General features: G+C 36.8%; 4 protein-coding genes across 5 annotated transcripts; 2 read left to right on the top strand and 2 right to left on the bottom strand.

Moving 5' to 3' along the window:
• The first annotated feature begins 4681 nt into the window (after window positions 1-4681).
• Window positions 4682-10498, top strand: LOC140875818 (phytochrome-associated serine/threonine-protein phosphatase-like). 2 transcript variants are annotated; one of them, XM_073279613.1, is made up of 10 exons: window positions 4682-5011; window positions 5854-6000; window positions 6088-6155; window positions 6969-7026; window positions 7751-7861; window positions 8028-8078; window positions 8482-8625; window positions 8802-8897; window positions 8980-9127; window positions 9387-9412. In XM_073279613.1, the coding sequence occupies exons 1-10, from the start codon at window positions 4931-4933 to the stop codon at window positions 9395-9397; spliced, it is 915 nt and encodes a 304-aa protein (XP_073135714.1). In that variant the 5' UTR covers window positions 4682-4930; the 3' UTR covers window positions 9398-9412. The 2 variants fall into 2 exon arrangements, with proteins under 2 accessions (XP_073135714.1, XP_073135715.1); XM_073279614.1 differs by lacking the exon at window positions 9387-9412 and adding an exon at window positions 10073-10498 and having other exon boundaries at window positions 4683-5011; window positions 8980-9051.
• A 29135-nt stretch (window positions 10499-39633) lies between these two features.
• On the top strand, window positions 39634-41536 carry LOC140867624 (uncharacterized). The gene is made up of 3 exons (XM_073272684.1): window positions 39634-40115; window positions 41039-41094; window positions 41265-41536. Exons 1-3 carry the CDS (start codon window positions 39634-39636, stop codon window positions 41534-41536), a joined length of 810 nt encoding a protein of 269 aa, XP_073128785.1.
• Window positions 41537-42988: 1452 nt separating this feature from the next.
• Window positions 42989-43858, bottom strand: LOC140867612 (uncharacterized). The gene is made up of 3 exons (XM_073272677.1): window positions 43759-43858; window positions 43103-43611; window positions 42989-42997 (listed from the first exon to the last, which is right to left on the bottom strand). Exons 1-3 carry the CDS (start codon window positions 43856-43858, stop codon window positions 42989-42991), a joined length of 618 nt encoding a protein of 205 aa, XP_073128778.1.
• A 10600-nt stretch (window positions 43859-54458) lies between these two features.
• Window positions 54459-56623, bottom strand: LOC140867601 (uncharacterized). The gene is made up of 2 exons (XM_073272667.1): window positions 55619-56623; window positions 54459-54632 (listed from the first exon to the last, which is right to left on the bottom strand). The coding sequence occupies exons 1-2, from the start codon at window positions 56621-56623 to the stop codon at window positions 54459-54461; spliced, it is 1179 nt and encodes a 392-aa protein (XP_073128768.1).
• Between the last annotated feature and the right edge of the window lie 15466 nt (window positions 56624-72089).

Genomic DNA, 72089 nt, shown 5'->3' with positions numbered 1-72089 from the left:
CTGATGAAAATTTTATGTGCTATAACTGAAATCCATGATTGTCTACCTATCTGACAAAATATTTTTGAAAAAATGGAACCAATTGAATGAACAATTTCCTATATATTCTGTGATTAATACTTGAATCTGAGTTTTGAGACATACAAACATAGATATGATTGAGGCATTTTTGAAATTTTGGGCCTAATTTGTATTGAATTAATTTATCCTTAGTTGCCTATTTGAGCCTACACGTATATATTGGTACATTGAGGTACGAGAAAAATCTAAAATTTGTTGGAAAATCATCGTTAACTGCTAATGATTATTCTTTTCTGCACTGATTGATATTTATATGATTTAATTGTGGATTGAGACTTGTCTAAAACTAGTTCGGATGCTCTTCGAGGCGAAATACGGGCAAAACTGTAATTAGGGATGATTTAGGCAATTTTTCTGAAATCGTTTGAGCCTTTCAAGCTACCCTATTAATGCATGTTATCTCTAGTACCTTGTTTGAGCCTTATTGAAAATCGAATGGCATGCGTGTAAACGTGTGATAAAACCCCCATTCGTCACTATTTCAAGGTCCTGCATTGACTACCTGAATAGCCTAAACACTATTTTCTACCTTTAAGGGAGTAATTTGAATGCTAAAATGTTATATGCTCCTAGTTAATATTTGTGAAAAATGGAATAGTATGGTGGATGAATTGAAAAGAAAAAAAAAAGTTGAAAAAGTTGTGAAAGAAGTTGTGAAAAAGTTGAAAAATCAATGAAGTGAAAAATAGTGTGAAATTGTGAATGAAAATGAGTTGAAATTAGAGCATAAATGTAAATTACTCCTTGTTTTGAATTCTTATCCTTCGTTTGTAGCCATAAGCCAGACCCTACATTATAAGCTGATTAAGTCCTATTGACGGAGTCTCAGTTGCCCAATATACTAGTGGAGAAGAGTTGCGAGAATTTAGCCTATGGACTGTTGATTGATGCTTTTAATGATTATGAATTTTGATCGAAACACGCACACACTATTATTCGTTGCATTTAACTATTTGTGAGTGTTTTTGATTAATATCTTAAATTTGATCCTTGCTACCCTGAAAAGTCCTCATGATCTATGAATGTTTGAATTGAATTTGGATAAGAGTGTTTTGAACGTGAGTTGCGGAGATTGCGAGTTTATGTGGTTATTTTGTTATGACTGAAACTTTCAAGTGTTAGTAAGGTGAATGAGATTGGATTTGAAAATTATTTGAAATCATTGCCGAGGTCATTGTTCCATAATTTTTCTTGACTATTCTTGTTGGTTTGATAGAATGAGTTTTTGAAATTTAATAATTTTGCTCGGGACTAGCAAAAGTCTAAGTTTTTGGGTATTTGATAAGTGTATTTTATACACTTAATTTATATATGATCTTAATTGTTAAATGTTTGTTTCGAGCAGATTTATGCGGTGTTTTGTTTTTTTTGTGCTTACAGAGAATTATTGAATTTATTTGGGAAGAAGAAGAAAAATAAGAATTTAGAAGAGAAAAGAAGAGAAAATTAAAGGGAAGAAAATGAAAAGAAAAGAATAAGAAAAGAAACGATCAGACAAAGAAGAGAAGGAACAGAGATGGGCTTTTCTTATTTGGGTTAAAATTTAAGCGCTATCTTTGGCGCTAAAGAAGAGATTGAGAAAGCGCTATCGCGCTAAGTTAGTGAAGGCTAGAAAGTAAATCCCAGAACCCTATGCACGCCCGCCTGAATTGTGGAGCGCCCGCGCGTGGCTAGATTTAATTGTGGGAATTTTTTATCGGGAAGGAAAGTCTCTATTTTCTTGGGCTTTTGAGAGAGATATAAAAAGGGATTTTTAGTCTGAGATTTGGGAGAGCCGCCACACACACATATCGTACATATCAGAGAAGAGATTTTGGAGCTTGATCGTGATATTTTCTGAAGGATAATTTTGAGCTTTAATTGAAGAACGAAGACGGAGATCGATCGACCGAACACGGCATCGATGACGGATTTGTTTCTTATCTTTTATTTTAATTCTGAACTTATGTTTGGATTTTTGAACATGTTTTATTTTATTCAGAATTTTATTACGAACTAATTTTTTAGAGTCTAGAGGTCGGATGGAACCTGGTGTAGATGCTTTCATGAATTTTTGATTTTATTGAATTGAGTTTCTTCTAAATTAATTATTTTTTTTAGAATTGAATGTCTTTTCAATTATCTATCAATAATTGATTTGTAATATTTATTTGAAATCTGGCACTCGGGAGAGGGGATTTTGAATAGGACCATTAGAGAATACACTGTTAATTATTTATATCGCTCGGGAGAGTATATAATTTTAACAGAGCTTTTAAAAAGAACATTGTTTTGAATTGATCACTGCAAGTAGATTCTTAATAGGGATATTGGAATTGAATTGTAGTTGATATATTTTATTCGGCACTCGGGAGAGGGAATAATACAGTTAAGTGTTCTTGGCTATTAATCGATTGAAATTCATGAAGATTAATTAATTAGGATTGACTGTTGTTGAAACCAGGTGAAATCTATACCTCTAGACCAATTTTCTCTGATTGAATTTTATCTGAAAGTTGTGTGCGTGCTAATCAAAACTTCATTGCTATTTTATTTTTCTGCAAAATTTCTGAAAGTTTGATTTTATAGATAAATTTTAGACTATTTTAATTACAAGAACTGAATATTTTTATTTTACTCCCTATGAGATCGATATCTGATTTTATCACTATATTAAAACTTGACACTCGTACGCTTGCGAGCAATTTTCACAACAGTATCATTAGCTAAATTCTTAATATAAGCAGATATATAATTTAAACTACCTAAAAATCTTTGTAATTGAGTCTTATCATTAATAATATCTGGAAATTTATTACCAAATTCTATACTTCTTTGAATATGGATAATATGACCTTTGTCAATATTATGACCTAAAAATTTAATATTGGTTTGAAATAAAACCATTTTGAGTTTAGAAATAACTAATCTATTTTGAATAATAAGAGTTTTAAATATATTTAAATGTTTAAAATGAGTCTCAATATTTTTTGAAAATATAAGAATATCATCTATGTAAACAATAATAAAGTCACTATAAGGGGTAAAAATATTATTCATAATCTGCTGAAATTCTGAAGGAGCATTCTTCAGGCCAAAAGACATAACATTTCATTCATAATGTCCTATTGGAACATTAAAAGCAGTTTTATATCTATCATCCTTATCAATTTGGATCTGCCAAAATCCTGACTTTAAATCAAATTTAGAGAATATTAAAGCATGTAATAATCTATCAAGAAAATCTTTTTTATTAGGAATAGGATGCCTAATCCATTTTAAAACTTTATTTAAAGGTTTATAATTTATTACTAGACGAGGAACACCTCTTTCAATCTCAGAATGTTTATTGACATAAAAAGCAGTACAAGACCAAGGAGATTGGGAAGGAGTTATCAACTTTTTATCTAAAAGAGATTGAATCTCTTTCTTACATAATTCTAAATATTCAAAATTCATCTGACAAGGTATTGCCTTGGTAGGAATATTTTTTTCATCAAAACTGTCTTAATAAGGAAGATAAATAATATGTTTCTTACGATTCCAAAAAGCATTGGGAAAATCATTACAAATTTCTAAAGAGAATTGATTATGAAACAATTTGATTTTATCCTGTAGTTTAGGATTTTTCAAAATATCATCAATAGTTAAAGAATCTATTTTTTCTTTTAAACAATTAATATGAAAGATTTTTCTGTCAATATGATCTTGAATAGAATTCAAAATTTTTAAATAAGGTTTAGTTATAAACTAAAAGTCTAAAGGAGAAATATAAGATCTAACAGATTGAGATCTAGTAATAGGCAAATAATTTTTATTTTGAAATTGTATATTAACAGATCCTTCATTAGTCTGTATTACATGCTGTAAATCCATATTTAAAATAGGATTTCTAGGAATAGAATTTTCAAAAGTCCAATTTGATGGAAAATCTATTTCTTCCCATTTAATAAATCTAGGGGTAGTTATTTTAGAATTATTGAAATTAGTCTCAATAAGAACAATTTCATTTTCTTTTTGTCAATTATTTTACACATTGGATTTAATGTATAAAGAGGTTTATAATATATACGATAACATATACATATGACTTATGTTCCAACAGAATAATTATAACCATGAGTCTTAACATTTAATGTCAAAGAATCTAAAATATTTATGTCAGTTAATGATAAAGAAAAATTGGGATAAACATCAAAGTAAACTGGACCATGAGGTAGACTGGATTCAATTATTCCAATTAAAGATTATTTTCAATTTAAATTTCTATCATCTCTTAAAGCTGCAATAAAGCTTTCAGATAAACCTTCTAAAGTAAGTGGTCTAAAAGCAATTTGAACTAGACCTATATGAAAAAATTTATATTTTTTGAAAAAGATTAATATATCATTTTCATTTAACAAATGAATAATCATCTCTTCATTATTAAGAGGAATTGAAGACTCAGTAGTCTTAACAATTTGTTTAAGACTAATTTTTTCAAAGGTTCATAATTGATAGATCATTTTAGGTTCTATATTAGGAATTGTTTATTTATTTAATAAATCAAGATTATTAGGATCAAAATATATGAGTAATTTAATTTAATTAAATTAAACATTCGAAAAAGGAAAATAAAAAATGATCAGGCGAAGCAGTGGAGCTCGATGCATCCAAATCCAAATTTGACCCAGTCCGTGTCGCGAAGCAAAAGGGGGTTGAGATTCGTGGGATCGTTGGTTCAACAGATTTCGTCCGCCCCTCCGCCGTACCGTGTCTCCGATCGCGCCTCCTCCGTCGCGAAATAGATCTTTGCATACATACGTCTTTTCCCAATACTGTTACGCTCTCTTCGACCCAGTAATTTTTCGTTGATTGGAAAGACAAGGGTATGGATTTGGACAAGTGGATAGTTAAGGTGAAAGAGGGTCAGCACTTGTCCGAAGACGAACTTCAGCTCCTCTGCGAATACGTATCTAATTCTTCTTCTCGCACCTTTGCTTGAATTTGTTTCTTGTCTCTTACCCTGTGAATTTCTTGGAGAAAATTCATTTTGTGGTTCGAAAGGATAATTTTTCGCGGCCAATATCTTTTGGGAGCTAGGTTTTTGTCCTGTACATTTGTTTTTGTGTTGGAATTTCGTGTAGAACTGTCAAAATACTGTACTTAGGGTTTCACATGAGTGGTTGTTTTAATATATCTTTAAATGAAAATTAATGGTGTATATCTCAAATAGTTACTAGCATTACTATCCTCCATAACATATTATCAATTTCCTGTAACTCTGTGTCACCTATGCCGGTCACGCCAATTGAAACTATATTCTATCAAGAATGCATATTTGGGCCTGTCACCTACGCCGGTTTACTTTTATTTGTCGCGAGCCCGATGAGAACCAATCATCAGACCTAATAAACCAACTGAAGGCTAGACGTTTTACCTTCTTCTACCCCATTGTGTTTGCAAGATGGTTGCCCAATGCTGTGGAACTGGTTAACTATGGGAACTCTTAGATAAGTGGGTGGCAGACTTTTTACCGAAACTTTTGCCTGACCTTTTTCTCAGCTTGGTGCTGAACCATGCACTGTTTTTTTCGGAGTTTGTTTAGCTTGTTTATGGTATCCACGATTTGATATGCGATTTGATTTTAAACATATGATGTCTAGATTTTAACTGGCTTGTGCATCTAAATGTTTTAGCAAATTTATGCCTGTCATTTAATTAGCTGCTACAATTTGCAGCATCTTCTACTGTTTTCTTGTGATGCTCTGTGGATCTGTTCTTAAATTTAGCTGCATTCCTCCCTTATGTTAGGTAAAAGAGATATTGATTGAGGAGTCAAATGTTCAGCCCGTCAATAGTCCAGTCACTGTATGTGGGGACATCCATGGGCAGTTTCATGATCTAATGAAACTTTTCCAGACTGGAGGTCATGTACCAGAGACCAACTACATATTTATGGTAATCATAATATATTTTCGTCTTTTCTTCCTGGTTTATTTATGTTTTAATTTTTATTTCACTTTGAACCTGCTCATTTCTTGGCAGGGAGATTTTGTTGATCGTGGTTATAATAGTCTAGAAGTTTTCACCATTCTTTTGCTTCTCAAAGCAAGGTGCGTAAAATGCAGGAGGCTTTATTGTTTGTGGGTTGGATTAGCACTTTTAAGTTGCTGGCAAGTCAGTTTGCCTTTTTTTTTCTATTATATTCCTCACTAAGTGGTTAACGAAACCATTTCAAAATTACAATGTCGTGCAGAACCTGCCAGGGATATATTTCATTGCAACAATTTTCCTGAAACCAATCTAGAATTTAAATTCCGAGTTACAGTTTGATTTCACTTGCGGAGGTTAAAGCGTTACACGATGGTCGATCTCAATGGTTTAGTTAGTTACTAATAATATTACTGTTTTATGACTAAATGTTAAGCAGTTTTTTGAATAAATAAGTGTGTCCTATTTCTCTTCATTTTTGTTTGCTCAAGTGAATTAACATACATCAGGCGAGGATTGCAATTGTTAATTAGAAACGTTCAGTTTCACTGTCACAAAAAACCATGACAGAATGATATAAAGTTCTACCCATTATTCATCTTGTTCTTTATTTTCTTAAACATGCATCCAATTGAATCAAACCCTGGAGGCCTGGACCCAAGATTTGGGAGACTAATTGCCTTGAGACTGGGCAGATTTGTTGACCAGTACCCACAACACATTATTGCCCTTGAGATCATTTTCTTTTCATTTGCAAATATATACGTTTCTATGATGAGGAAATAAATTTACTATTCTGTAGGCTTGGTTGGTTGATAAAGTTCCAAGATAAGGAACAATTTTTCGAACTTTTTTGAACTACTTTTGATAATGTCTCTCTAAGACTTTGCTTTGTTGCTGGTTATTTATATATATTTTTTGACCTTTTCTTCCAGATATCCAGCTAACATTACTCTCCTACGTGGAAATCATGAAAGCAGGCAGTTAACACAGGTAATTATCATTATAAACTTGGGTAATCGTGTTTACATAACCAAATAGTGACCAGAAACACGGGGATATTTTTGATGAATTACTGTAGTTAGATCATTCATTTATACCTATTTATATTTATTAGGCTGCTGCCATAGTTTCTTGATGTAAGCCCGCCAATACTTGTTGAAATTGATCTGGACGAGTGCGACTCTGAAGGGTTTTTTTGGTTATGTGCTGATATGCTCGAAATTGATGCCTTATTGGCTAGGAAGTTACTATAATGTAGCTTAGATTGTCGAGAGTCCATATGAAGAAATTGAAACGAAGTTATGCCTTGCCAAAAAAAAGAGAATGATATTAAAAGTACTATATTAATTGTATTAAACAGGTACTAAATTAATGATAAGTAGAAAAATAACGATTTTTGAAAGAGGTTTAATTATTGATTACCTCTCGGTTTTGTATTTTGTTTTTTATACTCATATCTGCATACATTTCATCTGGGAACGAAAATAAAATTAAAGTTTTGGTTTTGCGTCATGCATCATTCATATTATGTGGATTCGACAATTTATTGTCTGGCCGTGATTTCAGTAAATATTGTCGTCTATAAGAAACACCATGGTTACAACAATACCATAATCAACTTCAGATATGAAAAAAATCTACTTAATTTAATGAATTTGACAAATATAAGTTTCAGATAAAATCAATGAATTTTTACAGGTGTTGTCCTTGACAGGTTTATGGATTCTATGATGAATGCCAAAGAAAGTATGGGAATGCTAACGCTTGGCGATATTGCACAGATGTTTTTGACTATTTAACTCTGTCAGCAATTATTGATGGGACGGTATGCATTATTTCATGTTAACCGAGTCCTCGAAATAATTTAAATTCTTTATGAAAATCTAAGAATTATCATTATCAGAATATTCCACTAGGGAAGTTTTTTGTTTTTATTTCTGCTCTTTGCTTCCTTCCTGCAATTACACTTCCCTTTTTTTTTTGAATGCCAGGTACTGTGCGTACATGGTGGCCTATCCCCAGATATTAGAAGCATCGACCAGGTCTCATCACTGCCATTATTTATTTTTGTTCACATGTTTTTTTTTCAGACAATTCAAACTTCGATGAAATGCTAAGTTGTCAGATTCATTAAGTGCTGACATACTTTTCTTAAGATTTAATAGCTATGCATATTTTCTGGTTTCTGCGTTCACTCATTATGTGAAGATAGTGTCATGTTTAATATAGGATTTTCCCCTGTTTTTGGAACTTTATTACATATCAAGATGAGTTTTATATGCACCAATAAAAATAAAAATAAAAATGAGTTTTATTGTATACTGATACGTTATTCTACTTTATCTCTGCGTGTTTAAAGTATTGTCATTAAAATTTGATGGTGGTGTAATATGCTGTCATGTTTTGTTCTCTTTTTTATTTTTATTTTTTTGGGTTTCCTTGCAGATTCGAGTTATTGAACGGAACTGTGAAATTCCGCATGAAGGGCCATTCTGTGATTTAATGTGGAGTGATCCTGAAGATATTGAGACATGGGCAGTAAGTCCTCGAGGTGCAGGCTGGCTTTTCGGGTCTAGGGTTACATCTGAGGTACGGGAAGGAGCCTTGGGTAAACCCTGCAAATATCATGCACATGTCGTATATGATGTGCTGAACTTCCACTATCTTCAAAATGAACACTGGAAATCACAAAATTATTTTATGCAAATTGGTATATTTAGCTTTAGTTTCAAGGGTCCATGCTAACTTTGTAATTGTTTTTTTAGTTCAATCACATCAACAAACTTGATCTAGTTTGCCGAGCACATCAACTTGTTCAAGAAGGTTTGAAGTATATGTTCCAAGATAAAGGACTTGTAACTGTAAGTAATTCTATATCAAGGATTACAACATAGTATCTCATCCTAAAGCCATTTGGTCATTGTTGCAATATGGACTATGCAGGTATGGTCTGCACCAAATTATTGTTACCGCTGTGGAAATGTTGCCTCGATATTGAGTTTCAATGAGAACATGGTATGTGTGCAACCTCTTCCCTCACCCCCACTCTCTCCAGCTCCGTGCTTGTGCGGATCATTTTACTACTCTCTCCGTCCCGATTATATAGTCTTTTTTTTTCACACAGATTAAGAAAAAATTATTGGGAAAACAAATTTTATACAAACTTCATATTTTATCCCTATTTAATGTATTAAAAAATGATTGCACAATTTTCAAGGTGTAGTTAATAAAGGTATATTAGTAAATGAGTGTAAAAAAATATTACTAATTATGGTATATGACTATATATTTGGGACAAACAAAAAAGGAAACGTGGACTATATAATTGGGATGAAGGGAGTACTAACTAGTTGAGGTTTGAAAATATAATCGAGTGAACAAAACTTCTTCTCTGAACCAACATTTTGGGGCTGTTACACGTGCATTTACCACAGTAAAAGAGCCTCAGTCGTCAAAACAGTATCAATTAAAATGAATAACTACTTTAGTGTGGGATTTTGCATTGTCCTTGTTTCCTTGGTTTTTGTATCCTCCACCTTTTTGCTTGTTTCTGATATGGCTATGGTGAGTGTGTCAGCTAATCAGTTTTTTTTTTAAAAAAAAATTCTTTCATCCTTAAATGAAAATTGTATTACTCTAGATATGAGATTATAAACCAACCATGGCTTTGTGAGAGTCTGTTCTATATGTTTCAGTTAATGCAACTAGTTTTCCCAATCTTCCTTAAAATTATTAAATGCAACTATCTAGCTATTTGAAATATCTAGAACAAGAAATTTTGTTTCTGGTTTTGTTTTTATGTCATGTTTCATTATTTAGATAACTTATTTCCACACCACACTGAATGACATGTCTTTCACATAAGTTGCATGAAAAAACTAGAGGTCGGTGTAACATTTGAAACATGAAATTTGAAATGAAGAAAATGGGGAGGGTATTTGGACAGAACTCAGTGAAGCTGCAATAGATCTTGGATGTTTGATAAAGGTGGCTTATTAACCTGATCAAAAACCATTTTTGCCTTACTTTTCATTAGGAGAGAGAAGTGAAGTTCTTCACTGAGACTGAGGAGAACAATCAGATGCGAGGACCCAGAAGTGGAGTACCGTATTTTTTGTGATCGAAAATTGTTTGGTGGCTTGTGCAATATGCATTTGGCATGTCAACAGTCGATTGCTGCCTTGCAAAGTCTAGTTATCGCAGCACGGCTTTCTGTGGTATCATGTGACACACGATTTGAACCGATTAAAGTTTTGATTTGTAGTATTGCTGATATTCTTCTCTTTGTATAATGCATTTGTTGTTATCGATTAGGAAATGCATCGATTTTCAGAGGGGGCTTGTCTAACTTTATCGCGTACCCTTAGCTTTGTGACCCTATTATAATTTTTTTGGATATCTGTTGCCACTTTAAACATTATATGAATTGTGACCCTATGAATATGTTTTATTCATACAAACACAGTTATGTTTTGACCCTGTTACAAAATAATTTTTTGTTATTCTGTTGTATATATATTGTTGACACAAAAACTCGATGCGGTCTTATGAGTCTATTTTGTTATACGGATTTTTATTTGGGTTATCTATATAAAAATATTATTTTTTACGTTAAAAATATTGTTCACCCTGTCCCACTTATATAAGCAAGGGTGTGTTTTCACACATATTAAGAAAGCGTTTGGGAAAGTAAATTTTAAAAAATAATTTCTCATTTTACCATTATTTAATTAATATTTTAATAAAATAAAATAAGGGTTAATTGTTAATCACTACGTAAATCATTTTCTAACTTATTTATATATACCTACCCACTTAAAACTTAATTTTTACTTTCTGAAGAGAGAAAATTTTGTTTAAAAATATCAATTCTACCCTTCTCTATTAACATCCTCATAAACCAATAACCAAAATACTAAAAAAAAAATGTGAGAATGAAAACTAAAAATAAAACTAATCCAAATAGTATATATATAAAAATTCAAATTAAAATCAAAGAACATAAATCATATCATATACATGCTTATGTTGATACAGGAGCAAGTATGTGTTTAGGAAGAAACATATACTTCCAAATCATTATTGGAAGAAATACGATAAATGATTAAAAGTTCGAATAGGAGATGGATCAATAATCATGCTTGATAAAGTAGAAGAAAAATTAAAAATAAAAATTGAGGAAACAAAATTTATAATACCAATAATATACCAAATAGAATCAGGAATGAATATTATAATAGGAAATAACTTCTTAAGACAATATCTTCCTTTCACACAATTTGAGGATCATATAACTTTAAATAAAGGATCATCAATGATTTACATTCCTAAAATACGAACAACATTTCGTGTAGGAAATGAAGGATTTACAAAGAATTTCCACAAATTGAATACAAATTCAATATAATTAAAAATAGAAAATATTCTAGCAATAATTCCTGAAAAAGAAATCATGAAGAAATTTCATGATATTTGTTCTGAAAATCCTCAAGATAAAATTAAGAAAAAAAACAATTCATTGCTTCAATAAAACTTAAAGACCCCAATATCACAATCCGTGAAGCACCAAGAAGATGCGACATGGATGATGTAAAAATATTCGAAAAAGAGGTTCAAGAATTACTAAAACTTAAGATAATCATCCCTAGTAAGAGTCCACACTCTTCACCAGCTTTCTATGTAGTAAGAAAGATATTGATAAGAAAAGAATGGTAATTGATTATCGAAAAATGAATAAAGCAACAATTATGGACGGATATTATATTCCAAATAAGAATGATTTACTATCTTATATATGAGAAATGAAATATTTTTTCAGTTTAGATTGCAAATCAGGATTCTGGCAAATTCAGCTAGAACCACAAACACAATTACTTACAACATTCAGTTGTCCAAAAGTACAGTATCAGTGGACTGTTTTACCTTTCGGACTTAAACAAGCACCAGGTATCTTTCAAAGATATATTGATGAATCTTTTAAATCATATGTATATTTTTGTTGTGTTTACATAGATGTCATATTAATTTATTCAAAAACACTAGATCAACATTATAAAGACCTAATGACAGTATTAGATATTTGTCATAAAGATGGAATTATACTTTATGAAAAGAAAACACAATTGTTTAAAACAAAAATAAATTATTTAGGATTACAAATAAAAGATGGAAAACATTGTTTACAACATCATATACTTAAGAAAATTCATGATTTTCCTAGTGAAATCAAGGATAAAGATCAATTAAGAAGATTTTTAGGATTATTAACTTATTCTGGAAATTACATTAAGAAACTTGCAGAAATCAAAAAACCTCTTCAGGCAAAACTTAAACAGGACTATAAGTGGAAATGATCTAAAGAAGATACTAATTATATTGACACTATTAAAAAATAATAATTAGTAATCTTTCTGAGTTATATTTTCCTTCAAATAAAGACATAATAATAATTGAAACAGACGCTTCAGATGAATAATGGGGAGCATGTTTAAAAGCTTATACAAGAGAAATTTTTTTTAAAGAACTTACTAAAACAACTACCAGAAATAATGAAGAATTATGTAATTATACATCAGGAATTTTTCAAGGTGCACAACTGTTGGGATCGGTTCAGAGGGTAGAGGGGGGGTGAATACACTCTGAAACTTATTTTCTTTCTTTTCAAAATGATCAAGTGAAGTTTAGTTCACTTAATCTGTTTTCTCAACTTCTAAAACGGTTTGAACAACTTAAATAGTGCGAAAATAGTTCAGAGGTTTTAGTGATGCAAAGGCAAGTTATAACACGATGTTTGAGCAGTATATAAGATAAATATGCAGTAAAGACTAAGACACGATTTATGGAAGTTCGAAAGCTTAATCCTTCTACGTCTCCCCTTCTTCCACTTAGGAAGGAATTCACTAGAAGACTTTGGTTATTACAACGTCTTGCAATACACCCACTTCAGACTTAGGACTTATCCAATGCCTAATCCGAAACTCCTAGATTTACACAGATAAGATTCTCAGTTCTTATCAGACTGGTGGAAGCTTTCAGAGTAGCTTCAAGTCTCTTCAATAATGAATACAGTCCGGTTGAGCTTCTCAAACTGCAGAGCGGTCGAGAGGCTTGGAAACCCTAGGATGATCCTTGAAGATCAGATATGTAAACTGTAGGCGAGGGTTTATTTGAGCAGCAAGTGAATGATCTTGTAAGTGTGCTCAAGTATTGCTTCAGTATATCAGATGAGGACTTCTGATAGTATTCAAGTGATTGAGTTGATTGAGATTTTTCGTGTTGCTTGTCTTCTTTTTTGTCACTTCTTGAGCAATCTTCCCTTTATATAGGTCAATCATCAACGTCTTTATTTTTGAACGTTCTGATGCTGCATTGAATGCACATTTAATGCTTCATAAATGCATTGATGATTCTGCATGAAGATCGTACACTTCTTTAAATGCAGACAACTTCCAGGGTCTAAAACTGGTATAAACGGTCGAATGCTTTATCTGTAGCCATTCTGCGTTTTTGCCATTTTAGTGCAACCTGTTGTCTCGATGCAAGAGTCAACAGATCTTCTGATACGCCGGTTTATCTCTCGATGCAAGAGTCAACAGATCTTCTGATACACCGGTTCTGCTTTTGATAAAAGATCTTGCAATGAACGTCTTGTCTCAAGTATTTGTCTTGAGATATCTTGATAAGCAGTTGGCATTCTACCGGTAGATAGATTTATCCTCTGCTGGTTTGAATAACCAGTCGATAGGCTTGTGACTGCAACCGGTCGAGAGACAAAGGCGGTTGACAAGTTTCCGGTAGATAACTTGAAGGGTTTAGACGGTTGCGGTAGGAGTTGTAGTAGATTCCTGAAATACAAAAGATTGGCAGCACATTCCTATACAATGAGTTGTTGTTTGTTATCACCAAAATGTCGGATTCAACAATTTCCCCTTTTTGGCGATGACAAAACTTAAGTGCTCCGAAAGCAATATGAAAGCATTAAAATGAACTTCATTGAGAGAATGAATTTTATTAATTACAATAAGCATTCTTATTACACCTACTGAAGAAAACAAAATGAGATACAGCTGCGATAAGTAAAGAAGAGACAAGTTGTTCATCTTTTGAACCAACTGGCTCCTCCTGACCTATCGCCTTCTCTTCTTCTTCTGTCGGCTTCTTCCTTTCTTCTGGATTCTTCTTCACGTCTTCTTGCCTCTGCTGCTCTTCGTTGCTCTTCTTCCCCCTTTTTGGCATCACCTTGGTTGAGTCGAAGGATGATCTCAGTGAGTTGAGTGCCAAGGCAGGCTTGCATAGTATCAATTTTTGCATCTAGTTGAGCAATTAGAGTAGCTTGCATAGTGTCCATCCGATCATTCAACTACCTATGAAGGCGGTTTTTGGATCTGACAAATTGTTCGGAGACGGTAGAGAGCGTTTGGATTTGAGTGCGATGATGGGCAGTGATCTCTTTGGACAGATGAGCAAGGTCTCTAGACACGGTCTCAAAATTCCGAATCATCGTCTGGCGTGAATTGTCAACCCATGAGGATGTGTTTGTGATGTCTTGTGAAAAGGATCGAACTGTTTCCATGAGCTCATGAAGCCTATTTATCAATGTGTGATCCAGAGCTGCTGCCATGGCTTCAATTAATGAGTCATCAGTCTGAAGCATTTGACTCTGTGTGTCATTCCTTGGTAAAGCCGGGCCAGACTCAAGATGATGTGGTGCTGGTGATCTAGCTGGTGAGCTAGCTGATGTACCTTCCAATAGTGGTACAGTTGGAGATGTAGGGGTCTCGACTGCAGCCAAGATGGTTGGTGGAGTAGCAGGATCAGCACTCGGTTCATCCATTAGGAGATCTTCCACAAACTTTTCAGTAGATGGAGACGGTTGAAGTGATGGGTCAGCATCAGTCACTGGCTGTTCTGGAGGTGCAAGTGATACAATAGTGCTTGGTATCTCTGTTGGGGGCACTACTGCTTCACTGCTGCAAGGAGCCTCTGTCACAGAGGTGACAGGAATTTCTTGTTCAATCACTTCTAAAACATCTTGTGGACGACTGGGAGAGGTGTGAGCGGTCGCCGCTGGAGATGAGTGAGCAGTCACAGCTGCTTTCGGTTGAATTACTGCTTGGACTACGGTTGAGGCGGGGTCGACCGATGAAGATGCTCCCACACTCGATCTTAGAGCGGATGATTGAAACAGGTCAGCAGTGATGAGACCGGTCAGAATCCCATCTGAAAGAGTAATAGCAGAGACGTCTTCTTCACCCTGATCTTGGGTAAGAAAAGTCTTCATCATCACCTGTGCTTCCAGTCCATAAGCCTGTAGACAAGCTGCTGAAGCTGTCGTCTTTACGTTGTTAAGAGCTTGGAAGTGCTGAAGTAGTTGAGTGATTTGACGTAGACTATTCTGTAGTCCAGTCAAAATCACAAAGTCATCGGTGGCGGTAGGACTCTTGGATTTGAAGTTCTTGACACGCTCATTAATCAACAGAGATATCAGGCTTCCTCGAAGCTTCAAGTAGATGAGCTGTCTTCTTCCCAGAGCCTCCACGATGTCTTCAGTGTCAGCAAAAAGAAGCATCTTCTGCTCAATAACGTTCAGAGCTTTCCACTTAGGAAATATTTGAGCAAGCGTCAGGTGAGTACGGAAATGATGCCATCTGTCAAAGCGCTGTAGGTGACGCTTGACAGTACGGAGAACGTGAGAGATGATCAAGTTGAGCTCTACAGTAGCTGCTGGTTGAGCCTTAGGTGAGTAGATCATCACACCTTTCCCTTTGTCCTTGGGATCAGCGAGAGTGACCTTTGGAGTTGATGAGGCACCTTCCCTGATTATCACACCCTTGGTAGGACGTGGAGCAGTAGTAGCAGTAGTGGTAGTAGTCTCGACCGTTGGCAGAATTGGTGTTGGAACGGTAGTAGCAAGTCCAGAAAGGGACTTTAACTTCTTGTGCTGCCTCTTCTTCTCGCCTGCAGGCGTGGATGGCACAGCTGCTTTGGAGACAGAAGGAGATGACTTGCTGAAGGCTTAAATCAGTGGAACGTTCTCACGTGATTCTTCTTCAGAGTCAGACTCTATGATAAGTTGACGCTTGGCAGATTTCTTGGTATGGGCTGGTTTGGCCGCTACCGGGACTGTTGAAAGCGGTTGAGTGACAGCAACAACACTTGCGGTTGAAGGCAGAGTGTCGACCGCAACCTCTTTCTTGTTCAGAAACTTGAAGATTGTAGACTTTTTGAGCCATTTGGTGGGATGCAGAGGCTCAGTCTTGGAGAAGTCTACTCCAAGGACGCTCAAGATGTGGCAAATTTGCAGAGCAAATCTCTCGGATTGCCCTTTTCCCCTGATCATTTCACATAAAGTAGTGAACAATATGTCTGACCAGTTGATGTTGATTTTGGAGGCGATACAAGCCATGTATTGGAATTTCTCCATCGTCACCTTGTCGTACGATCCAGCCTTGGCAAGAAGATTCTTGGCCACGATGTTGGTCAATAGCCTGAATGGAGCTTTAAGAGATGTCTTCTGAGCCGGTAGTTTGATCGGAGCATCAGTGGTGGAGAATTCCTTCAACCAGTATGAGCAGTTACCATCGGGAAGATCCGCGCATTTTGTCAAACCCCTGGAGGGCAGATCAAATGTGCTGGCGAAGAACTTTTGATTGAAGGAGTAGGACTCTGTCCGGATCAAGCATTTGACAGTCCCATGCTCGATTTGAGCGGTTGCAAAGAACTCCTTCAAGACAGGCAGATCGCAGATGGCGCTGCTTCCCAAAAACTTCTTCAGTCCAGAGGCTTCAAGCATGGTGAAGACCTCAGTGATTCCTGCATTGTTTGCCTCAATAACGGAATCAAAGTTGATTGCAAGGCACGTCTTCTGGATCGACATGATAGCTGTAGATAAGAACTCGAGCAGAGAGTAAGCAAAAGCTTGATAGTAATACGATCTAACTTTTAATGCAATATGAAAGCTTTAGCAACGGTGAAAGGTTGATATACGAGTGTAAAGAAGTATATATAGGAACCTATGGGCCATATGGTGATGTCATGAAAAGTATTTTTGAAATTCAAAAAGTTTTGAAGAGTATAATCACCGCGCCCAATCAATGTCATTTGGTTCAAAGCACAAAGCTGCTAGTACGGAGCCTGTCAGAGACTAGCTAAAGTCGGATGATATGCCAACATTTATGGCAATGTAACAGCTAAGCTATTAACGTCATACTACCAATCATTCCCCCTAAAAGCATGCATACTAACTTAGATCTATTAAGCCAAGAATATTTCGAAAATATGAAAACTTAGCGTCCGGTAAAGGCTTGGTGAATATGTCTGCTGCTTGCTGATCGGTAGAGATGTATTCCAGCCTGATTTCCTTCTTTAAGACATGATCTCGGATAAAATGATGCCTGACATCAATGTGCTTTGTCCTAGAGTGCATCACTGGATTGTGAGTGATGGCTTTGGCACTTGTATTGTCACAGTAGATTGGAGCTTCACTCGACCGGATTCCATAATCATTAAGCTGCTGTTGAATCCAGAGTATTTGAGCACAACAGCTGCCAGCAGCAAGGTATTCTGCTTCGGCGGTCGAGGTAGCAATTGATGTCTGCTTCTTACTTGACCACGAAATTAGTCTATCTCCAAGGAATTGACATGTGCCACTTGTACTTTTGCGATCAATTCTACAACCTGCATAATCTGCATCTGAATAGCCAATAAGATTAAGATTTGAATCTTTGGGATACCAAAGACCCACATTAGTAGTTCCTTTAATATATTTAATTATTCGTTTGGCGGCAATGAAATGAGATTGCTTAGGTGCTGTTTGAAATCTAGCACATAAACAAACTGAATACATGATATCCGGTCGACTGGCAGTCAAATAAAGCAATGAGCCAATAAGGCCTCGATACATTGTTACCTCGACCGGGATTCCCCCTTCATCTTTATCAAGCTTGATTGATGTACTCATGGGGGTAGATACAGTTGAGCACTGTTCCATTCCAAACTTCTTTACCAATTCCTTGGCATACTTGGATTGATTGATAAATATTCCAGTTTTAAGTTGCTTCACTTGCAATCCAAGAAAGAAATTTAGCTCGCCCATCATGCTCATTTAAAATTTCTCCTGCATCATCTTAGAGAACTTTGAGCACAACTTGGGGTTAGTTGACCCAAATATAATGTCATCAACATAAATTTGTACTAGTAACACATGATCACCTTTTACAAATTTAAACAAGGTCTTATCGACCGTTCCAATTTGGAAATCATGTTCCAGTAAAAATTTTAGTAATGTATCATACCATGCACGCGGTGCTTGTTTTAATCCATAGAGGGCTTTGTCAAGTTTATAGATATATTGAGGATGAGTAGGATTGACAAAACCTGGTGGTTGTTCAACGTACACCTCTTCTTGAAGTAGACCATTGAGGAATGCAGACTTGACATCCATTTGATAAACTTTAAAGTCCTTGAAAGCTGCATAGACAAGAAAGATGCGGATTGCTTCTAGTCTTGCAACTGGCGCGAAGGATTCCTCAAAGTCTATGCCTTCTTCTTGTCTGAATCCTTGTGCAACAAGCCGAGCTTTGTTACGCACAACAGTGCCATGTTCATCGAGCTTGTTACGAAACACCCATCTAGTTCCAATCACATTTTGATTTTCCGGTCGAGGAACTAGATGCCAAACATTGTTGCGGGTGAATTGATTCAACTCTTCTTGCATAGCTTCAATCCAGCTGACATCTGATAGAGCTTCATCTATCTTCTTGGGCTCTACCTGAGATATGAAAGCTGCATGCAAGAATTCATTAATCATTTGACCACGTGTTTTTCGAGGAGCAGAAGGGTCACCTATGACCAACCCAGGTGGATGATCTTTGTTCCACCTAAAATAATTCCCTAAAGGGTTGTCATCAATTGGTTGACGAACGTCCTCGTTTACTGGATCATCATTGGCAGGAGGATCGTTATCAACCGGTGGATCCTCTTCTGGCCTTGTTTGATCACACACGGTAGAGGGAGCTGGATCATCCTTCTTTGGAGGATATGGATCACTGTCACTCTCTTCCTGTAGATTTGTGTTTTCCAGTCTATGACTCAGATCATTTATGCTCCCTTGAGTTTGTTCTGTACAAAGAGTAGATTCATCAAAAACAACATGAATGGTTTCCTCGACCGTTAGTGATCTTTGATTGAACACTCGATAAGCTCTGCTAACGGCTGAGTAACCAATAAAAGTTCCTTCGTCTGCTTTGGCATCGAAGGCTGTCAAATGATTTTTGCCATTGTTGTGGATAAAGCATTTGCACCCAAAAATTTTGAAGTATGAAATATCAGGTTTTGTGCCATTCCAGATCTCATATGGAGTTTTGTTAAATCGTTTATTAATCATAGATCTGTTTTGAGTATAGCAAGCTGTGTTAACTGCTTCTGCCCAAAGCCTTTGAGAAACATTTGAATCAGCAATCATAGTTCTGGCTGCTTCTTTTAAAGTACGGTTCCTTCTTTCAGCCACCCCATTTTGCTGTGGGGATCTAGCAGCTGACAACTCATGCTTGATTCCCTGATCATCTAGATAAGTCATAAGAGTGGTGTTTAAAAATTCAGTCCCTCTATCACTCCTGATTCTATCTATCACAGTAGATTGTTCATTTTGCAAGCGTTTAAAAAGCTTAATCAGGTGAGGTGCAGTTTGATCTTTTGAAGAGAGAAAGATGACCCAAGTAAATCGAGAAAAGTCATCTATAACAACAAGAGCATATCTCATTCCCCCTATGCTTCTTACTGGTATGGACCAAATAGGTCCATGTGAAGTAAATCTAAGCATTTGGAAGAAGACATACACCCTTTATTTTTAAAGGTTGCTCTCACCTGCTTTCCTAGTTGACAAGCAGGACAAACTTTGTCTTTTATAAAATCTCCTTCAGGCAGACCAAAAACCAAATCATGCTTCCTCAAGTTAGAGATGGACTTAAAATTTAGATGATTTAACCGCTTATGCCACAACCAATGTTTATCATGATGAGCAGTAAGACAAGTAGGTGAAGAAATATGTGAGCAAGACCAGTTTACCTTGTAGGTGTTTAGGTCTCTTACACCGGTCATAAGAGTCTCACCTTTGTCATTTTTGATGATGCAAGTGTGTTTGTGAAACTCGACCGAATGATCATTGTCACATAGTTGACTAATACTTATCAAATTATAGCACAGTTTGTCAACAAGCAACACATCTTTAATAATGATGTTACCATGGATAATCTTACCCTTACCCACGGTTTTACCTTTGGAGTTGTCTCCAAAGCTGATCTTTGGTCCTTTGCACAGCACAACTTCTGTTAGAAGTTCTGGATTCCCTGTCATGTGCCGTGAGCAACCACTATCTAAGTACCAGGTAGTGTCCTTGATAGAAGTGGTCTTCTCGCCCGTTTGGACTTTTAGTACCTGCAAAAAGTGAAGAACTTTTGGTACCCATTTCTAGTAGGGTCCAGGTCGGATTAGCCCTTTCAGGACCCACACCTGGAACACCCTTACAGGTTTGCCCGTGTGTGTGTCCAGAAATCTGTGCGGTCGATAAGCAGTAAATGTGTGTGCTTGTGAGGTTGCTGTGTGCTGCTTGCCTTTTTGATCTTTATCAGTTAGCCTGTACCTCTTTTGAACTGGCCTGCAATTAAAGTACTGGTAAGGCTTCTCCTTTGACCATCTTCTCTTAGAGTAGTTAGACTCATTCCATGGCCTTTTGAAATTAGATTGGTTTCCCTTTCTTCTTTCATTAGGTTTTGGTTTAATCCAAGTTCCTCTTTGATTAGAGATCTGGGGATCCACATATCCCAGCCCTCTATGCTTAGAGCTTCGTTCGTTAGATACTTTCTGATTTTTGTCAAGGCTGCACTCATCATGTTCATATATCATGCTGGACCTGACAAATCTTATTTTGTTAAGATTTCCTTTGTCAGGCTTGACTGAATACAATATTCCATAGACTGTTCATTTGTTCCAAACCCTAGACCGGTTTTGTCATGTGCCGGTCTTTGGATTTCTTGAATCTTGTCAATGGTTACAGAAGATTTATTCCAAGTCTTAATTGTTTCAAGTAGTTTTTTGTTCTCAGTCAAGGTTGCTTGGAACACTCTTTTCAAGGTGTCATTCTCAGTAGCCAGCAGACTTAGCTTGACCTTAAGACCATCAAGCTCTTTTCGCTGCATGCAGCTTGATTCGCTTGACTTATATTTTAGGTCAGCTCTTTCTGCCTTTACCTCCACGAATTCCTTGGATAATGCTTTGTATTCATTAGCCATTTCGTGTAAAGCAGTAACTAGATCACTGTGAGTAAATTCAGGTGAACCAAAGTCAAATACCTCCTCAGCTTCTTCTTCGATGTCAGCCATAAGGCATTCCACCTTTTCATCATCGCTGTCATCTGAAGAGCTTTCGGTATTGGGGTTGTCAGAGTCAGACTCAGCCCACTTGTTTTTGCTTTCGTCTGCTACTAGAACCCTTTGGTCTCTTCCTTTTCTAAACGTCCTCTTGTCCTCCTTGCCCCTTCTTCTTTCAAAGACTTGCTTCTGATCATTGCTCTTAGGCTTGGTGCAATCTGCAATGAAGTGACCTGGCTTGCCACAGTTAAAACAAGTAGGACCATCGTCTGTATGGTCCGATTTATGATAATTTTTAAATTTAGAATTGTTTTTACGCATAAATCTACCAAATTTCTTGACAAAGAGTGTCATGGCTTCGTTGCTGATTTGCTCAGCTGATCTCTTTGGAGCTTCCTCGACCGGTGGACGTATCACCGTTGAGGTTAAGGCCTTGGTTGGTTGAGAGGTAGATGGTTCATCTTCTGTCCTCATGTTGAGCTCGAACTCGTAGGCTTTGAGATCTGCAAAGAGATCATGCAGTTCAACCTTGCTTAAGTCTTTTGACTCCCTCATGGCTACTATCTTGATCTCCCATTCTTTGGGCAAAGCTCTCATAACCTTCACAGCAATTTCATGGTTAGTATAAGTTTTTCCTAAAGCAATAAGATCACAAATGATACTACTGAACCGTTCATCAAATTCAGCCATGGTTTCCCCTGGCTTCATTTTGGCATTGTCATATTTTTGAATGGCCATGGTGAGCTTGTTTTCCTTGGTCTGGTCATTTCCTTCACACAGCTGAGTGAGCTTCTCCCAAATCTCCTTTGCTGTGGAGCATGACTTGATTTTGCTGAACATTTTCTTGTCAAGTGTTTTGTATAGGATGTCCCGGGCTACATTGTCAAGATTGGCCTTCTTTTTGTCCTCAGTAGTCCACTCAGCTCTTGGTTTCTCAATCATTTGTCCTGCACCATCGGTTAGAGCTGGGTTGACCTTCATGATTTTGATAGGACCGTCTGTTATGACATATAGCATGTCATCGTCCTGTGCTGCAAGATGTGCCTGCATGCGAATTTTCCAGTCATCATAATCTTCTTTAGAAAACATAGGAATTTTGTTGAAAGAAGTCATGATTTTAAAACTTTAGATCAGCAGTTGAGAAAGGAACCCGCTCTGATACCACTTGTTGGGATCGGTTCAGAGGGTAGAGGGGGAGTGAATACACTCTGAAACTTATTTTCTTTCTTTTCAAAATGATCAAGTGAAGTTTAGTTCACTTAATCTGTTTTCTCAACTTCTAAAACGGTTTGAACAACTTAAATAGTGCGGAAATAGTTCAGAGGTTTTAGTGATGCAAAGGCAAGTTATAACACGATGTATGAGCAGTATATAAGATAAATATGCAGTAAAGACTAAGACACGATTTATGGAAGTTCGAAGGCTTAATCCTTCTACGTCTCCCCTTCTTCCACTTAGGAAGGAATTCACTAGAAGACTTTGGTTATTACAACGTCTTGGAATACACCCACTTCAGACTTAGGACTTATCCAATGCCTAATCCGAAACTCCTAGATTTACACAGATAAGATTCTCAGTTCTTATCAGACTGGTGGAAGCTTTCAGAGTAGCTTCAAGTCTCTTCAATAATGAATACAGTCCGGTTGAGCTTCTCAAACTGCAGAGCGGTCGAGAGGCTTGGAAACTCTAGGATGATCCTTGAAGATCAGATATGTAAACTGTAGGCGAGGGTTTATTTGAGCAGCAAGTGAATGATCTTGTAAGTGTGCTCAAGTATTGCTTCAGTATATCAGATGAGGACTTCTGATAGTATTCAAGTGATTGAGTTGATTGAGATTTTTCGTGTTGCTTGTCTTCTTTTTTGTCACTTCTTGAGCAATCTTCCCTTTATATAGGTCAATCATCAACGTCTTTATTTTTGAACGTTCTGATGCTGCATTGAATGCACATTTAATGCTTCATAAATGCATTGATGATTCTGCATGAAGATCGTACACTTCTTTAAATGCAGACAACTTCCAGGGTCCAAAACTGGTATAAACGGTCGAATGCTTTATCTGTAGCCATTCTGCGTTTTTGCCATTTTAGTGCAACCTGTTGTCTCGATGCAAGAGTCAACAGATCTTCTGATACGCCGGTTTATCTCTCGATGCAAGAGTCAACAGATCTTTTGATACACCTGTTCTGCTTTTGATAAAAGATCTTGCAATGAACGTCTTGTCTCAAGTATTTGTCTTGAGATATCTTGATAAGCAGTTGGCATTCTACCGGTAGATAGATTTATCCTCTGCTGGTTTGAATAACCAGTCGATAGGCTTGTGACTGCAACCGGTCGAGAGACAAAGGCGGTTGACAAGCTTCCGGTAGATAACTTGAAGGGTTTAGACGGTTGCGGTAGGAGTTGTAGTAGATTCCTGAAATACAAAAGATTGACAACACATTCCTATACAATGAGTTGTTGTTTGTTATCACCAAAATGTCGGATTCAACAACAACTGAATTATCATTCAAATGAAAAAGAATTATTAGTTTTAATCTTTACAATTAGAACTTATGAAATTTATTTTATTTCCAAACCGTTTTTAGTAAGAATAGATAACATGAATTTAACATATTTTAAGACAAGAAAAATATCAAGAAATGCAGGGAGAAATGCAGCAAGATTAATTAGATGGCAATTGGAACTAAACCATTATCAGTTCGAGATCCAGCATGTCAAAGGAACGGATAATTCATCACCCGACGCATTAATTAGAGAACTTCATCCAAATTATACTATCCGTAGTAACAGAATAATAAAAGAGATCCTAAGAGATCCAGAAAATGACCTTGAGTCATCCGAACATGCCTTAGAAAGCATGAGAAATATAAATTGATGAAAAGAGATTTATATTCAGAAACATGAATTATTTTATGACTATAAAGTCATCCGAACATGCCTCAGAAAGCATGGGGAATATAAATTGATGAGATGAGATTTATATTCAGATACATAAATTACTCTATGAGTAAAGATTCGGTTCTTGTAAAAGAATCTATAAATGCAATGATACGCATGATAAAATTATCCGAATTACTCACAAAAATAGGAGTAGAGTTAAGGAAAAAGGATTATGGGGTTGAAACATTTAGTTAGAAGTAAGTTGGGTGTTGTATTCATTGAGCAGGGGGTTACTGTTCCGGGGGAGGGGAGGTAGTAACCCTGGTCTGGTCGTGCCTTGGACTGGTCCTAGGTCAAGTACTTGATGTTGTGGTCGCGTTGGTATAAAATGGGCTCGTTTCGGGTAAGATTTCAACAAGTTATGGATTTTTGAAGTTTAGGTGTCGGTGCTGAATTTTGTGAGCAAAAGTGGGCTGTCCGGATTGGGTTTGTGTTCAGGTTGCATAGGCTGTCAAATGAGGATACAATATGGTTCTAAGGGTTGTTTGTAGTGTATGGAGAGTGTCGGTTCGAGCGGGGTCGAATTCTGGTAAGGTAAGATTGAGTTATGGGCTTTTCGGTTTGATTGCTCGGGTTATGCCTTGTTTGTAAGAATAGGACTTAAAGTTTGGGTAGTTCACCTAAGGGCAGCCACTTACCCACATAACATCCATATTTTTGAGTTGGGTTTCATTTCCTAAAGTTTCATATTTGTGTGCGTGAGTTCTCGTCTTCGAGTTGAGTAAAGTTAAAGCAAGTAAAGTATTTCTTTTGCATCTCAAGAAAAGTTAAAGTTCCAAGTCAAGAAAGAAAAGTATTAAAATAAAGTGAATTGATTTGTGACTTAGACGTGTAGGGAGTGGCCGGGAGAAATCTTGGTTTTCCTACCACCCAGACGTGTAAGGAGGGGCCGAGAGAAATTTTAGTTTCCTTACCAATCAGACGTGTAAGGAGGGGCCGGGAGAAATCTTGGTTTTCTTACCAATCAGACGTGTAAGGAGGGGCTGGGAGAAATCTCCGTTTCCTTACCACAGAGGGGCAATGAGGGGTTGAGAGAAATCTTGACTTCCTTGCCGGCATAGTGCACTGCAGCCATGATCGATCAAAATATTAAAGAAAGTGTCACAATTAATGAACTAAGTTCTCAGAAAAGAAAGTAAAGTTTAAGGAAAGTTTATGAAAGTATCGTGTTTCAGTTTCAAGTTCAGTTTCATGTTAAGTTTGAAAAGATCAAAAGTCTCATAGCGTGAGTTGGCATGAGTTCATTATTTACAGGTTGTCTCATTATCTTGTATCATGCATATTTTTAGTTTAAGTTGCAAAGTATATTATGTACAGTACTTTGAGTATTACTGCAGGTATTTTCAAACCCTTGTTATTACACTGTTTATACTTGTTGAGTCATTAGACTCACTATGCTTATTTGATTGTCAGGTGAGAAGGAGTACCTAGGGATTGAGGTCGCCGGTGGTGCAAGGCCCTTGACCGTTGCTACTTTATTTGCTTCCGCTTAGTTTATGCATGTAATAATGAATTGTTATGAGGAGTATTTTTATGTTGTAGCCAGGATGAGTTTCCCTGTGCTCAAATGTTTGCCTTAAATATTGTCAACACTTTACTGAAACCGTGTGGGGTTGCCTTTCCTTTTTGAAGTTTATGATTATCATGTTGGACTTTTATCTGGTGTCTATTTCTTTTGGTCGAACTTCTGCATGTGACAGGTTGGTTGTTGTATTTTCAAACGGGTCATGGTAATTTTTTTTTTATAAATCCGTATTTTCTTTATTATTTAATTAGTTTAGAGGTTAGGGTCGTTTCAATGGCACTCTTCGCAAGAAAATTCAAAAGATTTATGCGAGGAAACAACTTTAAAAAGAAGACGGAAAAAGAAGTAACATGCTACAACTGTCAACAACAAGGCCACTATGCAAATGAGTGTCCTCTCAAGAAGAAAGTTGACAAGGGAAAGAAGAAAGCACTCAAAGCCACTTGGAGCGATAGCGATGATGACGAGGAGGAAGACAACATCTGCCCCATGGCTAGGAGTGATGACATCGTCTCTGATGACGATGACAAGGTATCTTCCTATGATGAATTATTGCATGCATATAAACATATGTTTGATATGGCTAAATCACTTAGAAAGGAAAACAGAAACCTCAAACTTGAATTAGAAACTAAGGAGCATGAAAACCTAAGATTAAAGGATGACATAGCTCACTTAGAAAAATCTTTTGATAAGTTCAATGTTAGTAGTAATAAATTGAATAATCTACTTAGCATGCAGAAATGTGGTTTTGATAAGGGTGGAATAGGGTACGGTAAGAAACCAATAGACTTTACTAGCCTCATTTCTAAAACAAAAATGAGATCACCCCCTACATGCTCTTATTGTTGTAAAATAGGTCATGCTAGACATAAATATAGATCTTTAAGATTTCAATATGATCAAAAGAGCTATATGAAATGAAGGCCTAAGAGTACTTAACAACTCATCAGTTGGCATTATGAGATCATGATCTAAGAGAGTTAATCATAGACCGGCTTAAACTGCCTTGACTTGCGACTGGTCTTCCTAATGAACGCTACTCTGTCCAAGAAAATAGGTTTTTAAAGAGGCCATAGCCCTACCTACTCTGGGAGCACTCTTAGAAAGTGGCGATGATGTTGCTATGAGAGACTGAACTCTTAGAAGTCTATTTAGTATCTCTCTTTTCTAACACTGTAGACCCAAAAGAACTAAAGGGTACCAAAATCAAATTCTTGTAGGGAAATAAGAAAATTGTTTTTCCTAGCATATGATATCTAGACAGTGGATGTTCTAGACATATGACGGGGAACAAGGAGCTACTCCAATTAATCAAACCAAATGAGAAGGGATCTGTCACCTTTGGAGACAACAGCAAAGGAGTTATCGAAGGAATCGGCTCAATAGATATTTCTAAATCCTGATTGATTGATGATGTACTCCTAGTGAAAGGACTTAAGCATAATCTACTAAGCATAAGTCAATTGTGCGATAGAGGTTATGAAGTCAAGTTCACTCCCCAACACTGCACTATATCACTCACATCCGATAAATCCATAAATTTCAAAGGATATAGAAGTGAAAATGTATACAAGGTTTCTTTAAATAATTTATCTTTATCAAATATCAAAAGCCTTGTATCCTTGAATGTTGATGACAACATTATTTGGCATAGACGACTAGGTCATTTTGGTCCTAGTACCATAGAAAAACTTTTTAAACTTGACTTAGTTGTTGGTATGCCAAAAATCAATTTAAAATTAGATTCTGTTTGTGATGCGTGTCAACTTGGCAAACACACAAGGGAATCTTTTAAAAGCAAAAATTTTGTATCAACTTCTATGCCCCTTGAACTTCTTCACCTAGATCTATGTGGTCCCTTGAGGAACGCTAGCCTAGGAGGGAAGCTTTATGCATTTTTCATTGTGGATGATTTCTCATGTTACACATGGACATTGTTTTTAGCCCACAAAAATGATGCCTTTGATTATTTTAAAACTTTTGTCAAACGTGTTTAGAATGAGAAAAATCTTTCTATCAAACAGATCCATAGTGACCACGGAACTGAATTTCAAAAGGAGAGTTTTACAAATTTTTGTGAAGAGAAAGGCATCGGTCATAATTTTTCTTGTCCTAGGACTCCTCAACGAAACGGGGTCGTTGAGAGGAAAAATAGGACACTTGTGGAGATTGCGAGGACCATGATATGTGAGCATTCTCTACCAAAATATTTTTGGGCTGAAGCAATGAACACTGCCTGTTACATTATCAATCGTGTATCAATAAGGTCAATTCTCAAGAAAACTCCATATGAATTATGGAAAGGGAGAAAGCCTAACATTTCATACTTTCGGGCTTTTGGATCAAAATGCCATTCATAATAATGGTAAGGACAACCTTGGCAAATTTGATGCCAAATCCGACAAAGTTATTTTTCTTGGGTATTCTACTACGAGTAAGGCTTTTAGAGTATTTAATAAATTCAGTTTACTTGTTGAAGAATCAATGCATGTCGTATTTGATGAATCTATGTCTATAGTTTCTCGTAATACTAACGATGATGTAGAATTACTTGAAGAAGAGATGACCTCCTCAAGCTTAAATGAAATAGATGTTTCTGTTGAGAAAACACCAATTTCGAAGGATTGGACTCTTCACAAAGATCATCCTATAGATCTTATCATTGGAAGTCCTTCGAAGGGAGTAACCACTCACTCTTCACTTAATAATATCTGCAATAATCTTGCTTTTGTTTTGCATGTTGAACCTAAGAGCATTGATGATGCTTTATTAGATGATTCATGGATTATTGCTATGCAAGATGAATTAAATGAATTCAAGCGTAATGATGTTTGAAATCTTGTTCCTAGGCCGCATGATAGATCTATTATTGGTACTAAATGAGTCTTTAGGAATAAACTTGATGAGCATGGTACTATCACTAGAAATAAAGCTAGGCTTGTAGCGAAAGGATATAGTCAAGAAGAAGGCATTGATTATGATGAAACTTATGCGCCTGTTGCTAGACTAGAATCTATTCGCATGCTACTTGCTTTTGCTTGGTCTAGAAATTTTAAGTTATTTCAAATGGATGTTAAAAGTGCATTTCTTAATGGTGAATTGAAAGAGGAAGTTTACATTGAACAACCTGATGGCTTTGTTGATGCATTATTGCCTGATCATGTGTATAGACTAAACAAAGCATTGTATGGTTTGAAACAAGCTCCTCGAACTTGGTATGAAAAATTATCAACTTTCCTTCTTTCAAATGGTTTTTCGAGAGGAAAGATTGACATTACTTTATTTAACAAAAATGTCAAAGATGATTTATTGATTGTGCAAATTTATGTTGATGACATAATTTTTTGTTCTAATAATGAAACTCTCTGTCAAGATTTCTCCAAGATTATTGACCGCGTTAATCGGTGTGAATAAATTCAACTGGCAAGCGTACCAGGTCAAGTAATAATATAGTGGGCAAAGGTCCAAGTGTCGAATCCACAGGGACTGTATAAAAATGATTATCAAAATATATTTATATCTACCTAATCTAGACTAATTAAAAGGATGATTTCAGATTTTTAACTAACAAATAAAATTGCAAATAAAATTAAATAAACTAAAACGGAGCTGGAAAATTTGTATTTAACTCAAATTTGGTAAAAATTCGATCAAGGACTCACGTAGGTACCAGATAATTCATGTAACAAGCAGTCGATCTAAGACATCAGACTTAATCTTAATTCACGGAAATTTTCCTAATTCGTTCGAAGGACTATTTCTAGAACAATCAAACCTATTCAAATATTGATGAACTAATCTTTCATAATTCTAATCAAACTTGATTGCATGAATAACTGTGAAAATTCAGTTTACACCCAAACCGCATAATGAAACCGAATTCTATTTCTAGTCAGTTTTACACTATGTTGAAAATCAAAGTGATCGAATTTGAAACCTCCTCTGTCGACTTGGAATCGATTAACAAGTAAACAAATAACTGGCCAAGAAATTTGTAAGACAAATATAAATTCGATAATCAATAAAATCAATCAAGTCTGAAAATCTCAAATAAACAAACGAGTTTTATACATAAATTGTCTGGCCCAATCACGTGGCCTTGATCGAAAGGGAAAACTACTCAAGAATCAATTTCATAATTCAAACAAAGTTTTTGATCATGAATTGAAAATAAAAATAAGAAAAGAAGAAGAAACGAGAAATCTTCTCTCCCAAGTTGTAGTAGCTGCCGTCTCTGAAAATCTGGAACTGGAACCCTTATTCTGATGCTAAAAAATATATTTATAGGTCCCAAATATTAAAAAGATAAAATCCTTCCCGAGCAAGAATTTTCCAAAAATAAAACTCTTGTCCCGCGGCTCGCTCGAGCGAGCATAGGGTCTCGCTCGAGCGAGAACTCTTCTGCTCCGAAGAATTTGAGATCACGTCTCGCTCGCTCGAGCGAGCACCACCTCTCGCTCGAGCGAGCATGTTTCTGCCCGAAGAATTAATTCATACACAGACGTTGAGCAATTGCTTCCTCTTCAGCGCTATCGCGCTTGCTCTCTTCTCTTCATCACAACTCCACGCGCTATCGCGCTTCATTCCTCCTTGTTAGCTCTAGTTTCAGCTATTCCCATCTTCTCTTGCGCTTTAGCACTCCCTCACGCACCCTTCATCTTTAATCATGCGCGATAGCGCCTTCCTTTAGCGCAGATCACAATTGGTTTGCACAACACCTTGCGCTGTTCACTATGCTCCCTTGCGCGTTTGCGCTTCCAGCTGCGCCCTCCATCTTCAATCATGCGCGATAGCGCCTTCCTTTAGCGCAGATCACAACTGGTTTGAACAACACCTTGCGCTGTTCACTATGCTCCCTTGCGCGTTTGCCTTCCAGCTGCGCCCTCCATCTCTTCATCAGCGCATGATCTTCATTTGTTCTTCTTTGACGCAACTTGAAGTCCATGCTTCTGTTTTTGAATCCTTTTTTCCAGCTTCTGCTCAGTCATTCACGTAATTGTTGCTGAAGCTTGCACTAAATCATGCGCCTAAACTCGATCTTCAATCTCCAAGGAAATAGTGTCTTGTCATCGCAAATGTCGAGTTTCCTATAAATTAAACCAAGGGGAATGATGTGAACAATATGCATGAAATGACACAAAATGCGTACAAAATAATACGAAGTAATTCAAGAACGATATAAAAACATCACAATAATATGCATACAAAATGTAGTTATCAACACCCTCATACTTAACTTTTGCTCGCCCTTGAGCAAGACATGCAAAACAAAATACAAACAAAAACATAAGTAATGACGATTCATAAATATGCAAAGCCTCCGAGAAGTTCAATCATAAAACCAAAAACACAGACATGCTCTCAACTTTTCATAATATACCTTCGATTTAACGTGAACGTGTGTGTGTGAAATGTCATTCCAGTTTCATACAACTCAGACCGAATTCGTCTCAAATCTGCTTAGCGACCTATAACAAATTAGTGCAAGTTTCACTTTTTAAGTGCACATTCCTTCCAACGACCTCTAGACATACCCACCTCCCTTGAGATAATGAATTACACACCTCCGGATTTTGCACCCGATATTGCTTTATCCCCAATAATTACCCGCTGACTTAGCTATAACTGGCTAGGATACGAAAAATCATTCTATTTTTTCTTTCTAATCCCCTCGTCTATAGCCCGGATGGAGCATCAATCCCATTTAACCCGCATACTTAGCCTTAAATTAAATATTTTTTTATAGGATTTTAATCCTTTCAAGGCCCGGATGGAATTGTATAAAATTTTTTTTTTCTCTAGATGCGCCCAAGATCATAAGTGTCTTACTAGAGCCTCATCAAAATTCATAGAACACAATCAAGATCCACAAACCACCTATTGCCGTGCAATGGTCAAACAGACAGAAACTTCATCAAATCTTTCGTTACAGTCCACTGGTCTAACACAAGTGCTTATAAATATTCACGATTCAACCTACAGTTTCTCATGTCAAGTCAAGAGCAAAAATTTTCAAAAATAAATTTTTTTTCAACATAAACTTCATCATCATTGGCTATTATGACTCATCCCACTCATGCAAGACAACACAAACAAACAAAAATAAACAATATGAAAACAAACATGAAACATGACAGATGCAAAACAAACACACAAATGCAAAACTAGTCTACCCCCCCATACTTATCCAAAACATTGCCCTCAATGCTCCAGAACAATGAATAGAATTCAAACAAAAACACAATGCAATGAAAAACAAAAACACAAAGAAAACAAAAATAACACTCCCCTGGTTTTTGATTCATTCTCTTCCTTCTTGACAGAATCCTTCGGGACGGTATCAGCATTCTAGAATATTGGTAGGCACGACCAACTGGCATGGGACAAAAAACAAAACTCAAATAAAAACAAAACAAAGACAAAATAAAAAACAAAAGCAATAACACTGGGTTGCCTCCCAGTCAGCGCTAAATTTATAGTCTATAGCCCGACTATACTCCTCTCTTGAGTGGCGAAATTCAAGGTGGTTTATCCACCGTCTGTGAAAAACTCGAATCAGTCCTGCACTTGCATGCTACATCATTAAAAATTTTATGCATTGGACCAATTCCTGCAGACAACTTGTAACACCCGGTATTTTTAATTACATAAATCCGCCTGCATAATTAGGATATTTAATTATTTAAATTTATGATTTATGGGTTAAATAATTATGTGAATTATTTATGCATGATTTAATTTATTTTTAAGCATTTAACCCATAATTAGTGATTTATATGATTTTTAGTATTTTATTATTTAATCGCGTAGACGGGACCGAGGACGGACGAGATGACAACTTTCCACCCAAATTATTTTATGAGCCTTTTTGGAGCCTTAAAATATTATTTTGAGTTATATTATCTCAAAATTTTAAGTATTTAATTTTATTTAATTTTAGGGGTCTTTTTTTTATCCAAAATTAGCCAAAATATTGACTTTTTAGTATTTTTAAAATTTCCCTAAATAATAATTTCGGGATTTTTACATGAGTTATCAGGTTTTTAAATATTGTTTAGGGTTTTAAATTTTATATATTGTGGGATTAAAACCCTTATTAATATTTTAATTAACCTAAAACTTTATTATTCCAAATTACCCTAATTCTACCCCCAAACCCCACGCCTCCTAGCATTAGCCGCCACCCCCATCCCTTGTCTTCCTCTTCTTCATCAGATAGCCACTTCCAAGGAGAATCCATAGCCATTTTCGAAGGTTCCAAGCAAGCCATCGTCGTCCCGGCGTCCCGAAGTCCGTCCTACGCGTGTTAAATCAATATCTACGGTGTTAAGGCATGTTTTTCTCCACTTTTCAAACCTATATCAGTATATGTATGCGTTTGGGTGTGTAACATCAGAATCGATATATTTGACAACAAGCTTTTCGATTTTTCCTCCTAAATTGCTCTTGGTTTGGACTTTGGTGTTTGCATGCTCACGTTTTCATGTCCATGGCTAGGTGGGCTGCTGGTCCACGGTTATAGGGGTCCCTTGAGGTCCCTTGGGTCGAGTCAGGTCGGGGCTGGAGGCTAAGGAAGAAAGGAAACGAAGCCTTTCCTTTCTGAAGCTTCTGTCGAGCAGTTTAGGGTTCTGGGGAAGAAGGCTGAGATCTTTTTCCTCAGGCCACTATTTAGGGTAAGGTCGGTTGGGTTAGAACCCCCTTTGAGTTTTATAAGTTTTTGCAGAAGGTTGCATGGGCTTTCGTGGTCGGAGCTTCGAGGACGAAGGGTTTTCCCGCAGCTGCTCGGGTCTGCGCGACAGTGCAGAAGGGCCGGGTTGCAGGGCTTCGTTCTCACTCCATAGTCGACGGTTTGGGCTGATTCTTGGCTTGTTAGAAAGGTCTAGATGTGGGATAGGTCCTTGGGGTGGTTCTCCGGCCGGTGGGTGGCCGGATCATGGCGGCCGCCGACGTTCTTTGCAACTGCTCGTGGCCGCAGCAGTGCAGGGAAGAGGGTGATCGAGTTGGGGCTTTGGGGGCTGATCCGGGTCGGGTCAAGGGCCTGGGTCGGGTCTAGGAAGTAGTGGGTCAAGTCGGGTGGGTTCGGGTCCGGGTTTGGTGGGCCGGGCTCGAGTCTTTTTATTTTTAAAATATTTTATGAATTAATGGGTTTTTGAGGCAATTTAATTGAAATAAAATTATTTGGACTCCCAAATAATTTTATTTGAACTTTTAAAATTTTAATTAAGTTAGTCCATTTATTTTATGGGCTTTTGGGCCCATAAAAGTTAATGGGCCAGTCTTTGGGTTTTTGGGCCCAATGGGCCAGTTTAAGTGTTATTGGGCTTAGTGTAATTTTAATGGGCTTATTTAATTTAATTGGGCTTAGACTAATTATTTGGGCTTAAAGTTAAGTTAATGGGCTTAAGTATGTTAATGGGCCAGTTTTAAGTTAATGGGCTTGTGTGTAGGGCCAGCAGTCCAGGACCATCCATGAGAAAATTTGCATGTGTCCTGATTATATATTTAATTATTTTTATGCATTTGAGTTATTTTAATATTTATATGTTAATAAGAAATTAAATTAAATATATATGATGGACACACATTTTATTCAAGTACATGCATTCATGAAATAATATTTTATGCATGATTTAATGTTTAAGTTGAGAAATAAAAATATTTTATGTTGGAAGTTGAAGTAGTGTGACAATTTAAGGGGGATTCGTCCCCATATGATTGAAGGGCAGTTTACTGCCAATTTAAGAGGTGATTCGTCACCGGCCACGTACGTAGGTTTCCACGCTGATCAGTATTTAATGTATGATTTAAGGTTACACTACGGATACAACCATGCTATGTTAGAAAATAAATTGCTCAATATGGTTATGTATTATGTTATGTATTATGTTTATTTAAGTAAGTTATGTTATGTAAATTTTTAAGCATGCTCATTCATGTATATGTATGTATTAGTATTAAATTGGTTTAAATTATTTTAAACCCTTGTTATGTTAGCATGTTGGGCCTCTAGGCTCACTACACTGGTATGGTGCAGGTGAGTACGTTGAGGATGACATTGTACCCACCGGAGGCGAGGACGTATGAGCATGCATGCAGTGGCCCCGTGACCGTGAAATATTCTGAGTCGCTATGCATGTTATTGTTTTTGTCAGCATGATACATTTTTATTATTTTCAGTGATTGAGGGTCTAGAATATTTATTTAATATTTTCAGTGCATGCAAACTTTTATTTACTTATGCAGTATATTTTTAATTAATGTTTGACTCAGATATTTATTATATTTTTAAGAATGCATTTTTATTTAAGTATTTAATTGTTTATTCATTTTAAATATTTTTATTCTGTGCATATATGTATGGGCATATATGTACATATTTTATTTAGTAAGTATAAAAAAAAATTTTTCCGCATATTTATTTATTATAGAGTTAGGGTCGTTTCAGTTGGTATCAGAGCACGGTCCTCGGAGGGGTCCTCACTGCTATGCGAGCTCAGAAATCCACGCTACCGGTCTGTAAGTTTTAAATGTTTATAGCATGATTTAATTTCTAGAATTTAAGTTAGCATTAATTTTAAAACACTTAGTTATGCATGGCGATTTACGTAAATAAATATGTGGTGGTGCAGAATGCCTCCCAGACAGGTGAATCGACGTGGGAGACCTCCACCTCCACCGCCACCTCAGCAGCACCCCATGACAGCACTGGAGCAGGCCAGTGCCACGATGATTGCGGGTATTACTGCCTTGCTGGAGAAGCAGGCAGCCCGTCCCAGACTGTCCCACGAGGAGGACGTCGCCGAGAGGTTCCAGAAGAAGGGGCCTAAGGAGTTTCTGGGGACCACCGATCCGTTGGTGGCTGAGGGATGGATTCGATCTTTGGAGTCCATCTTTGACTATATGGGGATCACAGACGCCGACAGGGTGAGCTGTGCTACATACATGATGCGAGGCGATGCAGCCTCATGGTGGGAGGGTGCAGTACGAGGAGTCCATCTACCTACTCTGACATGGGCTGAGTTCAGGCGTATCTTCTACGCCAAATATTTCACTGAGGATGTGCGCAGTCGCATGATCCGAGAGTTCATGAGTCTCCGTCAGGGGGACAGATCTGTGGTGGAGTACATAAGCCAGTTTGAGAGGGGCTGTCGTTTTGTGCCCATGATTGCTGATAGTCCGCAGGAGAAACTGCGACAGTTTGTTGAGGGCCTGAAGGCTGAGATCAGGCATGACGTGCGCATGGCAGACGTGTTTACATATGAGTCTGCAGTCAGCAGGGCTTTGCGTTCTGAGGAGGGTCGGAGAGCGATCCAGAGAGAGCAGCAGGGTAAGAGGCAGTTTGTGCAGACAGGGTATCAGCGACCATCTTCGCAGCCACCTGCGAAGAAGCAGTATACAGGGCCGGCTAAGAGCCCGAATCAGCAGCAGAGGCCACAGCAGCAGAGGCCGCAGCAACAGCAGAGGGGCGGGGCCCCTAATTCCATAGCTCATCCCACTTGCCCGAAGTGCCAGAAGATGCATTCGGGACCTTGCCTATTGGGAGCAGGAGTTTGCTTCCACTGCAGAGAGCCGGGGCATCAGATTGCTAACTGCCCCAGGAAGAAGAACACCGCTGGTAGGGTGTTCGTGATGCAGGCTGAGGAGGTCGATCCTGACACCTCCTTGATCACCGGTACATCCTATCCCTAGTATTTTAATAATTCTCCTTTGGTTAAAGATTTAGTATTTAATTTGAAGTTCTTGTTATTTGGGTCATTTAACTGCATGTTAGAATAGGAAGCATGTTTTACTTGTGATTAGAATTAAGAACTTGTAGTGACTCGTTTGGGAAAAATTAGAAGTGGTATGAATCTGTTGGGAATTTTCTGCGTGCAGGGAGAATTCTAGTTGGAGGCAACTCCACGTTTGCGTTGCTAGATTCAGGAGCTACGCATTCGTTTATCTCCCTGGAGTTTATCCGGCGGGTAGGCATCACACCTGAGAGTAGTGACAGTGGGTATGATGTTACTATGCCGTCAGGGCAGATTATGTCTACCTCGAAGGTTATTCGAGGACTGGAGTTAGAGCTGCAGGGACACTCCATTCGAGCAGATGTAGTAGTCTTGCCTTTGAGTGGTTTTGATCTTATTTTGGGAATGGACTGGTTGACAGTCAATGGAGCTTCGATTGATTTTCGTCGGAGATCAGTGTCAGTGAGACCTACAGGGGGCGACCCGTTCACTTTTCATGCATCTCAGAGCAGTGATATTCCTCAGGTGATATCCTATATTCAGGCGAGGAAGTTGTTGAGACGGGGTTGCCAGGGGTTTCTAGCGAGTATTGTCACGACTTCAGAGCCATCTAGCAGATCATTATCAGAGTTAGAGGTGGTTCGTGACTTTCAGGATGTCTTTCCGGAGGATGTGGCAGGAATTCCACCAGTAAGAGAGGTGGAGTTCAGTATTGACTTAGTGCCAGACACCGTGCCTATCTCTAAGGCACCGTACAGGCTTGCTCCTACCGAGATGAAAGAGTTGAAGGAGCAGATTCAGGAGTTGTTAGAGAAAGACTTTGTTCGACCTAGCTTTTCTCCTTGGGGAGCTCCGGTGTTGTTTGTGAAGAAGAAGGATGGCAGTATGAGACTGTGCATCGATTACCGAGAGCTTAACAGAGTCACAGTGAAGAACAAGTACCCACTGCCGAGGATAGAGGACTTGTTTGACCAGTTGCAGGGAGCTTCAGTGTTCTCCAAGATCGATCTGCGATCTGGTTACCATCAGTTGCGTGTTAGGGATGCAGATGTGTCCAAGACTGCTTTCCGGACACGATATGGGCATTACGAGTTCTTGGTAATGCCATTTGGGTTGACCAATGCTCCAGCGGTTTTCATGGATCTCATGAACCGAGTCTTTCAGCCATATCTGGATCAGTTCATCATAGTCTTTATTGATGATATTTTGATCTATTCTAGGAGCATCGAGGAGCATAGACAGCACCTTCAGACCGCATTGCAGACTTTGAGGGAGCATCGGTTGTATGCCAAGTTCAGCAAGTGCGAGTTTTGGCTTGAGCAGGTGGCATTTCTTGGCCACATTATTTCGAGAGATGGAGTTGCAGTCGATCAGTCTAAGGTGGAGGCAGTGCAGAATTGGGGCATTCCGAAGAATGCTTCAGAGATTCGCAGTTTCTTGGGGTTTGCCGGATACTACAGGAAGTTCATCAAGGGTTTTTCCTCTATTGCAGTACCCTTGACTTCCTTGACCAAGAAGAATGCGAAGTTTATATGGAGTTCAGACTGTCAGAGGAGCTTCGATCAGCTGAAGGAAGCACTCACTACAGCACCAGTGTTAGCAATGACAGTACCACATGAGGAGTTAGTGGTTTACACCGACGCGTCTAAACTTGGTTTAGGCGCAGTGCTTATGCAGTGTGGTAAGGTTATTGCGTATGCGTCGAGACAGTTGAAGATTCATGAGCAGAACTACCCGACGCATGATTTGGAGCTTGCAGCAGTGGTTTTTGCGTTGAAAATCTGGAGGCACTATCTTTACGGCGAGAAGTGCAAGATTTTCACCGACCACAAGAGCCTCAAGTACTTCTTCACCCAGAAGGAGTTGAACATGAGGCAGCGCAGATGGCTTGAGCTTGTGAAGGACTATGATTGCGACATTAGCTACCATCCGGGTAAGGCTAATGTAGTGGCAGATGCTTTGAGTCGAAAGTCGTCAGTGGTATCATGTTTGACTGCACAGTTACCACTACAGACCGAGATTCAGAGGTTTGGATTGGAGTGCTATCCGAGCGGCCATGCACCGAGCTTGTCAGTGTTGACGGTGCAGCCAGTTTTGAGAGATCGGATTAGAGAGGGACAGTCCACTGATGAGGAGCTACAGCGATGGAGACAGAGAGATGAGGCCAGAGGTAGTCTCTTGTATACAGTGGAGGATGGCATCGTTCAGTACCGTGGGAGGATGTGGGTACCGAACGTTGATCAGTTGAGAGCCGAGATTCTAGCAGAGGCTCATGCATCTCCGTACTCCATTCACCCCGGAAGTACGAAGATGTACCGAGACTTACAGTTATTGTATTGGTGGCCTGGGATGAAGAGTGACATCGGGAGAGTGGTGTCAGAGTGCTTGACTTGTCAGCAAGTCAAAGCAGAGCATCAGCGTCCAGCAGGACTTCTTAGACCTCTCCCTATTCCGGAATGGAAGTGGGAGAATATTACGATGGACTTTGTGGTTGGCTTACCGAGGAGTACTAGAGGGTGTACAGCGATTTGGGTGATTGTGGATAGACTCACCAAGTCAGCTCATTTCTTGCCGGTAAGGACTACTTACACCATGACACAGTATGCAGAGCTTTACATCAGAGAGATTGTTAGGCTGCATGGCATACCAGTGTCTATCGTGTCAGACAGAGATCCGAGATTTACCTCAGCGTTTTGGAAGAGTCTGCACACAGCTTTGGGGACTAGACTTTTGTTCAGTACAGCTTTTCATCCCCAGACGGATGGTCAGTCCGAGAGAGTGATCCAGGTTCTCGAGGATCTTTTGAGAGCTTGTGTCATCGATTTTCGAGGATCTTGGGAGACTAGACTGCCATTAGTGGAGTTTACCTATAACAACAGCTTTCAGTCGTCTATAGGTATGGCTCCATATGCAGCACTTTATGGGAGGAGATGCAGATCTCCGGTGCATTGGGATGAGGTTGGAGAGAGGATTTTGTTGGGTCCCGAGATTGTGCAGCAGACAGCTGACATAGTGACGCAGATTCGAGACAGGATGAGGACAGCGCAGAGTCGGCAGAAGAGTTATGCAGATGCCAGACGTCGCGATTTGGAGTTTGCAGTAGGTGATCACGTATTCTTGAAGGTGTCACCTATGAAGGGAGTAGCGCGTTTTGGGCGGAGAGGCAAGCTGAATCCGAGGTATATAGGGCCATTCGAGATCTTGGAGCGAGTTGGCACGTTGGCCTATCGTTTAGCTCTACCTCCAGGGCTAGCGGCAGTGCACAACGTTTTCCATGTATCCATGCTTCGGAGATATGTCTCCAACCCGTCGCATGTGTTGGATTTCGAGCCCTTGCAGTTGCCACCAGATCTTGTTTACGAGGAGAGACCAGTGCGGATCTTGGCTAGAGAGGAGCGGAGGCTTAGGACGCGGGTCATACCGATGGTCAGAGTCCAGTGGCTGAATCACTCGGAGGAGGAAGCTACTTGGGAGACCGAGGAGGATATGAGGACTCGCTACCCGGAGTTGTTCGGGTAAGTACTTTAATTTCGAGGACGAAATTCAATTTAAGGGGGGGAGAATTGTAACACCCGGTATTTTTAATTACATAAATCCGCCTGCATAATTAGGATATTTAATTATTTAAATTTATGATTTATGGGTTAAATAATTATGTGAATTATTTATGCATGATTTAATTTATTTTTAAGCATTTAACCCATAATTAGTGATTTATATGATTTTTAGTATTTTATTATTTAATCGCGTAGACGGGACCGAGGACGGACGAGATGACAACTTTCCACCCAAATTATTTTATGAGCCTTTTTGGAGCCTTAAAATATTATTTTGAGTTTTATTATCTCAAAATTTTAAGTATTTAATTTTATTTAATTTTAGGGGTCTTTTTTTATCCAAAATTAGCCAAAATATTGACTTTTTAGTATTTTTAAAATTTCCCTAAATAATAATTTCGGGATTTTCACATGAGTTATCAGGTTTTTAAATATTGTTTAGGGTTTTAAATTTTATATATTGTGGGATTAAAACCCTTATTAATATTTTAATTAACCTAAAACTTTATTATTCCAAATTACCCTAATTCTACCCCCAAACCCCACGCCTCCTAGCATTAGCCGCCACCCCCATCCCTTGTCTTCCTCTTCTTCATCAGATAGCCACTTCCAAGGAGAATCCATAGCCATTTTCGAAGGTTCCAAGCAAGCCATCGTCGTCCCGGCGTCCCGAAGTCCGTCCTACGCGTGTTAAATCAATATCTACGGTGTTAAGGCATGTTTTTCTCCACTTTTCAAACCTATATCAGTATATGTATGCGTTTGGGTGTGTAACATCAGAATCGATATATTTGACAACAAGCTTTTCGATTTTTCCTCCTAAATTGCTCTTGGTTTGGACTTTGGTGTTTGCATGCTCACGTTTTCATGTCCATGGCTAGGTGGGCTGCTGGTCCACGGTTAGAGGGGTCCCTTGAGGTCCCTTGGGTCGAGTCAGGTCGGGGCTGGAGGCTAAGGAAGAAAGGAAACGAAGCCTTTCCTTTCTGAAGCTTCTGTCGAGCAGTTTAGGGTTCTGGGGAAGAAGGCTGAGATCTTTTTCCTCAGGCCACTATTTAGGGTAAGGTCGGTTGGGTTAGAACCCCCTTTGAGTTTTCTAAGTTTTTTCAGAAGGTTGCATGGGCTTTCGTGGTCGGAGCTTCGAGGACGAAGGGTTTTCCCGCAGCTGCTCGGGTCTGCGCGACAGTGCAGAAGGGCCGGGTTGCAGGGCTTCGTTCTCACTCCATAGTCGACGGTTTGGGCTGATTCTTGGCTTGTTAGAAAGGTCTAGATGTGGGCTAGGTCCTTGGGGTGGTTCTCCGGCCGGTGGGTGGCCGGAGCATGGCGGCCGCCGGCGTTCTTTGCAACTGCTCGTGGCCGCAGCAGTGCAGGGAAGAGGGTGATCGAGTTGGGGCTTTGGGGGCTGATCCGGGTCGGGTCAAGGGCCTGGGTCGGGTCTAGGAAGTAGTGGGTCAAGTCGGGTGGGTTCGGGTCCGGGTTTGGTGGGCCGGGCTCGAGTCTTTTTATTTTTAAAATATTTTATGAATTAATGGGTTTTTGAGGCAATTTAATTGAAATAAAATTATTTGGACTCCCAAATAATTTTATTTGAACTTTTAAAATTTTAATTAAGTTAGTCCATTTATTTTATGGGCTTTTGGGCCCATAAAAGTTAATGGGCCAGTCTTTGGGTTTTTGGGCCCAATGGGCCAGTTTAAGTGTTATTGGGCTTAGTGTAATTTTAATGGGCTTATTTAATTTAATTGGGCTTAGACTAATTATTTGGGCTTAAAGTTAAGTTAATGGGCTTAAGTATGTTAATGGGCCAGTTTTAAGTTAATGGGCTTGTGTGTAGGGCCAGCAGTCCAGGACCGTCCATGAGAAAATTTGCATGTGTCCTGATTATATATTTAATTATTTTTATGCATTTGAGTTATTTTAATATTTATATGTTAATAAGAAATTAAATTAAATATATATGATGGACACACATTTTATTCAAGTATATGCATTCATGAAATAATATTTTATGCATGATTTAATGTTTAAGTTGAGCAATAAAAATATTTTATGTTGGAAGTTGAAGTAGTGTGACAATTTAAGGGGGATTCGTCCCCATATGATTGAAGGGCAGTTTACTGCCAATTTAAGAGGTGATTCGTCACCGGCCACGTACGTAGGTTTCCACGCTGATCAGTATTTAATGTATGATTTAAGGTTACACTACGGATACAACCATGCTATGTTAGAAAATAAATTGCTCAATATGGTTATGTATTATGTTATGTATTATGTTTATTTAAGTAAGTTATGTTATGTAAATTTTTAAGCATGCTCATTCATGTATATGTATGTATTAGTATTAAATTGGTTTAAATTATTTTAAACCCTTGTTATGTTAGCATGTTGGGCCTCTAGGCTCACTACACTGGTATGGTGCAGGTGAGTACGTTGAGGATGACATTGTACCCACCGGAGGCGAGGACGTATGAGCATGCATGCAGTGGCCCCGTGACCGTGAAATATTCTGAGTCGCTATGCATGTTATTGTTTTTGTCAGCATGATACATTTTTATTATTTTCAGTGATTGAGGGTCTAGAATATTTATTTAATATTTTCAGTGCATGCAAACTTTTATTTACTTATGCAGTATATTTTTAATTAATGTTTGACTCAGATATTTATTATATTTTTAAGAATGCATTTTTATTTAAGTATTTAATTGTTTATTCATTTTAAATATTTTTATTCTGTGCATATATGTATGGGCATATATGTACATATTTTATTTAGTAAGTATAAAAAAAATTTTTTCCGCATATTTATTTATTATAGAGTTAGGGTCGTTTCACAACTACACTTTCTGACATGCATCACCAACAACATCAAGCATATCAATCAAACGAATAGCAGAACAATCTTTCAAAATTGGGCTCTCAGTAGCCGACTTAGACATAGTAAAAACTACTTGTTCATCGTTCAGTCTCAACACCAACTCTCCTCTCTCAACATCAATCAACGCCCTACTAGCAGCAAGAAAAGGACGTCCTAAAATCAGGGGAACCTCTAAATCCTCTACCATGTCAAGGATAACAAAGTCTACAGGATAAATTAAATTATCAATCTTGACTAGGATATTCTCTATAATCCCTCTCGGATATTTAATAGAACCATCAGCAAATTTGAGAGATATATCAGCAGGTTCAATATTCTCTACACCTACTTTTCGAGCAATAGAATATGACATTAAATTTATGCTCGACCCTAGATCACATAACACATTACCAAAAGACAGACTTCCAATATGACAGTGTATAGAAAAACTCCCTGGATCTTGCACTTTAGGTGGAAGCTTTTTGTTCAACACCGCCAAGCACTCCTCCTTCATCGTGACTTGCGTAATATCATCCAATTTCTTCTTGTTTTTCAGCAAGTCCTTCAAAAATCTTGCATAATTTGACATTTGAGCTAAAGCATCTGCAAAAGGTATGTTAATATGCAGTTTCTTGAAGATTTCAAGAAACTTTTTAAATTGAGAATCAAATAACAATTGCTTAGCTCTATGGGGGAAAGGTAAGGTAGAAATATCAACATTATCATTAACTTCAAATTTTGAAGTCTTGCCTTTCTTATCTGCCTTGGAGGATTTTTCAGTCCGCGCATCCTCCTTCCTATTCTTTTCGCCCATCTGCTGCTCCTCAGACTGTGCTTGAGTCACAACCATGATAGCGTTCACGCCTCTGGGATTTGGTTCAGTGTTACTTGGTAAAGCTCTAGCAGGCCGGGTTGATAATTGGGTTGCGATCTGACTCATCTGAATTTCCAGCTTCTGCAGCATGCTCTCCTGATTCTTCTAGCGAGCCTCAGTACCCACCATGTACTTCATCATGATCTCCTCAAAACTCGGATTCTTCTCCTCTTGCTTAGGCTGCCAGTTTGGATTATAGTTGTTGTAGGAGTTGTACGTCTGCCTTCCTTGATTGCCCATAAAATTCACAGTCTCAACTTCAAACAACTGCCGGTCTTGTTGCATATTCCCTTGTGCTTGATTTACCGGCGCTGTTTTCATGAGTGCCACTTGGTGTGTCAGCGCGTAAATCTTAGCATTCAGGGCCATTAAAGCATCGACCTCTAAAACTCCAGCCTTCTTCTCACTCTTTACATCCGGCCACCCAATGTTAATCTCTGCCATGTTGCCAATGATCTCCCAGGCTTCAGCTGGCGTCTTCCTGAACAAGCATCCATTAGCCGCAGCATCCAGCATAGATCGAACCGACTGATCGGTTCCATTTTAGAACGTCTGGGTTTGCTGGCTTTGTGTGAGATTATGCTGAGGACACATCCTCAACATCTTTTTAAATCTGGTCCACGCCGCATGTAGAGATTCTCCCTCCTTTTGCTTGAAAGATATAATATCTGCGAACAACTTCGCCATCTTCGTAGGAGGGAAATACTTGTTCAGAAAAGTCTGAACAAGTTGATCCCATGTAGTAATGGAACCAGCAGGCAGATCATCTAACCACTCCACAACTTTGCCTTGAAGTGAGAATGGGAATAACCGCAGTCGCACTGCATCAGATGTTACCCCATTAACTTTGAATGTGTCGCAGATCGACAGAAAACGCTCCAGATGAGCGTAGGGGTCTTCCACAGACGTACCTCCAAATCTAGCTTATAATTGGATCAGCTGAATTGTAGAGGGCTTCAGTTCAAAATTGTTCGCCTCAACAGCGGGGCGAACGATGCTAGATCCATAACATTCAACTGGCGGCCTAATAATTTCCAAAACAGTACGATTGTCCGCCATCTATCCTAGCACCTGAAAGTTACAAAGAAAAGAGAGGAATTCAGAATTTAATAAAAAAAAATTAAAATAAAGTCTAATCTCAAGAGAAACAAAAATTTTGATATCAAAACAGTCCCCGGAAACGGCGCCAAAAACTTGACCGCGTTAATCGGTGTGAATAAATTCAACTGGCAAGCGTACCAGGTCAAGTAATAATATAGTGGACAAAGGTCCAAGTGTCGAACCCACAGGGACTGTATAAAAATGATTACCAAAATATATTTATTTATACCTAATCTAGACTAATTAAAAGGATGATTTCAGATTTTTAACTAAAAAATAAAATTGCAAATAAAATTAAATAAACTAAAACGAAGCTGGAAAATTTGGATTTAATTCAAATTTGGTAAAAATTTGATCAAGGACTCACGTAGGTACCAGACAATTCATGTAACAAGCAGTCGATCTAAGACATCAGACTTAATCTTAATTCACAGGAATTTTCCTAATTTGTTCGAAGGACTATTTCTAGAACAAACAAACCTATTCAAATATTGATGAACTAATCTTTCGTAATTCTAATCAAACTTGAATGCATGAATAACTGTGAAAATTCAGTTTACACCCAAACCGCATAATGAAACCGAATTCTATTTCTAGTCAGTTTTACACTATGTTGAAAATCAAAGTGATCGAATTCGAAACCTCCTCTGTCGACATGGAATCGATTAACAAACAAACAAATAACTGGCCAAGAAATTTGTAAGACAAATATAAATTCGATAATCAATAAAATCAATCAAGTATGAAAATATCAAATAAACAAACGAGTTTTATACATAAATTGTCTGGCCCAATCACGTGGCCTTGATCGAAAGGGAAAACTACTCAAGAATCAATTTCAAAATTCAAACAAAGTTTTTGATCATGAATTGAAAATAAAAATAAGAAAAGAAGAAGAAACGAGAAATCTTCTCTCCCAAGTTGTAGTAGCCGCCGTCTCTGAAAATCTGGAACTGGAACCCTTATTCTGATGCTAAAAAATATATTTATAGGTCCCAAATATTAAAAAGATAAAATCCTTCCCGAGCAAGAATTTTCCAAAAATAAAACTCTGGTCCCGCGGCTCGCTTGAGCGAGCATAGGGTCTCGCTCGAGCGAGCACTCTTCTGCTCCAAAGAATTTGAAATCACGTCTCGCTCGCTCGGGTGAGCACCACCTCTCGCTCGAGCGAGCATGTTTCTGTCCGAAGAATTAATTCATACACAGACGTTGCGCGATTGCTTCCTCTTCAGCGCTATCGCGCTTGCTCTCTTCTCTTCATCACATCTCCACGCGCTATCGCGCTTCATTCCTCCTTGTTAGCGCTAGTTTCAGCTATTCCCATCTTCTCTTGTGCGTTAGCACTCCCTCATGCGCCCTTCATCTTCAATCATGCGTGATAGCGCCTTCCTTTAGCGCAGAAGGGATCTGTCACCTTTGGAGACAACAACAAAGGAGTTATCGAAGGAATCGGCTCAATAGGTATTTCTAAATCCTGCTTGATTGATGATGTACTCCTAGTGAAAGGACTTAAGCATAATATACTAAGCATAAGTCAATTGTGGGATAGAGGTTATGAAGTCAAGTTCACTCCCCAACACTGTATTATATTACTCACATCCGACAAATCCATAAATTTCAAAGGTTATAGAAGTGAAAATGTATATAAAGTTTCTTTAAATAATTTATCTTTATCAAATATCAAAAGCCTTGTATCCTTGAATGTTGATGACAAAAGTCTTTGGCATATACGACTAGGTCATGTTGGTCCTAGTACCATAGAAAAACTTTTTAAACTTGACTTAGTTGTTGGTATGCCAAAACTCAATTTAAAATTAGATTCTGTTCGTGATGCGTGTCAACTTGGCAAACACACAAGGGAATCATTTAAAAGCAAAAATTTTGTATCAACTTCTATGCCCCTTGAACTTCTTCACCTAGATCTATGTGGTCCCTTGAGGAACGCTAGCCTAGGAGGGAAGCTTTATGCATTTGTCATTGTGGATGATTTCTCACGTTACACATGGAAATTGTTTTTAGCCCACAAAAATGATGCCTTTGATTATTTTAAAACTTTTGTCAAACATGTTGAGAATGAGAAAAATCTTTCTATCAAACAGATCCGTAGTGACCACGGAACTGAATTTCAAAATGAGAGTTTTACAAATTTTTGTGAAGAGAAAGGCATCGGTCACAATTTTTCTTGTCCTAGGACTCCTCAACGAAACGGGGTCATTGAGAGGAAAAATAGGACACTTGTGGAGATTGCGAGGACCATGATATGTGAGCTTCTCTACCAAAATATTTTTGGGTTGAAGCAATGAACACTGCTTGTTACATTATCAATCGTGTTTCAATAAGGCAAATTCTCAAGAAAACTCCATATGAATTATGGAGAGGGAGAAAGCCTAACATTTCATACTTTCGGGCTTTTGGATCAAAATGCCATTCATAATAATGGTAAGGACAACCTTGGCAAATTTGATGCCAAATCCGACAAAGGTATTTTTCTTGGGTATTCTACTACGAGTAAGGCTTTTAGAGTAATAAACGCACTTTACTTGTTGAAGAATCAATGCATGTTGTATTTGATGAATCTATGTCTATAGTTTCTCGTAATACTAACGATGATGTAGAATTACTTGAAGAAGAGATGGCCTCCTTAAGCTTAAATGAAATAGATGTTTCTGTTGAGGAAACACCACTTCCGAAGGATTGGACTCTTCCCAAAGATCATCCTATAGATCTTATCATTGGAAGTACTTCGAAGGGAGTAACCACTCGCTCTTTACTTAATAATATCTGCAATAATCTTGCTTTTGTTTCGCATGTTGAACCTAAGAGCATTGATGATGCTTTATTAGATGATTCATGGATTATTGCTATGCAAGATGAATTAAATGAATTCAAGCGTAATGATGTTTGGAATCTTGTTCCTAGGCCGCATGATAGATCTATTATTGGTACTAAATGAGTCTTTAGGAATAAACTTGATGAGCATGGTACTATCACTAGAAATAAAGCTAGGCTTGTAGTGAAAGGATATAGTCAAGAAGAAGACATTGATTATGATGAAACTTATGCGCCTGAAGCTAGGCTTGTAGCGAAAGGATATAGTCAAGAAGAAGGCATTGATTATGATGAAACTTATGCGCCTGTTGCTAGACTAGAATTTATTCGCATGCTACTTGCTTTTGCTTGCTCTAGAAATTTTAAGTTATTTCAAATGGATGTCAAAAGTGCATTTCTTAATGGTGAATTGAAAGAGAAAGTTTACATTGAACAACCTGATGGCTTTATTGATGCATTATTGCCTGATCATGTGTATAGACTAAACAAAGCATTGTATGGTTTGAAACAAGCTCCTCGAGCTTGGTATGAAAAATTATCAACTTTCCTTCTTTCGAATGGTTTTTCGAGAGGAAATATTGACATTACTTTATTTAACAAAAATGTCAAAGATGATTTATTGATTGTGCAAATTTATGTTGATGACATAATTTTTGGTTCTACTAATGAAACTCTCTGTCAAGATTTCTCCAAGCTTATGCAGGAACACTTTGAGATGAGCATGATGGGAGAACTTAACTATTTCCTCGGATTGCAAATCAAACAGTGCAAGGATGGGTTCTTTGTGAACCAAAGCAAATACATCAAGGAGATTCTAAAGAAGTTTGGGATGGAGAACACAAAATCATCATCCACACCGATGAGCACAACAATCAGACTCGACAAGGATGAAAATGGTAAATCTGTAGATCAATCTTCCTTTTACGGTATGATTGGCTCCTTACTTTATGCTACTGCTAGTAGACCGAACATTATGTTTAGTGTTTTCTTGTGTACACGATTTCAATCATGTCCAAAGGAATCACATTTGTTCGCCTTAAAACTCATTTTCAAATATCTTTCAAATACTCCAAATCTCGGCTTGTGGTATTCGAAAAATTCTTTCTTTGATTTAAAAGCTTACTGTGATGCCGACTTTGGTAGATATAAGGTGGACAGGAAAAACACTAGTGGAATTTGTTTCTTTTTAGGAAACTGTTTAGTTTCTTGGTTTTTCAAAAAGTAAAATTGTGTTGCGTTGTCAACAACCGAAGCCGAATATATGGCTGCCGGTAGTTGTTGTGCGCAAATTCTTTGGATGAAGCATCAATTGCTCGACTATGGTGTATCTTTTTCAAAAATCCCTATTTTTTGTGACAACACTAGCGCCATATGTCTTACAAAGAATCCGATTCAACATTCGCGCACCAAACATATTGACATTCGTCATCATTTTATTCGTGACCACATCGAACAAAATGAAGTTGAACTTCAATATGTTGACACGTCAAATCAAATTGCCGATATTTTTACAAAAACACTAGATGAAAATACTTTTATTCGTTTGCGTGGTGAACTTGGCATGATTGAGTTGTAATCACTTGTAGACATAAGTTTAAATTTAATGTCATATTAAGGGGGAGCTTAATATTAAAATTCGAGCAAATTAATGTTGAATAATACAAATTAATTGTATTTATTCATAATTATAAGCTCACATTTTATGTGTATTATTTGGTATAAAATTTTCAAAAAAATATAATTCTAAGAAGAAAAATCCGAAAACTTCTTCACATTTCCGAACGTTGCTTCCATCCCACATAACGTTGCTTCGGTTGGAGGACAAGAACGTTGCTTCCGGTCATCCATCGTTGCTTCCGTTTCCTCCTATTCCCTCCTCATTTTAAAATTTTAACCGCGAAAATTTACCGCCAATAGTACGAACGTTGCGTCCGATGGACCAACGTTGCTTCCGTTCGTTCCAAATCCCGCCTCAATTTCAAAATTAACCGCGAACTCTTACCGCCAAAAAGACCTAATGTTGCATCCGTTGGTAGAACGTTCCTTCCGTTCGTACCTTTTACCCGCGAATTTTTCCCGCCAGGACGAACGTTGCTTTTGTTCGTGCAATGTTGCTTCCGTTCCGTCCCTTGCCTATATATAGAGGCCGAAACTTTCAGATTTTTGCACACCAAAATCATTCTTCTTTCTTTCTTTTGCACGAAAATATCTCTCCAAAATGGCTTCTCGACGCCAAGTTGATCCCTCCAATCCGAGGCGACGCACTCGTGCTCGTACTCAACCTTTTGTCCACAACCTTAACCAACCTGTTATCTCACAACCTATTCCTGCCAACTATAGGGATAGGCAGATTTTTCCAGGCCGTATTCTTGATCGCTCTTACTTGGCGACCTCTCATCTTCGTTTATTGGATCTTATTGATTTCCAACAATGGGGTGCATTTTTCCAACCCTCTGATCCAGATTTCATTTATTCTTCCCTTATCCATGAGTTTTATGCCAAACTCGAATTGTACAACGATGATATATATGCTGTTAAAATTGTTCAAAATCGGTACATTCGTTTCTCTTCAGGTGATCTCGCTGCTTGGTTCTCTTTTCCTAGAAATGGACCCAGCGAGTTCTTTGCATTTAAATGGCCTGATGATAGTCCCGAGTTTAACCGCTTCGTGGCCCTTTCTGCTATTCTCGGTCGACCACCTCACGCCGGTGATGATCGACCATCTCTTAAGATGCTTTGTCCTGATTTTCAAATTATCCAAAAGCTGATCACTTCTTCCATCATTCCGCGCGCTGGAGACCACTCCAAGTGCAAATATCTGGACCTTTATGTCCTTTTTCACATTATTACTCAGCGACCTTTTAACCTTTCTAGGTTTATCATTCCGGTCATGCATCACACTGCCAAAAACTCAAAGAAAGTCATTCTTCCTTTTGCTCGGTTTATTAACCGAATTCTTACACACTTTGACATTATCTTCGATTATTTGGAGATGCCTATCACTGTGACTTATACTCTTGACCATGCCTCCATCACTAAAATGGAGTTGTCATGAAATCCTGTATTATCTCGATGGGTGCATGATCCAGCTCATATTTTCATCCGCTATAATCCTGTAACCCACTTTCACTTTCCTTTTTCTCTTATTCCTCCTTCCATTCAAGAGCAAGGATTTCCTGTTGGTTTCACTGACACGGATATTTATTCCTCTTCTACGATTCCTCCATCTTCTTCTACGTTTGATTACGACGATCTACCTTTTTCTCCTCCTTTGATGCCTCAGCCTCCACCTACTCCGGCTCCATCTTCCGATCGACTCCTTGAGTATCTTCAGCGGCTTGAGATCAACATGGATCGCAACTACTCCGCTATTCAGTCTATCCAAACATCGATCACGGACTTGACCTTAGAGATGCGAGGATCTTTTGAATCTGTCCATGACCGACTCAATTTGATGGAAGCAAAACTTCTTGAACAACCTTCGGATGATGACTCTTAGTTTTATATTTTGATGTATTTTGTAAATTCTCTATTAATGAAATATGCTTTTATTTATTGTGTTATTTATTTATCATATTTGTTGCCTTTTTAATTATCACAAAAAGGAGGAAAATTAATTTGGTTAAATATTCAAATTGGCTAAATAAAAATTGATTATGTGATAAACATTTTGGTTAAATTATTGTTACTTTAAGGGGGAGCTTTTTATATGTATTTAAATTACACTTTATATCTCCTGTTTAACCAAGTTTTGTGATTATCAAAAAGAGGGAGATTGTTACGCCTTAAAGGCATACAAATATCTTAAATGAGATTAATGTTTTTAATGAGATAACTTATCTTGTTTTGATAATTAAAAAACTAGGTTATTATTTCTAATCGTTTAAAGTGAGACTTTGTAGATTAGATTATTATAAACATTATTATGGAGAAGAACATTGCGAAAATTACTGAGAATGTTTGAATCATCCAATTTCGATCTCCACCAATCATATTAAATTTTAGGATACTAAAAAGCTACGGTCCAAAATTCAAGTCGATCCGACGGGCGGATTTGGAGTTATGAATTTTTTAAAAGTGCCGCGCAGAATTAGAAGCAAAAATACGACGAAGTAACTTCAGAAAAATACGAATCGTTTGGGACTTTCAAATCCAATCTCTACAGTTCACAATGAAATTCAGGATGTTCTAAAGCTACTGTTCAAATTTCAAGTTGATCCGACACACGGATTATGAGATATGAATTTTTGAAGTTTGTCGCGCAGTCTGAATTATGCCGAACGGACGTAACGAACCTAGGAACGGACGCAACGTTCCTTGTCAAGAACACGATCCAATTTTTAAGGAAAAAAGTCATCCGACAAAAGCCGCAATGCGCCGAACGGACGCAACGAACCTACGAACGGATGCAACGTTAGTCAACAACGCCGAAAGAATTTAATGTGCGCTGAACGGATGCAACGATGGCCCGAACGGACGCAACGAACCTGCCCGAATTTTCAGCTATAAATACATGCCATTTGAAGTCATTTGAACTCACCAATTCACTCTCATGTCTCTTTGCAAGCAAGATCCTCTCCTTCAAAAGTTCAAGAAATATTTGTGTGTTATATTCAAAATCGAGGGTTGTTTGTATAAGTTCATTCGTGAGTTGGTTGCTCGGTTGTTGTAAACACTTGTGTATGAAGACAATTGTATTATACGAGTGTTGTGGCTATCCTTGGAGCCCTTAAGGCCAAGTGTTGAGTTGTATCAGCGCGGTGATCGTGTTGAGTTGTACGGCTATCCTTGGAGCCATCAAGGCCAAGACGTTGAAGTGCTAGTGGATCCTTGGTTAATCGATCTTAACCAAGAAGGAGAGACGTAGACGATTTATCGTCGAACTTCCATAAACATCTCTTATCCCTTTTACTGCTTTATCTACATTACACATTTATTTACCGCACTTATTATTAATTGCTTTAAGTCTTCCGCTTGCATACTAGCATAATTGCTTTAAATTGCTAAAGTTGCCAATAGAACCTAAATCCCCCCCCCCCCCCCTTAGGTTCTAATAGTATGTTACTTGTTATCTTATTAGTGTCGGGAGAATAGTAGAAAGCAGACTCGTATTGAAATAATACAATTGAGTCGAAGTAGTAAAAAGAAAGTATGTGCTCCAGTTGATGATGAAGCAATACGAGTGGAGGTAAAAATGTTCTCATATATTAACTTCTATATACTCTATTCATTTTATAAACAAACAACTCTTGTTAGGAATTATTGGAGGAGTTTGTACAACGTCATCTCATCAATAAGCCCGAGGGAACACAATCGATAGAAGTGCATGAGGAAGCATTTTGGTAATAAATTTTTTTGTTATAGTTTCATAATTATTGTTAAAACTATTACATATTGTTTGATGTTAATTTTATTTTTATATAGTGATGTATTTGGACCCAAACATTCTAGTCGAGTTCGATGTTTGGGAGTCAAGTATTTCCTGAGCATTGTAAGCGTATGCCCATTTATATTCAAACCTCTCATTCTACTCCAAATATATCAAACAAAGTTAAGGAAATGGAAGAGAAAATGAGAGATATGGAAGCTCGCCAAGCTCAAAGGGAGGCAGAAATAATGGCACGAATGATGAGACAGATGCAAGAACAACATATGCAACATTTAACACACATCATGCAAACTATGACATTTGGAACTGCTGGAGGATCTCATGAACCCGAGTCACTACCAAGACAGGTATAAATTCTTAATCCCAAGAAATAAGTTATAATTATTTGTGTAAATTAATGATTTTAAACTATATTTATTTTTTTAGATGGCGGCTGTGATGGAGGATATTATGAATCAACACGCAAATGCTCTTTCAATCACAAATGGAAGTATGCGCAAATCTCCACCACGAGAAGAGCATAACCTCTAGTTAGAATATTAAGGACAAGTACTTTGGTTTTTATTATCATTTTCGTATGTTTTATGGAGACTTATTTGTTGATGGAGTTATATATTTGGTAGATTGAAGTGTGGTTTTGCTTGGTATAAAAGTTCCTTTGTTTTTATTATATATTATTCATGAATTGTGGTTGAGATTGCATCATTGTAGTATGCAATATTTAACAGCAAGCCACGGCAAAAGGAGTGTATAGATGGACAAAATCTATATCAACGATTTATCTAACTATTAGAAAAAAAAAACTATAACCATTTCTAATTCTTGGTTAAATCATTCTGGAAAACCGCTTTTAGAACACATGATTAACGAATAAAGATATAAGGGCGGTTTGAAAACCGTTATAGAATCAAGCATTACAAATGGTTAATAACCGTTGTTAAATCTTAGGTTACGCACAAACATCAATGATTATGAAGTATTTGTTAACCGCTTCTATATCAATATATATAAGCGGTTATTCTCCGATGCTATTGTTGCATTCGCCGCGTTTTACAACCGCATCGATAGGACCTATAACAGCGGTTATACCACCTCTGCGGGAGTATCTATAGAAGCGGTTGTTGCACCGCCGCTGGAGTATCTATAGAAGCGGTAATACCTCCGCCGCTAAAGCAATGAATTAAAAACGGGTATTGACCGTTTCTAATAGTAGAAAATGTGACTAAAAATAAACTGATGATTCGTTTCATAACCGCTCTAATAGATGGCAATAGATGCGTTTAGCAGCCGCCTCAATTGAACACCAATAGAAACGGTTATAAAAGCTGTACCACCGGGAGAGACTTTTGCTTCTAAAACCTTTAGCTCCGCCAACAAGCGAGACGGGAATTGAACCGGAGGTAAAAGTTTAGAAGCGGTGGCAAACCGCATCTAAAGATTTCACACAACCAGAGAATTTCAGAATTAGGATCATCTTCATTGTAACACACATGACCATAAATGAACAGCTTTTGTGAATCTGTTACATTAAATTATCAATCCAAGAATCAACAATTTTATGACAAAGATCCAAGCAAACAAAAAAGTTTGTTTGTTCGTTTGTTTGTTTGTTTACCTTAATTCCCCTCGGTTTTGAACACAAATTAAAACTGCCATCAACAGCTTAATTTGAAAGTACGTAACATATATATATATATCAGTATGAATTAGGAACCGCACAATGCAAGGTCCCCCTTTGCATTAATGTAGTGAGAAAATGAATGGCATTACGTTTCTGAAACATAATTAATAGGAGTCCGTGTCTAATTAGTTTGTTATTATTCAAAATCCCGGCCAGTAATTTTAAATTCATATGATACGAACTTTGAAGTAAATTTTTTAAATTTGTACTACCATTTAATTTCTTCGCACAGTTCATGATAGCATCTGAAATATTATAGGAATTAAAAAATAGCGCAAGCTTAAGACATGAAATATAATATTTAATATACTTATTAAGCTTAAAAAATACACATAAAAAGGTCTTTAATTATATATATTCCAATCAATATCAATGGTTTGGAGTATTCGTCAATATATATATATATAACACCTGATTTAGAAAACTTAATTAAGATGAATTAGAACATAAAGTACTTTTACAATTTTACTATATATATATATATACACAATGAATGAATTATATATATATATATATTAACAATTAATGTTTTCATCATAGCTAAAAGATGGATCATCAAATGTTATGTTTACAGACGTGGATCGATCCATGAACCTCCAAATCAAACTAAACTAAAAATTATACATAATTAATCGATGATGATTTCCCGAAACCAATCGTGATTGAGAGCATCCTTGGCTGTAATCCTCTCTTCCGGATTGTAAAGCAAGAGCTTGCTCAACAGATCAATCCCCACTTGCGAAAGAATCGGCCCGAACTTCCTGCTCAGTAGATTCAATGGCTGTACTTGTTCTTCAAACTTGAACATGCTCCCGGGAAGGCTCGAAAATCCCGGCAACCTGATATCATCCGGGGTCCCAAGTATCTCGTACACCTTCTTAATCTGATCCATCTCCGAATTCCCTCTGAAAATCACTTCTCCAAGCAACAGCACTTCAGCCATGATGCAACCCACTGCCCACATATCCACGGCGCACGAATATGTCTTCGCCCCGAGAAGCAGCTCGGGTGCCCTGTACCATAAAGTCACCACATGAGGAGAGTAGGAGCCGAATGCTCTTTCTCTTTCGTATCGCCGCGACAACCCGAAATCGCAGATCTTGGCTTCTCCCTTGTGGTTGAGAAGGATGTTGGAAGGCTTCAAGTCCCTGTGCATTATCCTGTTTTCGTGGAGGAAGCGGACACCCTCCAACAACTGTTTGATGAGAGCTTGTGCTCGAGTAGTCCCGTCGAAAGGAGGAGTTGTATTTTTCATTGCCCTTCCGAGGTCGTTCTCCATATACTCCATGACCACGTAAACGCCGTCGTACTGGTCCACGACGACTCGCTTGAATCCCACGAACGATGGGTGGCGGGTGACTGATTTGAGTATGTCTATTTCTCTGGAAGTGGATTCGCAGAAGCCGTCAAATTCTTCCTTGATGGCCACCACTTGGCCGGTCTTCTTCTCCATGGCTTTGTAAACCACTCCGTACGAGCCGTGGCTGATTTCGGACAAGAGTTGGTATTCATCCACGCTTCCGTATCCGACTGAATCTAAGCCTAATGTGTTCTTCGACAAAACGCTTGGGGGTGTTTTCGATTCTCCAGAACTCAGATTAACAATTTCTACCCTTTTCTTGATCACGATCCCAATCTGTCCTCCCTTGCTTCTTCTAGCAAATTTCTGCCTCCGAGAAACGCCTCCGCCGCAGCCCTTCTTGGATCGACGATCCAAATGACAAGGATGTTTGTTTGCCATCACAATTTTTTTTTTTGGTTTGGTTTCGCGTTCGAGGATATATAATGAACTTGTGACTTGTATGTCAATTAATTCAAATATTTTTATTATTATTATTATATACTCCGATTATATTTTTGGAAACCATATCTAGAATCCATCGTGTAAAAGATATTTATTTGTATGTGTATTTTAAATATCTTGATGGTTTTGATATATCGTTTCCTTGTTAACCAGAGCAAGTTTAGATATAAAATCATTTTATCTTCAAAAGTTGGCTTTTAAATTAAACTGACATTTTTTTAAGAAAATAATTTTGTATTTGGATAAACAGATTAAAAAATGTTTTTTTTTTTAGTTATTAGAATAATAATTGAAAAGGTATAAATATAACTTTTAGAAAAACACTTGTTTTAACTAATAAATGCTTTTAAAACCAATATAAAATAAACCTATTCAAACACATCTAAAGCAATAAAATTAATTGTTTTTTTAAAAAAAAAAATTGTTTTTTTTACTCTTTTTCATTTGTACTGATTTCACAAATATTATAATTGTCTAGTCTCTCTCGTGATTTTGCAAATATTACACTGCAAAAATTTTGTTTTCTTTGAATTCTACACACATTACGTGTGTGTTTTCACATTAAAAAAATACTGAAAAAAATTAAATTTCACGAAAATTCTCATTTTTATTTTTATTTAATAAGTTTTTGAATATTATATAAAAGGTCGTTGAAAGTAACTCATTCATTTAATGAATAAAGATTGTTAGAAAACATAAAATAAAATATTAAATATAGATACTAAATTATATATATTTGAGTCGAATAAAAAATATATATAACCTTAAAGACGAAACATAATCTATACTATTATATTAAAGATGGATGAATAAAGATAAAATAGTAGTTGATATAGATTTCATCTTAATTGCACAATCACCCTCATTTGCTTATATATTTATTATTTGACGCATCTAATTTTAATTGCAATACTTTTGATAATTATAAAATTATCGCTATTTTTTAACATAAATATAAAAACAATTTAAAAAAGACTGTACAAGCACGTAACGCGTATGTACAGACAAAAGTATTATATTAAGTATAACATGCATTAAAAGCAGGCGTTTGAAAATATTTTAGCAACAAAAAGAAATATTGTTTTCTCCATGAAACATTGAAATTAACCTAGTGCGGCTGCCAATTCTTCCCATTTCTGCTTACATTCTAGCTGTATGGACATGGATTCATTCAAAATGGTGTTCCATCCTTGATACTCAGATTTTTGATTCACCAATTGAATCCCAGTGTCGCCAATCTCTTGGTCAGCCGACAGTATTTGTGCTTTGAGAGATTCGCCTTCCTCAAGTAGTTTCACTCTATTGGCTTCACAAGTAGCCAATTCTCTCTTCAAATTCGATATTTTTTCTTTCACATTGTCAAAAGTTTGACCCACTTCAATCAGTTTGTTGATATTACTTTCTCTCACTCTCTTGAGATTATCCCAAGTTTCTTTAGAGGCCTTGAAAGTCTCTATTTTGACCGAGAACTCGGTATGTTTGTTCACCGCATCCCGGGCCCGTTAAAGGATAGAAGGTAGAGAATGAGAAGCCATACCTAGTGGGGATTCAGTAAACCCTTGGGAACTCTGAAGCAAGTGAAAAATTGTTAGAAGTTCTTGATATTGCTGCTCTGTTAATGTGAGTAAATCCTGAGTGATTAAAGACTTGATGGTGGTCATAGCTTGATTAACGGACTCTATGCTGGGATGGGGTAGAACCTCTGGAATGGGTTCAATTTTGACGTCTTGCAAAAAACTGAAATCTAAGTCCATCGTGACTGAAGGAAGAGTGCACATTTGAATCCGTCGAGAAGAATAATCCTGCAAAAATTACCAAGAGGTATTGGAATAATAAGAATAGGTACAAGAACATAGTTGTAAACAAAGTGTTACCTCGACAGCAGTTGAGGCGGTGGCTATGTTGGAAACTTGTGCAACATGGGGAGCATGAATGGGAATAATTTGTTTGGGAAGAGGAGCTTTTGAAGATATGCCAGTGATGATTTGCGCCGCAATGATGTTCTCAGTAACATCAGCAGGTGTTGGGTGCTTGAAGAGAGGCACTGCATCTTTCAATGGCATGGAACTCATTGGTTGAGTTACCTCAATAGTTGATCCAGGGGCATCAACGTTGAAGGGAATCGAGGAAACAGATATGGCGTCATCTTCTTCTGAATCAATAGGAACCTTGGAACTACGTGAAGGTTGCATGACCAATCTTCGTGATACACGGGTACTTTTTCTTATTTTGACAGGGGAATGTTCTTTTGGCACTCCACTACCCATGGTTTTCAATTTTTTGACAGAGGTTTGAACTGCTAAAGGAAGGAAAGTAATAATAAGTAAGACAGTTAATTTTAAACGTCCAGTTTAGAGATTGTACAATTACCAGGAGGAACTGTCAAAGCAGCTGTAAGGGCTTGGTATTTGGGAGTCCACCATGACATAAAAGGAACAATGCTTTCCCGAGTCACTTCCTGAATTGGAGCTTGAAAGAAGGATCCCCATACTAGGTTTAATTTCGCCGTTGGTAAAGAAAAATGACGATCAACTAGCTCATCCCAAATGTTCTCAAGCAACTGTTGAGGGAAGAAAAAGTGGTTTTCGGGTACAGTAGGAGGAAAGCCAAATTGCCGGGCCACGATCAAAGGATTGTATATTTAAAAAGGGAGAATGACATTATCATTGGCAAAGGTACCACTGCTGATAAAAAATTTTAAATGAAGACAACCAATTCGTAGGTCATCAACAACTTGTGGAAAAAACCTGCTTTGGTGAGACATGAAACGCAAGATCCAAGGATAATTTGTTGTGTTGAGAAACACTGGCAAATAGTTAACACGCCCCTCTCCAAGAGTATTGAAAAAAGTCATTAAGAAATCCTTAGAAATTGTGGTGATGCAGTAGGACAGAGCATTACTGTCAGAAGGATTAATGCTAGTAAACGGAAGGTTCCTAATGTCTGGGAAATAGGAAATGAGCCACAACTGCAAGAACCAGCAAACACCTTGAAGTTTGCAGAGGGGAGTATCGAGTATACTTTTACTCAATCCTCTGTAGACAGCTCCTAAGAACATGACCCCTAAATTGACAAGGTTCCCAATACTCAAAAGACGTGCAAGGGAGAAGTACTCTGCGGATGGTCGACCAGAAGCAGGACAAAACAAAAATTTACAAACTAGCACCCACATAAACAAGATATGTTCATCAGCACTTGGGGTCTCAGAGGCGGTATGCCAAGTTCCTATGATAGAAGCATAGGAGGTGTAGTTCAGATATTCATCTGGGATATTTGGAACATCCGTCATCGAGATGACCCCTATCAATTCTAGACCAATGATGGGAATCCTCAGTAAACGGAGGATATCATGAAGAGTAATGGTCATTGGTCCACAAGGGAATATGAAGGAATTGCAAGAGGGAGACCAAAAACGGAGTGCAGATTCTAGTAAGTTGGTTTGCAACGGGAACGGACCTTTCGTAAGCTGAATGAAGTAATACAGCCCTTGAGATTTCCAAATATCACCAAAATGGGGTTCCAGATTATCGATCCAATTCACCCATTCAGGAGAAAAACAGGGCCAAGACTTGAATTTAGCCGCTTTAGCAGGAGGTTGTACGGAACTGGTAAAAAGTAGTGAAGATGCCGATAAAGAATCAAGGGGAAACAGGTTAGAAAAAACTGCTGAGGGCAAGGGAACTTCTACATATGGAGCGTGGGTTATGGTTTCCAGAATTTCAACGCAGTTAGGTTTAACAAGGGGATTTGTAGGCCTGTGAGGAACATAAGTCAAACAAAGACAACAGGAGTGCCAAGTAATCAAAGCGACGATAATATTAGCCGTGAGCTCAAGGAGATCGAACTTACCTGATGAACTCCATTTCTTCAGGAGCGATTGACGAAATGGCAGGAGTAGACGCCATGGAAAAGAAGGATTAAAATACTGCACAAATAAAAGGTGAATTAAGCCATTGAAGGATATTTTTTGTTGTGTGTGCAGGTTTCGGCAGATGAATCACCAAAGGGATATAAACTTACTGGTTGGAGAAGCAGCGGGATGTCAGACCAAAACCTAGACTATCGAGGTTTTACACAATGCAAAGGGATGAAGCTCTAAACCAGCTCAAAATAATTATTCGGTGAAGATGAAAAGCCCTAAGGAGAGAGAAAGAGATGCGCGAATATCGGAGGAACAATAATGATAATGCTGAGGTAACGTGATCAAGTAATTCAAAATTTGAAGAACATGATCATTGAGTTTGTTTTTTTTTTTTTAAAATCAAGTCATAAAGCATATCCATTGACTCGATAGGTAGTGAGAAATTCATCATCCAGTTTTGATGGCCCAATGGGTCATCAACCTGCAGGGGGCAATTGTTAACCCATAAAATAAAATATTATATGAATTAGAGTTCCTTGGCCCAGTTTCTAAAAACCATGCAGCCCAAGTGGTTCGGCCCACCCGGTGAAGCCCACAAGACGGATGTCCATCCGTAAGAAACGAAGGAGAAGTCAAAAGTCAGTTGAAAAGAACGTGGCCCATGTTGAGAGATATTGGGAGGAAAGTTACGGAATTGGGAACAAAAGAGCCGTCTAAAGAGAAGAGAAGACAGACATCATCTCATCAACACTTAGCTTTCAAAAAGCTTTGTATTTTCAGCAATTTTTCTGCAAAAATTTCGTACCGTCATCTTGTCATTTTCTAGAAATTTTAGCGTACATATTTAGCTTATTTTTGCTGGGTTCCTCGAACTATTACAACATTTACTTTTGTGATTAGTATGGAAAACACTTGTCATTTTGAATTTTCAGTAGCACAAAATCAATATTCGGTTGCTATTAATAATTCATCTTTTACTTTATTTTAGTTCTTTAGCGTTTTACCGGTGGACTTGAGACCGACGACAAAATCGGGACTCATTTTCACTTGGTTTTAGAAGTTAGATTTTTACTTTCATTTGCTATTTTCATTTGGCACTCACGTGCCTGACACGCCCGTAATCAACCCGCTCGAGCCAATGTTTGTGTGCAAACACATACATATGTCTCGACTCTTGCACAAGTTCCCCGTTTGCATTAATGTACTGAGAAAATGAATGGCATTACGTTTCTGAAACATGCATAAATCGGAGTCACGCCTGCAGAGGTTGCAGAAGAACTGATGAGGGGTGACGATGCTCAATCTGCTCTTCAAGGGCTGATTCATTTTCTCAAGTCCAAGAGGATCAGTAGCACTCATCCTCATTTGGCTGATCCAGAAAGTGACATGGAAGTTAATTGTAACCAATAATGGGTGCTGACTAACACAAATTAAACTTGCATGTTATCATGCAACGTCGTCGTCGGAATTATTAGATTAAAAATAACAGCTTGTTTCAAATGACCAACTGGCGGCCATTTCTATTTATCTCATTTTGTTGGGTTTTTCATCTAGTTTTTTTTTTTTTTGGTTAAAATTCGGATCAATGGCTTTACTATTAATTAACATTTCATTTCAAATAACCATTTTGCTAACAGGTATTTGGCTTTAGGAGCAAAAGCTAAAGCGTTCAGGTTATTTTATGCTACCTAGCTAGCTAGTTGAAACCATATTTGTATTAGTGGGAACCAATCGTTAAAATTCTTTAATCATATTCAAGTTCAATAATTAATAATCAATATATTATTTCTTCAACGTTGAGAAAAGGTTGAATTTTGAAGCAGTAGGGAAATGAGGGGAAAAATATGATATGCCGTGACTAATTACTTTGTTATTATTCAAAATCCCAGTAATTTTAAATTAATATGATATGAACTTCGAAATGAATTTTTTAATTTGTACTACCATTTTCTTCACAGTTCATAGCATTTGAAATATTATAATAGGAATTCGAAAATAGTGCCCGCAGACAAATATAATGTTTAATATACTTATCTATAATCTATAATCTATAACCCCTATAAATATATGAGTTTCATTTGTGAATTTTCCTAATCAACATCTTTCTTAACAATTAATTACCCCTATAAATATATGGGTTTCATTTGTGAATTTCTCTAATTAACCTCTTTCTTAACAATTAATTATTAATTATACTATCTAATTATCCAACTCTCCTCGTTTACCTCTACCTTGATATTATCATCATTTTCATTTATCATGTTTTATTTAATGTCTACGTATTTATTGCAAAATATATTATAGTATTACTTATTAATATTAATGTATTAATACGGTACAATAAATTTATATTTATACTAAAAAAATATTAATTAATTACCCCTATAAATATATGGGTTTCATTTGTGAATTTCCCTAATTAACCTCTTTCTTAACAATTAACAATTAATTATACTATCTAATTATCCAACTCTCCTCGTTTACCTCTACCTTGATATTATCATCATTTTCATTTATCATGTTTTATTTAATGTCTACGTATTTATTGCAAAATATATTATAGTATTACTTATTAATATTAATGTATTAATACGGTACAATAAATTTATATTTATACTAAAAAAATATTAAAATATTATTTCCCAACAAAACAACAATAAACTAAATAGTTCCACATTAAACTTACTTTAGTCATGTTAAAAAACTTCTTGTTTCATAATAAATAATTTTATTTTATAAGACGTCTAACACATATAGGAACATTAATATATATACATGTCAAGATTCTATAATCTATAATCTATCTATTCTATAATATAAGTAATTTAATAATAATAATATAATATAATAATATAATAATATATGGGTTTCATTTGTTAATTTTCCTAATTGACCTATTTCTTAACAATTAATTATTAATTGTACTATCTAATTACTCACTCTCCTCGTTTACCTCTTCCTTGATATTATAATCATTTTCATTTATTATGATTTTATTTAATGTCTACGTATTTATTGCAAAAGATATTATAGTAATTTTTATTAATATTAATGTATTAATACGGTACAATAAATTTATATTTATTTATACTAAAAAATAGTAAAATAATATTTCTAAATAAAACAACAATAATCTGAATTTCAACAAATAGTTCCACATTAAACTCTCTTTAGTCATGTTAGAAAACTTCTTGTTTCATGAGTACTTTTATTTTATAAGACGTCTAGCACATATAAAAACATTAATATATATATGTCAAGATAATTTCAATGAATCCATCTATGAAATACACATGAATGTTTCATAAAATTCTTCATCATCATCATTTACTTACAACACTTATATTAATCAGAATCCATATATACATTCATTTACGATTTATAGTACTATACATTCGGTGAATTGAGAAAGATATTTAATTGATGCAATGTACTTATGCACAGAGTGAAATAATAAATACTAATCTTAATCCATATTTAATAATAATAATAATAATAATAATAATAATAATAATAATTCATAACATGATGATATAAATGTTCCGTATAACTTACAAATGTCATGTATTTCGTGAGATTTAACGTCTAGCTTACTAATTAACGTGAATACGAATATCCATACAAAATCAGCTTTTAGCGGTTTAATTATAAAATAGCTGCAATGAATAATGTAAACGCACACCATTTAGAGAAATAAAAAAAACAACAACAAAAAGGTTGTTATCAAGATATTTGTTATTCGGCAAAATTACGAAATTACACTCAAAGGAGGGAAAACTATCCTAAAAATGACATCCATCAATGAATGCCGGGTGATTAATTATTTTGATATAACAAAACAAATGTTTCCAATATACATGCTTTTGCAGTTACATGAATTCAAGTTTGGTTTAGTTTATGCACTGAAAAATATGTCATTTGCCTTTTAATTATACTTGACAAATTATCGCAATGCATGTATCTGTAACCATTACTATTTTATTATTCGCTTGCTTTGTGTTTGTATTGCAGATGACACTTATTCATGGACTAATTTTTTCAAATGGAATCCACAATTTTCGAGCACTACTGAAGAAAAATAAAGATTACATGATCTATGTTGAGGTGCAATAATTTTTTCTGTTGGGTAGAGCGATCGAATCATGGCGCTTGAGCTGCTGTGCAGTTTAAATATTTGATTTGCACAATTACAACCAGCTATAGCTTTTAGTAAAATGGCAAGCGCTCGATCGCACAATTGGTATCAGAAGCAATGTTATGAGTTTGATTCTTATTAATTGCAAGAGTGCAAACTATAATCTGCTTGTCAAATGCATAAACAACAATTATCCAAATGTTAACTCAAAATTTGAAATATTCTTCCAATGGTGTACGGTTGTCAAAGAACTACAATACAAACTAACACTACTTCAGCTACATTTCACTTTCACAAAATTCAATGAGGTGACATCAGATCTAAGAGAAAATGAGATCAACGTATAAAAATTATCACTGATTATCTTTTTCAATAAATAAAGAGAATATTTTTTATATTTAATTATAATATTCTTTTGCTACACATGTTAATGAAGCACCAAAAAACATTTAATCTTTGCATGAATTTGACAAGAAAGTTAGATCACTTGGGTACAAAAAAGATATCGTATTATTGGATACGAGCAAGTATCATATTTAAATTTTATTATATAAATTATACAAATTAATAATTAAACAATCAGATAAGTTTTTTTGTAGACTTAATTTGATTAGAATTAAAATATGGAATGATCTGCTGTGAACGAGGGCCAAATGATGAAATTTATGAAATTGGAGAAACCATTTGATTATTGTTTTTATCAATCTCATGATGCAAACATATCATGGTTAGTCTTATCATATATTCAATCATTTCTTGAATATTTATTCGTATACTAAAAACTAAGTTTTAGACTATCATTCAAGGACTTGATGTCTACTCAAACTACAACGCCTTTTTTCAACCCTCCAGGTGATGACATCGAAATTATAAAGTTGTTCTAAATGATTCATTTTCCGATATTTCGAATATATTTATGAAGTTACACTGCATTTCATAAATTTATTGAACGTGATTGATGCCATATAACGTGATTTGCTTTTAAGAATAAACTAGTTTCTCCATGTAGTAATGTTATTCACTTTTTTTATATCAAGTATCACACCGAATTAATTTTGCAAAAGAGATAACAAAAATTGTTTTGAGCTTTATTCGTGTTATCAGAGGTTGGATGCTGACAAAAGACGAAAGCATCAAAACAATACATGAGCGCTGAGAAAATGTTCGCGATCGCAACAAATGTGACACCAAACGAGATATATATTCAACAAAAAAAGGAGTTTCACACAGGTTTGGACAATTTTTTATAAATTACTTATACATAAATTAAATACAATTTTTTATTTTTTAAGTTATTATAAAAATATAGTTATACCAAAAGTGATTTAAATATGATGCGAATAAAAATTACACAATTAAAATGAATCAAGCTAATACAATCTTTATTTTAATGTATAATTCATATTACTTTCACTACAAAAAAACAGGTATTTTAGAATTGGTAATTTCGAGTCGGTTGTAACCCCGCTTCTATTGTCTATATGCTATCGCAACGGTTTATGATTACCGCATCTAATGCTTGTGTATAGGAGCGGTTAAGTATAAGCGATTCAAAAAAGAAGTTGAAATGTGTATGTCCACACAATCTTGTAATAGACTTTCAGAATCGCTCAAAGACCGCTCCGAAAGCTACTTATTTGCTCCGGGTAATTTTTGAAACACTTCTAAAGCCAAGCATAAATACTGCACCCCACAGTTTTTCTCTTTATTGTTTAGAATCGGTTGGTAAGCGCATCTAATGAAAGCTGAATAGAAGCGATGGCGGATAACCGATGCAATATACATATCTGTAGAAGCGGTGGTTGAGAACCGAAGCAACAGACATATCGGTAGAAGCGGTGAAAAACCGATTCGAAATCGGATACTATAACAAAAAAAGTTTTATAGAGGTTCTACCGTTAAAACGATTTTTGGGGGTGTTCTGGATCCCAGTAGCAGGGTGTCAAAACACAACCATACCCGGCAACCTGATACGAGTCGACCCGAAAAATATAGGGTTATGATTGGGGGTTTTTGGGTTAGGGTCGAATCGAGTTGACCTGAAAGCTAACCCGAAAATATTAATCGGGTCAGGGTTGGGTCAGATCAACTGAGATGACCCGAATATTTTTAATATTATTGTTTTTATATGAAAGTAAGAAAGATTTGCTATATTTTTATACATTGTATGTTTGAAATTTTTTTATTGTGTATTAATATAATAGATTTTAGTCATTTAATGTTATTTTGTACAATTTTTATTTTTTTTTGTAAGTATATACTTTAAATATTCTACAACTACACTTCCAAATTTTTTTTGAGTACTAAACTTTCAAATTCAAATTAAATTATATATAAGTTTATATTTTATTATTATGTGATTAAATTAAATATTACTATTATTATTGTGTGTTTGAATTTTTATTTAATTATTTTGTTAAAAAGTTTTAAAAAAAATAAAAAAATCGGGTTAGTTCGGGTTGATCAGATTAGTCGGGTTCGGGTTGAAAAATTTTTAAAATTTATTTTCGTCGGCCCGACACGAACTCATTCAACCCACCCGAATTGACACCCCTAGTGACCGGTTTCCGGTTAAATCAGTCAGTCCGGTCCGGTTTCAAAAACATTGATTAATATTTGTTTGCTAAACAATTTTCCAAACAATTTATATGATTTCAAAATAAAATTTATTTGATGTCTTAGTTCTTTCTTAAAAATTAAGTTTGCAAAATAATTGGGTTTTTTTTTTTTTTTAAAAAAAAAGGTTTTTGATTAGATAATTATCACTTTTAAACTCATGAATCTTTAATTCATCATGTGAGTTTTATAATATCATGAATCCATAGACCATATTATTTATTATTAGTTTTGTTTTCAAATTTATTATCCTTACTAATATTATTAATTTATTTATAAGTAGATTTGGGTTAATAACCTCGGCCAAAGTTTCTTTTCGAAAATAACTCTTTTGCGCATTTGTTTTGTTTGATTTCCACAAACAAAATTGGGATTTGGTAATCTTTTCAATTTTTTTGACGATAATCTTCCCATTTTAAATTTGATATTTTCGAAAAAAACAAAACAGATGTGCTTAGTTAATTATATAATAAAACCCGCCACACGAAATTTTGATTCCCGCTTGCGTCCTTTCCAATTCACACACGTAAATACTCCCTTCATCCCCATCATTTCCTCCCAAATTCCATCTGTAGGCGGTAGTTTACTGCAAGGCACCACAGATTTTGCAAGGTAAATTTTCAGTTAGTTATCATAGCACGAAAATATCTGTTCTGAACAATCTGATTCTTTTTCTGTTTTTGAAAAGAACTTGTTAGATTAATACATGTTAGATGTTTTCGAACCTGGACATACAATTTTCTTATGATTTTCGATTTAGGTGGGTATTATGTATGAATGATCATGATTTCTGTGATTTTTTTGGAAAAATAATTTTCAGATTTCTTCGATGACTTTTTTTTTTTGAACATGTACAAGATTTTCGGTGACTTTTGTTTCGAAATTTTAAAAATATTTTAAAGATTTCGAACTTGGACATGCAATAAATTTATTCGGTGACTTTTTTAAATTTAGATTAATTTTCTTAAGTATCATGATCATAATATAGCCAATTCTCGATTTCATGATATCATCTCTTAAGAATGTAGTGTACATCTATGACCGAAAGTGAAAGGAACTAAAAATTGAAATTGAAATATTATGGTAATCCAGAAGAGAAGATAATAACCTTTATTAGATGTTTTTTTAAAAACAATTATTCGAAATGCCAGATTGAAAGCAAAATAACTTTTGCAACGTTTTTCCAAAAAACTGGATTATTAATGGAATACATCCGTTGAACTGAATGCTATGTGCTGATAGTCTTTTGCTTCACCAGAATATTGATTAATGTTGATTTTTTTTTTTAAAAAAATTACTTGTAATGCAAAACATGGGAGCTGCATTGAGACGATGGAGGAATGTGTTGAAGTAATCTTGATAATATATAGCGAAACTAACAAGATTCCAGCTCCTTGGATATATCATGAACACGATTCGAAAACAAAATCGGCAATCGAATAACATGCAATCAAAGAAAATTGACATGATGATTTATAGTGGTTCGGATATGAATTATCCTACATCCACTTTGGCCCAAAGCTCTTTCATGACTTTAATTAATCACAAAGTGTATCAAAGATTACAATTCATCGGCTTTAATCTTCAATCTTATCCGACCAAGAACATGAAGAGAAAATCAAGAAATACAATCACAAAGATTGATACAATCACCCACTATGCAATCGAAGACTTCCAACCCCTTCAAAGAGAATTAATCCAGATCAGAACAAGAAGAATTCTGCAGCTTTCGTAATATCTGTATATTAACTGCTTCAGTCTTCTTTTCTTCTTATGCAAGTCTCATTGAATCAATCGGTTAGAGTTAGTTGGAGAAGTTGAGAGGATACTGATCTCCTGCATCTTATTCTTGCATGGTATTGTGCACTTCCTTGATCCTTCATTCCCATTGGTCATAATAGCTAGATAAGAAAGCCAACATTACAAAACTCCACCTTGGATTTCTTATAAGCTTTGGACCATCATCACAGCAGCTAAGGACCAGGATATATTTCTCCAACATTGATTGACCTGAGACAATGTTTGAATTTCACATTAGGAATGACTTTGGTCAGCATATCAGCTGGATTCTCTTCAGTGGCTATCTTCTCCATTCGAACTTTTCCATGCTCCACCAAATCTCTAACAAAATGTAACCTTATATCAATGTTCTTTGTTATCTCATGGTGCATCGGGTTCTTTGTTAAGTGCAGAGCACTTTGACTATCAGAGAAGAGTTTGACATCCACCTTGTGTCCAGTTAGCTCAGCCAAAATACCCTTAAACCAATTTCCTTCCTTTGCAGCTTCTGTGATTGCAACATATTCTGCTTCTGTGGTTAACAGCGCCACTATAGGTTGCAAGTTTTCTTTCCAACTGATGGTATTTCCATTATATGTGAAAACATATCCAGTTGTTGATCTTCGTTTATAAAGATCACCAGCATAATCTGCATCCATATATCCTGTGAGTCCTTCTCGCTTGCCATATTGTTTGCCATAGATCACACCTGTCTTCAAAGTGGAATTAAGATATCTCAAGGCCCACTTTACTGCCTCCCAGTGCTCTTTACCTGGTCTATTCATGAATCTACTCACCAGGCTTTTAGCATATGCCAAATCAGGTCTTGTACATACCATGACATACATTAGGCTACCAGTGGCATTGGCATAAGGCACATTCTTCATGACAGACTCTTCATATGGTGTAGCAGGGCACTGTTCTATAGATAACTTGAAATGAGCAGCCCAAGGTGTTGTAATAATCTTGGAATTCATCATTCCAAACTTGGATACAACCTTCTTAAGATAATCTTGCTGGTTTATGAATAAGATACCTTTAGCTCTATCTCTCGTAATCTGCATCCCAAGAATCTTTTGAGTTGGACCGAGATCTTTCATTTCAAACTCCCCTTTGAGTTTTTCTTTCAATTCCAGAATTGCATCCATGCTTTTGCATGCCATCAGCATATCATCAACATAGAGCAGCAAATATATGGTATACCCCTCTGAAGTCCTTTTGTGATAAACACGGCTGTCATAATCACTTTTCTTGAACAAATGACAGCTCATAAAACTATCAAACCGTCTATACCATTGTCTTGTTGACTGCTTCAAAACATATAAGGATTTTTTGAGCAGACAAACCTTTGATTCATGCCCTGGAACTTCATAACCCTCTGGTTGTCTCATATAAATCGTTTCATCCAGGCTACCATGTAAGAAAGCTGTTCTTACATCCATCTGTTCCAGTTCCAAATCTTGGTCTGCTGTCAAAGCCAATAAAATCCTAATTGATGTATGTTTTACCACTGGAGAGAATAATTCATTAAAATCAATGCCCTCCCTTTGAGTGAAGCCTTTTGCCACCAATCTTGCCTTGAGCCTCTGTGGTTCAACTCCTGGAATCCCTTCCTTTATTTTGTAAATCCATTTGCTTCCGATTAGCTTTCTGCCCTTTGGAAGCTCCACCAATTCCCATGTATTATTCTTTTCAAGGGAATGTATTTCTTCAAGCATAGCTTCTTTCCATTTCAATTTATGCTTGCTGTTTATAGCTTCTTTATATGAACTTGGTTCTTCACTGCTTAAGGTTTCAGAAACACTCAAAGCATATGCTATTAGATCAGCATATCCATATTTAGTAGGAGGTTTAATTTCCCTTCTGACCCTGTCTCTTGCTAGATGATAATCTGTCAAGTCATCACCTTGTACTGAAGGAGTGATTTCTTGTATTTCTGGATGTGTATCCTTTTGTGACTCCACCACAATGTGATCATCCTTGTAGAATTCCTTATCTTTGTTATGCTCATTCTGAGATGATGTTTGCCTGAGTACACTATCCTCTTCAAAGGTAATGTCCCTGCTTTTCACAGCTTTTCCAATTCCATTTTCATAGAGCCAAACTTTATAACCTTTAACTCCCTCTGGATATCCAAGGAAAATGGACTTCTTAGCTCTTGGTTGCAGCTTTCCATCATTAGTGTGTATATAAGTAGTACATCCAAATACTCTTAGTGTTTCATAATTACCTAGCTTTCCAGACCAAAATTCGATTGATGTTTTGAAGTTTAGAGCCACAGATGGACATTTGTTAATAAGGTAGCATGTTGTGGCTGCTGCTTTACCCCAGAAACTAACTGGTAGTTTAGCATTTGAGAGCATGCATCTAACTCTTTCCAGAAAGGTTCGATTCATTCTCTCAGCAAGTCCATTATGCTGAGGAATATGTCTTACTGTCAAGTGTCTTGCTATGCCATTCTTCTTACACAGTTAATCAAACTCATTATTCAAATACTCCAATCCATTGTCTATTCTCAATATTTTGATCTTTCTTCCTGTCTGGTTTTCGATCAGTGATTTCCAATCAATGAATTTCTTCAGGGCTTCATTTTTATGCTTCATTGTATACAACCATACTCTCCTTGAGTAGTCATCAATGAAGGTGATAAAATATCTAGATCCTCCATGTGTTTGATTCATTGCTGGCCCCCATACATCAGAATGTATGTAGTCCAGAGTATTCTTGGTTGTATGTTCAGCTCTATTAAATTTGACTCTTGTTTTCTTTCCCAGAACACAATGCTCACAAAAATCCATTTTGCTGATTTGATCCTTACCAAAAGCACCTTGTTTGTGAAGTTCAATGTGTCCCCTTTCACTTATATGTCCCATCCTGGCATGCCATAACTTGGTTTTATCCAAGCTAATATGGGCATTCAAAACAGTAGGGTCATTGTGTGATCCTCCTTGCAAGACATATAAACCATTGCGTCTTATTCCTTTCATCACAACCATTACTCCTTTAGTAAC

Source organism: Henckelia pumila, chromosome 1 (genome assembly GCF_033568475.1).
Source record: "Henckelia pumila isolate YLH828 chromosome 1, ASM3356847v2, whole genome shotgun sequence".
NCBI lineage: Eukaryota > Viridiplantae > Streptophyta > Magnoliopsida > Lamiales > Gesneriaceae > Henckelia > Henckelia pumila.
Note: the sequence above shows the minus strand (reverse complement) of the source record. Positions and strands in the feature narration are given on the sequence as shown.

Excerpts from the sequence above, each read along its gene's own strand:
- LOC140867612 (XM_073272677.1), bottom strand. The coding sequence starts at position 43,858 with ATGGTTGTGACTCAAGCACAGTCTGAGGAGCAGCAGATGGGCGAAAAG. Across the intron at positions 43,612-43,758 it reads CTCCAAGGCAGATAAGAAAG|ATGCTTTAGCTCAAATGTCA; the intron begins GCAAGACTTCAA and ends TACCTTTTGCAG.
- LOC140867624 (XM_073272684.1), top strand. The coding sequence starts at position 39,634 with ATGAGGACAGCGCAGAGTCGGCAGAAGAGTTATGCAGATGCCAGACGT. Across the intron at positions 40,116-41,038 it reads CGCTACCCGGAGTTGTTCGG|GTGGGCTGCTGGTCCACGGT; the intron begins GTAAGTACTTTA and ends GTCCATGGCTAG. Across the intron at positions 41,095-41,264 it reads GGTCCCTTGGGTCGAGTCAG|AAGGTTGCATGGGCTTTCGT; the intron begins GTCGGGGCTGGA and ends AAGTTTTTTCAG.
- LOC140875818 (XM_073279613.1), top strand. The coding sequence starts at position 4,931 with ATGGATTTGGACAAGTGGATAGTTAAGGTGAAAGAGGGTCAGCACTTG. Across the intron at positions 7,862-8,027 it reads CAGCAATTATTGATGGGACG|GTACTGTGCGTACATGGTGG; the intron begins GTATGCATTATT and ends TTTGAATGCCAG. Across the intron at positions 8,079-8,481 it reads ATATTAGAAGCATCGACCAG|ATTCGAGTTATTGAACGGAA; the intron begins GTCTCATCACTG and ends GTTTCCTTGCAG.
- LOC140867601 (XM_073272667.1), bottom strand. The coding sequence starts at position 56,623 with ATGGCAAACAAACATCCTTGTCATTTGGATCGTCGATCCAAGAAGGGC. Across the intron at positions 54,633-55,618 it reads TCGGGCCGATTCTTTCGCAA|ATGCGGTTTGCCACCGCTTC; the intron begins GTGGGGATTGAT and ends TGAAATCTTTAG.